Source organism: Sinohyriopsis cumingii, chromosome 11 (assembly GCF_028554795.1).
Source record: "Sinohyriopsis cumingii isolate HCF-2022 chromosome 11, ASM2855479v2, whole genome shotgun sequence".
NCBI classification, from domain to species: domain Eukaryota; kingdom Metazoa; phylum Mollusca; class Bivalvia; order Unionida; family Unionidae; genus Sinohyriopsis; species Sinohyriopsis cumingii.
The window spans coordinates 61,126,456-61,198,544 of record NC_142971.1 but is presented as its reverse complement, the minus strand read 5'-3'; the positions used below and the strand labels follow the sequence as shown (position 1 = coordinate 61,198,544).

At 35.8% G+C, this 72,089-nt stretch overlaps 2 protein-coding genes across 3 annotated transcripts in view; one reads left to right on the top strand and one right to left on the bottom strand.

Moving 5' to 3' along the window:
- Positions 1–1,601, bottom strand: part of LOC149788546 (uncharacterized) — a 9,288-nt gene extending 7,687 nt beyond the window's left edge. Inside the window, exon 1 of the mRNA XM_089974575.1 lies at positions 1,393–1,601. Within this exon, the coding sequence (XP_089830701.1) occupies positions 1,393–1,425 (33 nt within the window). The 5' untranslated portion in view covers positions 1,426–1,601. The remainder of the gene's footprint in view (positions 1–1,392) is intronic.
- A 32,102-nt stretch (positions 1,602–33,703) lies between these two features.
- LOC149788545 (carbohydrate sulfotransferase 11-like) lies at positions 33,704–63,810 on the top strand. 2 transcript variants are annotated; one of them, XM_089974573.1, is made up of 4 exons: positions 33,704–33,769; positions 39,579–40,392; positions 44,699–44,805; positions 49,932–63,810. In XM_089974573.1, the coding sequence occupies exons 2-4, from the start codon at positions 40,227–40,229 to the stop codon at positions 50,805–50,807; spliced, it is 1,149 nt and encodes a 382-aa protein (XP_089830699.1). In that variant the 5' UTR covers positions 33,704–33,769; positions 39,579–40,226; the 3' UTR covers positions 50,808–63,810. The 2 variants fall into 2 exon arrangements, with proteins under 2 accessions (XP_089830699.1, XP_089830698.1); XM_089974572.1 differs by having other exon boundaries at positions 33,704–33,788.
- The last annotated feature ends 8,279 nt before the right edge of the window (positions 63,811–72,089 follow it).

Here is a 72,089-nt window from a genome sequence, read left to right as displayed (position 1 = left end):
TATTTGGCATAGTAAAGACTGAAGTTTGACATAGTACCATTGAAAATACGATGATGAGAAAATAAAGGAGAAAATAAAGGAAGAAAAAGCTAGAAACATGAAGAAACGATTGATCAAACATATCAGTTTACAGGCTGGCAGACGACGGATTAATCATCGATGCTATGGCCGATGCGAGCCGGATTGTCCGTAAACGATTGTTCAAGGTCTCATAACATCCAAGCGGTAAACGGCTGCACGCCCTGAAGTTGTTGCCAGAAGAAATACGGTTGTACAGCGAAGAAATACACCTTGAAATGACCTTTGACGTTTTGTCAATATTTCGATCTGGCGAATGGAGACATTTGCGTCTGGTATATTGAGAATGACAAAATTTCGGAACAACTGGAACTGGATGGAAAAGGGGAGGATAAGGAGGAGGAGAGATGATGATTATAATAATGACGGTGGTGATGATAAAATGAAGCTACTACTGATGATGGTAATGATAAAATAAAGCTGCTGATTATGATGATGGTGATGATGATGATGATGATGATAATGATGGTGGTGATGATAAAATAAAACTACTACTGCTGCTGCTGATGATGATGATGATAAATCACAAAGAAAGTTTTGATGGTGATGATTTATTCGAAGTTTGTCAAGGAAAAGAGCAACGTGGTTAGTGTGCGGGGAGGGATAAGGATCAGAAGAGTATAGGTTCAGATCCTGCCAAATCCGAGATGGGTCCGTGTTTCTGGGCAAGGCGCTTCACTCCAACATCCTTGACGTGATGGTTCATTTCTTGCGCTGATCATCCATTCAATAACACTCACACCAGTATACTGCGAGACCAAGACAAGGCGATGATCCACTTAGTTCCCACCCCCTTTAAAAATGTTTACAAAGAGAAGTTAACACCTCCACTGTCATGATATTCATTTGTCATATTGAACGACGCTTGAGTAAGAAGAAAATCGATATGAACGCTATTGTGTTATGGTGACGCGTTGTCAACAGTCAATAAATCTCATAGACCCAATATGAAGGAGATTAGGGCCACGCAAATCAGTTTTTATGATTAAGCCTGTCATTTTTTAAAAGTCTTAACATTGAGAATAAAATCGGAAAGTAAGCGACAAAGAAGGAAAATGTAGACAAAGTGTGTAATGAAACGCACGCATACGCTTTTAATTGACAGAATATCAAATGATAGTCTCAATGTTTAAGAAATAATGATGTCTTTCAAGAACTAAACCTAACGTGTACACATCTGCGTCATTTATATACGTGTTTATGCATCTGTGTGCTCTGAGAGAGAGAGAGAGAGAGAGAGAGGGAGAGGGAGAGAGAGAGAGTATTTACTAGCGAGGTGAAACATAAACATTCTATGCTGTACTCAGGCCTTACCGTGCTTGTCGTCGTACATCCGAAGCGACACATTTTGATCCTCGTAAACCAGAGCACCCGGATCGTTCTTAAACATGGAACCAGGTATTTACTTGATTAAATCTCTGACTATATGTCTATAATCATAGACCATGACGTTTACTTCCAGTGAGTCTCTTGCCCTGACTTGACAATGGGACCTTAACGACACCGTAAACAATGTCATTGACATTATCCACCGAGTTGAAAGTGACTGCGGTAAAATGTTTTTGAACGAGAGTTTCCGTGTGTGTTTACTCTTATGACAAAATACAAATGCTGTGATCGACGTAAACTTTAACAAAAAGTAAATATTTAATTTTGTTTTATGCTAGCACGTGAATTAGGGGATTTTCCGTCAGAAATATCCTGATAATTCACTGGAATGAAATATGAAAAATATTTTTTTTCTGTGCGCGATATACATCGATGGCATTATGAATCATCCCTTTGACCTACCATTTTATTACTTTCTTGGTATAGTGGTAACTAAAGCAACCTCTCACACATTAGTACCAGGTTCAAATCCTACATGATTTTTTCTTCTTCTATATTTTCGTTTGTTTTCTTTAAATTATTTTATTTTGGTCTTGTTTTGGGAATTTTTATGTGATTTAAATTGTTATAATTACCTCGCTCCTGCTGTCGTATCTTGCTATTCCCTCCTCTTTCCCGCTTTCTTTGGGTGGGGTGCTGCTTCTAATGTTTCTTCTGTCGTTGGACTATGCCAAGATAAACAGAAGGGTAGTCCTTCTTGCGGGGGCCCCGAGTGGCCGAGTGGTCTAAAGCGCTCTCCGTTACGGATCACTGCCATCTCACCTCTGTCTGCGTGAGTTTGAGTCTCAGGCTCGGCTAACGTGGGTACGTGAGAAAGCCTGCCAGTAGCTTCTCGTGGGTCGGTGGTTCTTCCCGGGGTTTTCCAGGGTTCTTCCTCCACCAATTATACTGGCCGCCAAGTATAGCCTATCTTGTGCTGAAAAATGGCGTTAAACCATACAACAACAACAACAACAACAAGTCCTTCTTGCATGGTCCCGAAGATTTCACCGTGATGCAATGTTAAGGCCTATGCCTTTAATTACGATCAGGGCTTGATTGGGGATCATCAATTCCACATCTAGCTCTATTCTTGTTAGCGTGTTGCGCTTTGATGTCTGAGCTGAGGGCTGAATGATGTTGCATGACTGACTGATCTTGCATTAAAAGACGTGGGCTGCCATCAGACCATGTACCTCAATAGGGGGGGTTTCACGGTTAGTATCTCCCCTTGAAAACACCAGAGGGCATCTCGGTGCAACTCACTTCCGGATAAGTTCAATCAAATAAGATGGCAGATGTAGATCAAGAAAATGTGACAGACCGCTCACATTATGCAAGCAGGATCAATATCTCACTATCTAAAATAAATTCTATCAATATTTGATCAATTGCTTTTACATCTTTTTTCCCCCACTAACTTGTGCTGCTCCCAGCTTTCAAATAAATATTATCTGCCCATTTCAGAACTTCATTATCTTCCCATTACTACCTTATGCTCTAGTTTGTATTACTTGATTGTGCGAAAGTGTATCGCTGCGTAAAAAGTTCTTGCAATTTATCTCGCTTGTTGTTGTTGTTGTTGTGGGGTTTAACGTCATTTTTCAGCACACGATAGGCTATGCATGGCGGCCAGTATTAATGGTGGAGGAAGAACCCTGGAAAACCCCGGGAAGAACCACCGACACACGAGAAGCTACTGGCAAGCTTTCTCACATATCCACATTTGCCGAATCCTGGACTCGAACTCACGCAGACAGAGGTGAGATGGCAGTGATCCGTAACGGAGAGCGCTTTAGACCACTCGGCCACTCGGGGCCCCTTATCTCGCTTGAAGAATAATGAAAATATGATTAATTTTTTTACAGCTTCAATCATAACAGTTAATGGAGGTTGAACAACAACGAGAACAAATTTCTAACTTCTTAAGGTTCTTTTATTATTGATTTAGACTGTTGCTTTTCTATTAATGTTCATTATATTTTTCATGAAATAACTTGATTTTTTTCAAAATGCACAAATGTCAACCACGGTTGAACAGATAGACGCACGTACGAATCTCCTTGATGATTATTTTAATTTTATTTCCTTGAACGGTTGGAACTTTTAGAGTATACAATTTGGAGAAATATCGATGTTAGACACACGATGCATGCATAAGACATGTATGGCTCTCACCTATCTGCCTGTCTGTCTGTATGTATGTCTGTTTCATTTCATCTGGTGCATGGGTATGTAGCCTATATCCTCAATGAATGTGTGTTCGCATACGTATATTACATAAACATACTTCTGGTTAAAAACGAGTATAAAATGATGCTAAGATAGAAAGAGTGACTAATAGATAAAGACAACAAATATGAATATTTGTGAGTGTCCATTTATTACTGACTTGTAAAGCATGTTCTTATAAGCAGACTCTTTTTTAAATAATACTGTTTGCAATTTCACATCTGGTCACGTGGATCAATATTGATTTAAAAGGCGAACCAAAGTAATAGAACGGAATCTGTGAAATAATTGGATCTTTAAAACTTACATATTTGATGCAAGGAAAGTTAAACAGAATTAAACTAATTTTAGAAGGCTGTTCTAGATGAGTTTGCTGGTGGCAATCAGAAAAGTTGTCTAAAGACCCCAGCAAATTTGAGAGTTATTACGTGTCAGCATAAGCAAAGAAAAATCATGCTGAAAGTTATTGCATGTACCGTCCGATACTTGATGTTTCAAAAGTCAAAAAGAAAATGCAACAAAAAAAAAAAAAAAACGTCATTGGGCATATTATTTAATCTGAATATTGTGCGATATTTACACCCAAATATAAATAAATATTCCGTCTGCATTAATTACACTCCTTCATCGTTATGATAGTTAATGTAATTATTGCTTTGTTAAGTTCCTCTGAATACGTTAAAATACTGTGTTCCATCTTTCTTCTTTTATAAATTTCTGGTTTAAAATATTCTGCATTACAAATCAGCTGACGTATCGATTTCGTGTTATAATTTTCTTATCGAACTTGTGTTGTAACTTTCTTGACTCGTGTTATAAACTAACAATTAGCCTTGCGAAAGTAACTGAGAAAGAAGGATATATCAACATATGAAGAATGCAAATTGTTGAGATTGTTTTCGTTAAAGTTATATAGCCAAAAATGTGCAATAAACGTTTAAAATCGGAGAGCAAAGTGAAATGTTCCTACAAATGTATCTGAAAGTATGGATAATGAATATATATTATCAGGTATGGACAGTGTATTTAATTTAATTATTTGATATCATTAAGTATGGAATGTAATATTATTTAATTATCTAATATAATTAAGTATGGGCACTGAATCTAATTATCTGATCTAATGTCTATAATTATTATCCTAGTATGAACAAAAGATGTTTGACATATATAAATGATTCATTGGTTTAACCATAATGATCTGTAGTACAGCTAAGATTCCTTCCTTTGTTGACTTTATGTTTCGCTAACCAAGTGTAGAACGGTGAACTATCCGGAACTGGGAAAAAATTTCTGAGCATGCGCATTGCAGCTAAGGGAGGTACTTTTAGGAGCTACGATCAGTAACTCCGTTATAACCGTGAAACCCCTATATGTTGAGGGGGAAAGGAGCCACCACTCAGCAAGAATTTACTCAAAATGGGGATGAAAAGGTGTGCGCACAGCGCACTAATTAATTTATCGTCAGGTGGAAATGGAACAACACCTCCCCCCGGGATATGCTCCTATTGGGCGCACAAAGCATGCTCATTCGGTAATTTTAAAGTTAATGCTTGTGCCACATGCTTCTTAATTAGTTGTCACACTCGAGACTAAACAAATACTTACGACACCCAGTCCGGTGTTTCACACTATAGAATAAGATTGTTGGGCGAGTCAAAGGAGGAAAAGTCCAACTGGAGAACCCAATGTTAACTGAAACTTCTGGCACGTCAGGGAACGTAATATTTGGTCGAATTATGCCCAGTTTTACATATGATCGAGTCCTTCCTATCAACCAGTAACGTGTTTGCCACACATTAAACAGGAAAATCTAATAAGTCGCAAAATTAATTTACAATTCACATTCAAGTTTGCATTTTGTGTATATAATGTACATCAACTGTCCATCACATTCAAATTTGCAATTTGTGTATATAGTGTACATCAATTGACCAACACATTCAAGTTTGCAATTTGTGTATATAGTGTACATCAATTGTCCAACACATTCAAGTTTGCAATTTGTGTATATAGTGTACATCAATTGTCCAACACATTCAAGTTTGCATTTTGTGTATATAGTGTACATCAATTGTCCAACACATTCAAGTTTGCAATTTGTGTATATAGCGTACATCAATTGTCCAACACATTCAAGTTTGCAATTTGTGTATATAGTGTACATCAATTGTCCAAAGTGTATGCTCATATACTCATTATTCTTTTTGTTTTAGTATCACTCCTTAGTTCTCAAGGTATGGTTGAATTTTTGGACGGTGGCATAAAATAAATCAAATTTAGGATATAAAAAATATAATCAAAAGGGGTTTTCAAAACCAGAAAAGAAAACCCCATACATTTGTGATCAGTCCGCCCAAGTCCCAGGGCGATGTTCAACTCAGCTACCACCCTGGCTGTGTCCACGGCTACGAGGATCCAACCAGTCATCGTATGTGCCGCAATCATGTTAAACTGACGAGATGCTCCGTAACGGTTGATGAACGCTATTTGACTGTTGTTTTCATGTCCAGGAAACTTCTAGTATAAGCCAGCTGGTTTCCTCTCCCAGATTAACTTGATGGCTGACGCTTCTCCGCAGAATGGATGCCTCTTTTAGTTGTATCTGGGGGGTTTCCTCGCTGGATAGATCTCCCCTGGCCGGCTACACTCGTAGACCGTCGCCCGCTGCGTCTGTGTACTTCCGAATGATTGTCCGCTCGTTTGGACTACTCGACTTAGAAGGAGAAGTTTGGTAAGCAAATTGTGTGCATATTGCCTCGTATATGCAGCTATGCTCCTGTATCCTAGTAATTGGATGTTCATTAGCTGAGCGTGGCAGCTCGAGAATCACAGGCGACTTCCTTCCCTGTTCTTATCCCATCAGGCATTCCGATGTTGATGGCTGGACTTTGTTGTCTGACTGAATGATTCGACTTACTATGCTTGGATTAACGTTTGGATTAACGTCGTTTTCACCAACAAGGCATGTTCTATGACTATATGTCCACAAAGTGGGTTACTTAATTCATCGGGGGGGGGGGGGGGGGAGGGCGAGCATCAGAGCACACCCTACAGGTGTTTATACATACATGGTATTCTATTTAATAAGTCAAATTCCGGGGCAATTATGTCCCACGTGACATGGTTTTAAGATGGGTGGCGAATGTAACACGCATATACTCATCTTGATACAGTCTGTATCGTACTAAGAAGCTCAGTGGGGATTCATACCCTATTCTAGACGTCACCCAGGGTTCCGTGCGTACAAGCTCTTCGGGGCACGTGTTTCCTAGACGAGTAGGAATCGGCCCACGTACTCGTCTTTGAATGTCCGAGCAGGAAAGGTAGGATAAGACTTAATGTGGTAAGAGTGATTTGACAGATCGTGTATTTGTCCACTTGGAACGGATGGTATTGGTCGCCTTTCTCCCTTGAGAAAAGAGGGTATTACTCTCCCCTCATTAATTCTCCAGACCACCCATGATCTTCAATATTTCGGATGGCAGCCTATTCGTCCTTGAACAACATACGTATTCCCATCTTAACTGCTTCATCGTATACTTGTCGTAAGCCTCGCTGATACATTTCCCTGCCTTCTTCTTCTTCTTGGTACCCTTGATGTTCCTCCTACATTACTAGTGGCGGCTCAGTTCTTTTCTTTTGCAGATAAGGTGGAGGATGAGAAGTTGCAAATTTTCTCTCTTCCACGTTTTATTTTTTCCTGGCTGTTTCTGTTCATTTTCATTCGTGTCTTCACGCCCATCTCTAATTTCTAAGCGAATCATACCTTCTTTAGGAGTCGTCGTGGGTGAAGTTGTTCTCCTTGAAGGAGTAGATGTAGCCGATTCTTTGGCTGGGCCGCCCTATCTTGTTCAGATCTGCGTTGTGCTTGGTGAACATCTCTGACCTTATTTGTATCCCTGTCGTCTTGGTCGTCCTTCCTCTTTACATGGCGCTTTATCTTCCAACATCTTCCTGCGCTCGTATGCTCCAGCCTGTGGCGACTGATAGGACAAGTCCTTTCAGTGCACGATTGGCTAGAGTGGAAATTAATTCCATTGCTAACTACATTCGTCTTTGCGAGGTGCTTCTTCTATATTTGCTAAAGACGTAGGCCAGACATGTTATTAACGTCGCGTATGACCAAATGACCTTGTGCGATAAGTTATAGTCTGTAATCTAGGCTTCTTAATTTATAGCACACGAGGAAATAGTAGCCACACTCCCTTGAGCAATTATGCATACAATATATGCCACTTAACAAGTCGTCTTGTGTGTTGCCAACCACCTGACGATACCCAGTTCAGCATGCAAGTACGGGTCTTGGACTTTTATTTCCCGGTCTGTCACAGCTGATGTGCGTAGAGGGAACCAGGAGGAGCGCAATCAACGTGTGTCTGTATGCTCCTCGTTATGCATATTTGTACATAGCAATGACGGAAAGGCCGGCAAGGTTTCCGGAACGCCATGAACTTAAGTAGCATATGTGGGCGTTATAGCCTCAAGTGGACTTCTATGTTAACGTTGGTCGTTTTCACTATAGCCTGAAGATTTGCTGTCTCACGTAGACTTCTTTGATAAATAGGTAGTTTGCAAGTTGAGGACAATGGGAATTTAACATGGGAATGTCACCTGAAGGTCAACGGGAATTTGACATAGATGACGTCATGGACTTTATAGGCTCAAAACTATTTATAGGATTAAGAATATCTATATGGACAAAGTGTTGATAGTGACAAAGAAAGACATACAGAAACAAACAAATACACATCCAAATACACAGAAAGGAAGACAGAGATGTTCCAAGAAAGACTCACCAACTCCGACACAGACTATGGGTACAAAACATTTGTTCAAATATATCCTCGAACTCTATGCCCTGTGCTTTGGTCTAAGCACTATCCATTTAAAACATACAGAGTTGGACATGGAAAAAAACTGCTCACAAGGTATATATTGCTCGCTTCTAGAAAACTTCTTTTACAAATTAAAGTTCATGATTTTTTTTTAAAAAATCATACAACGTATATGCATTCCATAAAAAATGACGTTTTTCATACTACAATTAATGTCCATTTTTGAGAAAAAAATAAACCAAGAAACAAACGATCAAATAAGACAAAGTTCGTGCTTTTCTTTTTATCAGTCACGCGTGTTGTTAAAATCTGATCAGCTACCACTTGTGTCTCAGCGTAGATGTTTCCCATCACCTATTACCTTTCATCTGTTGGTATATCCATCATGCTAGGTACATTTATCGATAAGCAGATCAATAACGATTATTGTTTTCTTTCCATGGAGGTACAACGTATACCATATGAATGGTCACTTTTCTATTGCTGATATCAAATTTTTCTCTCATCGTCTGCACGTTTTCAATAGCCCTCAATAGTTTCGAAGAAGTTAATTATGCAAGTGTACTAAGCAAGAGACATACAGGAGAGTTCAAACTGTCGTGATACATAGATAGGCTCAAACGACCTCGATCTTTGACTTGACACTGACGTCTGAGTTCCTCTAACAGTGAGCCAAATAAGTCCGTGATGAAACCTGTTGATTCCTCTGCTAGAACATCAGACGCAAAGTCTTTAAATTTCACCGTGTAGGTGTAAGTTGTCGTCCTAGATTTTCTCGAAGTCGCAGTCTGGGTCATTTTGGATGCTAAAATATTCCTTTCGGTCTACTGAATAATTTTCCTTCTTGGAAGCACTGCTGTGACGGTATGGTAGTGAAAGAGGTCAGTGATATTTGTTTCTTCTCTTTTTCATCTACGTAGAGTGAATCATCTTTCGCGGAGTTTGTCCTTGAAATGAAGTGTCGTTCTTGGAAGTCGACCCTTTTATACCGGATGATATCAGCGTGTCCATAAGGTCGAGTCTTGTAGTCTGGAATTCCCACTGGTTGCACATAGTTTTCCATAACGTTAGTAAATAAAGAACTAAGATTTGATGCTGCATTGGTGATATGATCGTGAGGAACAGAATCGCACTCGAGTTTTTTCTCGGTCACCTGGATCAACACCAATAACAACTTTGCTGTGAAACTCAGAAAAATCCTCTTTGGTGGCAAATCGACTAAGACTCACATCCGTCAATATTAACATACATTTTATGCAAATATAAAAAAATTAAGTCGAATTTCTTCAGACGGTTCTTGATGGCCGTTTAACCGCAAGGAATCCTGTCATAAAAGTGACAGGTTTCATTGCAGTTAAATGGTCATCAAAACCTCAGTGGTCAAATATAATTTTACTATGTGCTTGTTCACTCTCGAGATTTGTAAGTTCAAACACCACAAACACGTTTTGGTACAGTAAGGCTGTGCTGGGTACTTATTTTCCATGTAAATTGTCTCAGGTAGCATTTGGTGGTTGCACATCTATGGTATGTGCGAGAAACGATAGCGATGAAGCGCTTCCAGATTCCATAAACAAAAACAAACGTGATTCTGCAGAAAGTGAAGAGGATACCACAGACCTCCACAATGTTATTGTTTATAATACAAATCTACCACCAACAGCAGCTGCACCACACCAAATTGCATCATTGAAATTTTTTTTTGTTTTTTTTTTTTGTTTATTTTGTTTTGTTTGTTTGTTATGTTGTTTTTTTTTTGTGGTTAGTTTTGCTGGTTGATGTAACTGCGTGTTTAGATCCAAAAATATAACAACATCTCTACACAAAACATTGCACACGAAAATCATAATGAGCCTCCTCGAAGTTGTCCTTTGCGGTGAGCAAATCCACCAATGACAGTACCATTAGGGCCTACAACTCAGTTTGTACTTTTGCCTGCATGATCTCGACGTCGCCTTATTGAATTCCTCTGAGAGTCCGCATTAGCATGTGTATTCTTGAGAAACACCATTGTTAAGCAGCTGTTATTTTGCAAGTCCAATAATTGGAGTGCCCATGTCAACATAATCCAAAACTGATTCGATTTCCCTTCCATCTAATGAATAGTGTGCACTGTTTACAAAGCCATCTGAGGTATTGGCAGGAAAATTGGTACGGTCATTCTTTACCCGTTTTCTTCAACTTCTGTAAACGCCTTTCATGGAATGAAAAACCTAGACGTGTCTTGCATTTGCGATTCTATTGTTAATTGATTGGTGTCTCTTGCCGAGAATGAATAATGCTGAAAATCTCGTTTTCTTCTATCCACTAATACAAGCATTCCCATGTCACATGCTGGATAAAATATATTGCTGAACTGGGCCATAATTAAACTTTAAGGTTATTCTTATGCATTTTTGGTTTAATTTGATACCACTTGCATCCTCAATCGTGATCCACTCTCCAGTTACCAGATTTTCAATCGCCGAATGCGACAATCATTGTTGAGCGGCTTTATTAATGACTTTACTAACTGCAGGCTATATTGATTCTGTTGATGGAAGCTTAACTGGTTTTGGTGGTGCTCGTCCCACTAATTGCCGTAGTTGATGTCGAAGTAATAGAGCCACCTGAGACTGCCCTTGTTTCATCCGATCTACATCAGTACTTTTGATATCATTCACGGTTCACATCGTAGCTTGTTTAGCGACAGGCACAGCGTGCAAAGATACGCTTTTGACCACATTGGATGCACCCATTAACAATCTGCGAACAACATCACCGAGGCCAGTTCTGTAATATGTCATGTACACGGGTTTTCTCACGTTAACAACGCTGTTTTCAAATGTACACGCGCAACCATCATTAGTATTATTATATTTAACTGTTAGGTCGGTCTCTATTGTACAGTTGCATCGTTAATGTTCCATCTCGAACATCAACAACGTGCACTTCTTGGTCCAGAAAGGGTAACAAATATGTGTCAGTCAATTAGTATGGCATGCCAGATACATAGGTGCTGAGGGCGTAATCGATATCAAATCATCTGGTTCCAAGTCTGGTGAAAACCCAAACGGCATTTAATCCTGAACAACTACGCATGTCAGTTCAGATCTGCTTTCACAACTACTACTGATGGCGTCGCAGCTTAAATTGATCTGCGTCTTTACGATAATTCTTATAATGCCAGGTGCAATATGATATCCAGTCCCTTTTGTGACTTTAGGTCCTGCACGCAAAATTCGTTTCTTTTCGGGAATAGTTAATAGCCAACCAAGCAGTGTCATCAACGATTACTGTCCAATTTTAACTAAATATTGTGGAAGTTCAATGGCGTTAACGGATATGAGTGGGATCATGTTCTTGAATAAAATTGTTGGATTCCTAGACAGTCCGCACCGAAATTCTTCGTCGGACCTTATCATTAATTGAAGTATTGTCGTACGTACGTGCCTGTATGATGTTCCTCAGTACCCTAAGTTGATCCACTCTCTGATGAGAATTAAAATGTCATGTTCGCTGGTAGACCACCAATTGGCTGGGATCGGATGTTAGGCCGGCTGTATTACACTCGCGCCGACGCCAGTGTGATCTCAATTCTGCGTCATTCACCAGTAGTAATATGTGCAGACAATGTCACACTGAATTCTGGTTTCCTTGATGAGATGGTAATCATTAAGGTAGAGCTTTGGACTGTATTTCAAACCACGTCAGCACATGTTTCACGTAAGACGCGGAGGGTCTACCCAAGTAGTGTTTCAACCACTCAGCACTCATCATCGGTTAACGAACTTTTTCGTTTACATCGTATACATTATGAATATCTTCAAGTTCATGCATCAACGCACGATATAAGTCTCTGTCCATACTGTCATTGGTGAGAAGTTTCAGCAAATTGATATGGATTCGTTAATGACTGACGTATGGTACATTGTTGCCCGAACGAATCAAACTCACAAGTGTTTCCAATCAAAAGTGCGAGTTTGTTAAGGTCAAACAATTCACCAACTTCGCTTCCTTTGTTTTCTTTTCCGACCATCTACCACTGCATTTCTTCCTCCTTTGAGATTCAAGGTGTGAGTGGAGGTACGGTTTGCTACATGTTGTTGTCGCCTTCCTTGTTGCCTTAGTCCTTTATCCGATGAGGATATCAATGGCCTATCTTTACAGAAGATCGTTCAGATGGGGTAGTTACGTCTTGATGCTGGTGGCTGGTTCTTATAATAACGTTATCCTTCTCGATCACTTTCTTAATTCGTAGATAACAGCCAAATGATACTTCTGTCTTGGCTGGTGTTTTCTATTTTGCCTGTTTAGTTAGACCGTTTCCATATTTTGGGTTTTGCTACCCTTTGACTAAAACGTTCACAATCTTCTTTACAAGTTGATTTTTCAGCCACCTTTTGAATGGTTCCTCAAGCAAAGGTTTGCATTCTTCTAGTAAGCTAAATTTTGGCCTAGATTCATGTACCCACCACATGTTAAAGTGTTCTTTCAGTTACTGAAATTTGCGTACTTCTTCTGTTATATATTCAATGTATGTGTAAGAGTCTTCAAGAAGTTGATGTGGCTGCATCGACTGTTGCATTACTGAACGTTTGATAAATAATATTCATAATATTTCACGTTCTCTAACCTCTCCGCTCCTCAGTGCATTTTTTATTTCTGAAAAGTGAACCCACTGAACACCGTACATTGTTTCTTTTCCAGTAGACTCCCTGAATACCATTTAAGCTATTCCTTATCCATGTATTTATCATGTCTTTAATTTGATGGCATTTTGTCCAGTCGGGAGGTCTGATATGGACGATATCTATAGGATTTGTAAAGATTGCCTGGCCAGCTGTTTCGTTAAAGAATGGAGCCGGTGTTCACATTTTCGACTTGTACTCAGGTTGCACATCTGGTATACTGGCAGCTACCTCTCTAACGTCCTCATCATCAACACGGTTTCCTTTTGCAAGCACACCTACGTCTTTTTCAATATCACAAACCTCTTCACTGAAATCCTCGATGGTCTATGTCAAACGCGTAATCGCACCCACAGTTGCACTTGTGGGTTTTTAGAACCTAGTGCATTTGGCTATCTTATGAACTGGACCACGTTCTTTTTCAGTTCCCATTTACGCTGATACCTGTAGTACGGTTGCACGCGTTGCGTTTTTAATATCCTTCGCACGTTCAGCAATTTGCTCTGTGGGATTAATCAGTGGTGCAAATGTGTTTTTTCCAAACCTGACTGCGAGGCCTTTTCTTGGGGTTTATTCTTACTGTTCTTGAATGGCTTTTTAGGGTTCCTTCCCATACTCTTCTACGACATCATTGGCAGACATTTTATATGACTGTTGTTTTATTATTAAATTAGCACGTGAGACAAATTTGAGTCTAGACGCAAGCATTTTACAAAATTCGTCCAATGTGTGGTCAGCAGTACACAAGTGCAGTGAATGTTTCCAAGACCATGCGCGTCAATATCAACATCATGTTACAGTAGTCACAGATTGTTTTAGTTACATGTGCGTATCGCTGAGTCAAACATATGACATAAATTCGTTACTGGTAGGTGCATCGCCAATCTTGAAAAATAAATCGATGGTGGAGTCACCGCTTCTCAACGATCTTTTATCACTCAACGCTTTTTGAAAGTCTTTTTAAACATCATAACAACGTCGATCATCGCCCGATAACGCAACCGCGTTGATTATGCGTGTTACCGACATGACCTTGCTGATAAAGCATCAAATAATATCCGTTCACATTAATAAGTGGACTTATTTCCGCGGGAGGCAGATCCTCCAAATGCAATATTCGTTTTCATACCTCCTTTAACGACGCATCCTGCGATTCGTTCTTCAAGTGTTCGATTAATCGCATTCAAGTCATGGGTGATATCCACGCCGGCGAGTTGATGTGAACGGATATTATTTGATGCTTATTAAGCAAGGGCATGTTGGTAGCACGCAGCATAAACTCGGTTGATAGGTGTTTCACCAGGCTGTGGTCGCTCATTGGGAATCGAATCGTATATCAAGTCGTGTACCAAGCCCACATACTTTTATCCAGATAGGTGTTTTTCATGCGGGTATTTCTTTCCTGGTGCTTCTGGCAAATAATTTTTTGGCTATGTTGCTGTGCTATTAACCAAACAGTGTGTGTGAATATGTGTCGGACTTGTCAAACAGCACCGTCACTAAACCACTGAGGAGCGATTAATCACACTCTTGCAGAACGGTTATGCGGTCAGCAGTACGCCTAGCAATTCTTGTTGAAGCCAGAGCGGTCGAAAGAATGGGAAGCACTACTTCCACATGTCATAACAGGATTGAACAATAAAGTCATACGCACGACTTGATTAAAACCAGCCAATCCGATTCGACAAACGACTGTCACTGTTACTCCATAAAAGATCTCACAGCCAGCACCGTTACAACCACTCTGAGGCAAGTTTGTTTGGTATCTGTGTGCACCTGGAGAGTTAGAAGATGACCAATGCCGCGCTACTGACCCGGTATGGTATGTGGATGTGTTTTAATTTTCGTCACATAATGATACTCCAAGATAAACAACACGTTATCGATTGGGACCGTTACTGCGTAGACCAAAGCCTCTCAGCCGAACATTTATGCGACAGTAATTGCAAGCTATTCCATCGAATACAGAACTGTCACCAGAATTTATTTTGACACTTTAACATGTATCACTCGTATGTTGGTTCACAACATCGCAATGGCTAAACACGTAAGTGGTGATTTCTTCGGGTAATATCCATTGCTTGGTTTAAATAGGGACAAAATTACCTTGATGCATCGGTAAATACCGAAACGTTTAGATATTCAAAATCCGCGTATATGATATAAGGGACTGCAGCAAAGTCGACGATGTTTTACTAGGTTCTGGCGTTATTGTTCTCTGCGGTTTTTCACTGATACTTTCACATTAATAGTTATAACTGGTGAGCAGTTATTGAGTCTTAAATGCGAGTATCCAACGTTTGCATGAAAATGTTTTATGTACATGCTTGTTGTATCGGTTAAGTAACCAAGCAAGATTCTTTATCTATGCATAGTGCGATACCGATTATGAATCTTTCATTTCACTTAACAGCAACAAACGAACCTCAGTTCGGCCTACGATGTCCACAGTTGCTACAGGTTGGTCCCGGCAAAGAATTTATTGGTATAGTAACATCGATGATGAAACAACATAATGTCAAAATCAAACGAGGACATACCACAGTTCATAGCGACTAGGCAATCGTTGAGCGATTTAATTGAACACTTGTTGAGTGATTGTTAGGCTATCAGTATGCGAAGGAAATATCCACCGACCTTAAGTCCCTGAACATCGTTTAGGCGGACATGAGATCTCCTGAAAGGGTTGCAAGACTACCAAGTGTGATAGCCACGCTAAAAATCGAAGTTACTTTTGGAATTTCTATGAAACCAATCAACGCAATCTCGAAAAAAACACATACCATTTAAGCAACCGACCTTGAGGTCAGACTCTTCCTCTCAGAAACCATTACTCAGTAGAGTGTGACCACACATAACATTTTCAGCGCAGTAAGAGCTACTGGCAGACCTGCAATCTACATACTAGATTCAAAGGCCCCTCATCGTTGATTTGTCCGTGAACAGTTACAAGTAATTCCTGATAATACTGAACTAAACGTTTGTGAAGGTTCACTTCTGTGAAGGACGATTCATGAGTAAATCAAGGAGCTCAGCCCCTCGACGTCGATTACACTCAAGACAGGACATCGTCACATTTTCGCGTGTGTGGCCGAGACTGCTATTAATTCTATCCACGGTTAATTGTCTTGGATTATTATTCGAATTCTTGCTTGAAGACAATAACCGCAATATTACTGTGTTACAGCAAGTAAGGTGATTTATTTTGTCGTTGTTTCATTTTCATGATAAACTCGACATCAAGATCAAAGTCGCGCTTATTTTATTTGTCACATCGTTGATAATCAGCTATTTGTTTCCTTACTACATCATCGCCATTGATAGCAATGGTTTCCTGAGTCTGATCCTTGCCTCCCGGCAAGACATCCACAGTGCAGTCTATGAGAACCCCCCGTATTTGAGACATTCTTCTGACTCGAGATACTGCTAGATGAACTAAATTTGATCAATCGATACACGCTGTGGTGAATGAATAGCATATCCCAGAGTCCATTGAGATTTATCCATCGTTAACACGTTTTCAACAACATTGACAGGTACAACAACAACATCATTAAGAACGAGCTTTCGTTTCTCCTTTTCCCCTGACAGGGACAAGGATCCCGGAATTTCAACATCAGTATTTTCTTCACGTGTTTCTGCTCGGCGATAACACAGTGGCACAGTTAGATCTGACAACTTTTCTTTATGTAACAGGAATAATTTTTGCTGAAGTGAATCACGAACAATTTTTCTAGATGCTACTATCAGATCGCTAGGGTGCCATAAATTCCAAATATCGTCGTTTGTTGTGTCTGGAATTATCTCACGCATTATCAGACACTGGGTGCTATGCAGGTGCAGTCTGATTACCTTTTCTCGACTCTGTCAGCGATTCTTCAGTAGCTATATGATCATCAAGTATTTCCTCATAATAATCCACGAATTCTCTTAACCAGGGATGTGGCGATCCGCCGACAACAGGTGGTGGTTAACCACCATGATCACCACACATGATAACAACATTATCTTTCGTCAGTATCCAATCAAGAAACATTCTAACACATCCACTGATACCGTGCATATCTCATCCCAGATAATGTTCCTAGGAATATATTTCTCACCCATTCGTTCAGGTGTCCACGCATCTCCCTTCCACCGAAAGAAACTCTGATAAGTATGAGATCTGACACCTCTTTATTTCATCCTTTTGGCAAGCCCGTGAGTCGGAGTTAGTACTACCACATCTAAACCCCTAAACAGATTTATCACTCGCGTTCTTTTACCAGAAACGCTAGGTTCACTAAGATAAACAGTTTTATGTCTATCCACCGGATCATATACCTATGGTCGAATGATGGTTGTGACATTTGACTATTTTTGTAATATATCTCATCGGGTTTATAAACAGCAGATACAGGATAATCAAGTATTAGCCCCTTCTTGACTCGGCTTTGTCCCCATGTCGCATCACAGAGTCCTATATAACATTCATATCACAACAATCCTAAAAAGGTTTGCTGATATACAATGAATATGTGGCAACACCAAAAACAGTATCAAGAACTAAGTTTATCATCGACATCAGGTTTATGGACACATAAGCAAGCACCGAAGAGCTCAAATGAGTATACTGTGGCGAGTCCCCATCGTAATAAGTGTGCATCGTCCTCGATGATTAGAAGCGTCTCCCTGTGTAAATTTACCGATGCTTTTTCCGCCCAGCTCTTTTGCGAGTGACATATCCTTGCCGCGTTCAGCACCTGCCACTATTCCTAACGCTGGTAGGGGTAGGGGCATCAAAACTTGCTTCTGTGGGCGATATGATATTATTTCCTCACTCACGGTTAGCGATATCAGTAACTTAGCATCAAGCATATATCTGAGCAGTACGATTGGAGCCCAATCACGAATGTTCTTCGCAAAGCAACCCACCAGGTTCACCTATGGATCAGGTTTATTGAAATATCGCCCAAGCCAATCCAGAGTAATGGGATGAACATATTTTGCAAGTTCGAATGACTCAATACATGCAAATCCAGATAAATCGAAATTTGATAAAATGTCATTCATCGATACCCTAGTCATCTCATGTGTAAGATGTCCAAATAGTTTATAATACTCAGAGCATTCTAACATTCCGAGAAAACTTCCAGGATAACATACAGTCATGTCAACTGAGATATCTCATTGAAATTATATTAGTTTTCCACAGCCCGCTATGTCCATATTCCACATACGATAGCTGAACATCTTCAAGAAATTCTACACGTATCGGTCTCCAGGAATTGTTTTTCTGAATAAAATGTGCAACAACAGACGAAACAGTAAAACAATTACTCAGTAATCGTTCTGTTTCTTCTTTATTGTCAGTCTGTTTCAGTGCAGTCTTGGTCATCTGCGTATGAAGAGATTTCGCACGATGAAGATCGCCACATTGCAGTATAAATTGGTCGAATCTACTATATTTATCACTCTGTAACAACCACACGGACACTGGATCGGTTTTTACTGATCTCATTTATATATTGAAATATACCACCACTCCTTGTCTCCGGCAAGGCCAGTACTCGCTTCCCTAGTGGAAATATTGTTATACTTGGCATCGATGCGTGAGCGTTGTTCAATTATTACTATCGGAGCTCGATTTTCTGTACAAAAGCTCTCCGTTTATTGTTCTGACCTCGATCGGAAATCTTAATCGTTTTTCAAGTTTTGAGATATCGCTGATCGTAGCTGCACTTAATCCAACTTTATTTTCCCCCGAGTTTATTTTTTCGCGTCGAAGGCTTGTGAGACATTTTCCTCGTAACGCATTCACAAAATTTTATATAAGTCTCTAGGCGAAACACTTTTGGATAACGCTGGTCATCGTGCTAGGACCACGTCGCATTGGTAATAGCGTATTAATATCAAGCTTATTTAACGAATAAATCCCATAAACATCTGCAGTCCCCGGGTATCTTCTTTCGTAGTATGGTTTGTCAATGCTAGTTAACATTCCTGGTCTAGAATTTTTATATAACACTGCAACGCCCTTGGTGCTAGCAATCGAGTGGTTTCGTGATTTACGAACAGGGTCTCGGTTATCTCGGATAATCCAGCTTACGTCATTGTTTCCGCCGACATCGCAAGGTCGATGGCGGCAACAATACATTTTATTCTGAAGAAAAAATATTTAAAAAAATATCACATTATGTGAGATACATCCTGATAAGCCAACACATTTTGGTCAATCTGATGTGCCAAGACAATACATTTTATTCTGAAGAAAAAATATCTTTTCTCGCCCGAAATCCACATAATTAATGACTGCCCTTGCTCGTTTGTCATTCATGGTAGCATTGCTGAAAATAATGTAATGTTTTACTCTGAATGTTGACCAGACATACGTTGCATTACCATCTCTAACGGGGACTTTGGCTTCACGGATACTATCAATCGGTTCCAGAATGATGTCTCTTAAATCGTGCCTGGGTGGGTACCTGGTTTCAACACTTTGTATTGGTGGACCAGGGGTTATTCTGTCAGGATCGAATCAAGCTTGAGAGGGTTTGATCGCAGATAATCTTGTAAACTCATGCATTATTATAATTCAGGCAAATACATCTTTAAAAAAAAGCTTCAGTTTGTAATATACAATGACTCGAGCAATGAATAGGTCCAAATGGTTGATGACTGGATCCACAACCCCGTGTAATAAGGCTTGTGTAACATAGTTCTGTGCAAATCACTTGCAGAGTGTACGATCGGCCATTATATGCTCGCTCAACATCAGCAAATACGTTATTGTGACATGAGGTAATAAGACCGCATCCTCGAGTGACAATACCACTTCCAGTTGCACCTAAGGCTTTGACTGCATTCGCTGCATTTTGTGTTTGCGTGAGTCCATCCCTTTACTGTACTCCTCCATATTTTGTGCCCTCTCGCTCTTCACGTTGCTGATCCAGTTCTTCTTGTTTTTGTTTCATTTTTGTTTCAAGGTACTGATTCAGTTTCTTGTCTTTATTTTCTCTGCTAGTGTTACCTGCTCATTGTGCTCAGTTATCACTTGAATAAAAGTGTTAAAACGTTGATCATCAAGTCCGACTTGCGGAACATCGATAAAAATGCGAAACATATATTTACACCAATGAGCATGATTTTTAAAATCCTTAACATACTCAGATTTCGTTTAGTTTTATTTTTCGTCAAATCCAACCGCATTGATGTCAAGTTCTTCCCGACCTGATAGCTGCAAGACCCTCCTCAGTATATGTATTTGCTAGATCAACTTTTAATATTGCAAACTCTTCTTCTATATCGGGCGCTAGAATGCTATCATTAAGCGTACCGATGTCAGCCTCAGTGTTGGAGAGACTCTCCATTACCTGCTGTGGTTGAGCAGCAATCTCCTGTAGAATCTTTTATTTTCTTAGTTCGCTCCGCGATTTTTATCGTGGATTTCGAGATGTCTATTAATGGAAGCAAGAGTTTAGCGGTGGATTTTGTAACGGGCTTAAACAATTCCGTGGTATCTTCTTGCAAATGCTACTCGAGCCTCTTGACGCTACTGTAATTGCTCGACAGAATCACATACGGGGAGATATTTCTTAATTGCCTCGAGTCGCTGTTAGGCTAGTTTAGATGTACCAGATTCGATAGTTAGAGCAGAATCGCTCATTATTATTGTTGTAATAATGATTACGTCACCTGACCTCTAATTTTTTTACCCCACCCACCACACATGAGGCGAGGACCAACATGCATGTCCTGGTGTAAAACACCAGGGGTCGGTGAACGAGGACGCATAAAAGTGTGATGCCCAAGGTCAAGGGGTCAATAAGCGGCGGGGTAAGTGGCACGTTAGTGGTATCAGTTTCTTCTTTCTGACCTTGGTACTATTTTTGTAGGAGGGGTTCATTTAAGAAAAGGGACGCTCCTAAGAGTTGTAGGGTTTGCCCCCCCCCCCCCCTTTTCCGCCGTTGATAAGATACAGTGAATAATAGCCTCTACTTTCTTTTACAAGATTCAGCTGTAACGTTGATAAGCTTTGTTAAAAACACCATAATATAATCAGCTAATACAAAAGATTCTAACAATCATTTTCTTTATTAGAATCAAATAATAAAAAAAATTCTAACAATGATCACATTTGTTAAAGTTGTATTAATTTAAATTACAGTTTCAAAAATTCCACTTTCAAAAAATTCATAAAAAGATGTCATGGTAACATATGGATTGATATAATGTATCTAAATCTTAACGGACCGAACATTGTGTACCTTCCGCCTTAACTTTTCGGACCTAAAGAAGGATCAATGAAAATAACGTGGACTAACACAGTTGAACATGACCGTGAAAACTTCAGATCACGAGAGAAATCCAAGTGGGATGGATCGCAAATCATTTTGTAGCCTAGTGGCCTTGCCAAGGCAAAGTGATGCTAATACAACCTACAGGAATACAGACAAGAAACAAAAATATAGTGGAAACCCACTCATTATCTGTATATGTGAAATAACTTGCAAAAAGAAAAAAATAGGTGCGATAAAAACCGAATTTTCTTTGTCTTTCTCAAGTTCACATTTTTTAATAAAAGATGAAAACATATAACTTTAACATAAGGTACGTTATGGACTTGCGAAAAGAATACATAAGAGCAAAATAAAACGTATGTTCCAGTAATTTCTTTATTACTTGTTCAAAGTCCATTATTCTACTTTTTAAAAGGAAAAAGAAGGGGCAATTTTTCAAAATGTATTTACTATACGACTTGAAACAGCCAAGAACGGTATTTTAATGACTTCAAAAAAATACAATATCGAGCAGAAAAGAATACATTAAGTTCCTTATAACTTGATCGTACACGAGTAATTCCATCTTCGAGTAATATCGACGTCCATCAGAGGGTCACTGGGTTGTTATCAATTTCTTTTTTTCTTCTAGCAGCAGAGAGGGCAAACAAATCTTTCGCTGAAACGTCATTTATGAAAACTAAATCTTTTGACGAAAATGGAGAAAAAAATAAGGTCACTAACGCTAAACCAGAGCCTCTAACTTACCGAGAATTTCTCTAATTGGGTCAGCTATTTCTTACTTTATCTTTGTCGTTCGTGTTTTCCTAAATTTGTATGTGTGTTTTCGTTTACCCATCGGACGTTTTATTGAGGTCGTACCCTCTCTACTGCTATAATTAAATCATTATTGTATCACCAAATATTTTTTCAAGACCTAAACGATATCTTGTTCTGGGATTGTGTAAATGTATTGTTATAAATCCGTGTGGAGTAGATTGTGCTTTTCAAAAGAGGTTTTTGAACTTAATCATGTCCATATCCGCACTACACCAAGTCTGATGAATATTTCGCAGAGTATGTGTCTTAACTCCATTAAACACAACTAAAATATTTCAGTTATCTCTGATCGCTTTAGGTGTTTGAGTATATCTCTGAATAACATAAATCACACCAGTATTTTATGCCTACCTCGAGAAAATATCAGAGCTGGATTTGTTTGTTTGTCCAGCATTACGTAGTCGTATTCTACGATATTATTAATAAATCCATCAAGGTCGTCTACGGATGGTGCTTCATCAATATTAGTTATAAAATTAATAATGTCATCGTCATCTTCATTTAACTATTTTACATTTTCATTAAAATCTTTAAGTACATAGTAAACTCTATGATCATCAACTGACGAAGCTACTAAATACAACTTATCCCATCTGAGCCATCTCCTTATCAAATTAAGAATTAATTGCGATTTATCGGACCGATATGGATCAATTATTATCATTCTGATACAATTCGGTAATGCTGAAATATGTTTTACTGGCTCTTGTTTTCGTGTCGCTGAGAAATCAATGGCCTCCATGTTGTAGAAATATAACAAATAATATGGATCTATATTGTGCATCCAGCCCCACAAGTGGATTAACAACAATAATAGCAGAAACATAAATTTATTTCTAAGAATACAATCGGTGGTGATATCGCTACTTTATTAGGAAAATTACCAGCAACTCCATGGGCTAAATAACCAGGAGAAAAACATCTTCTTGGATATAACTGTTGAGGTCCTGGAACCAGACTTGATATCCGACGTGACGAGCGAGATCACCCAAGACCTGGTGAATATCCAATAAACTCGATTGATCGAGCATGTCATATTCATGATGTAGCTTATAAAAGTAAAGATCAGCAATAACGACATATTTGCAGATGTGAAATTAATTCATGTATTAAATTCTATAACAAAAAAATCTTTCAGAGAATCATTAGCTAATTGGTTGGTAAGATCTGCGATGAAAGGTACATTATTATACGGAGCCGGTAATTAATTAACCGATTATGGAAATAATGGAATCGTTTTATTATAGCCCAAGAGGATATTGGAGGGGTAAAGCAGCGATTAAAAATCTCACTGATGCAGCAAATGTTACACGTTCTGCTGCTAATTTTGTTTAGCACGACAGACAATATGGAAAATCTACCTACCACCACCTAAAAATTTCCAGCATGCACATTTTGATGTCAGTACTCCTAATGAAGGTCATCAAGCATATATTTTATTTTTACCACATGATACTATTAAAATTGGAAGACGTCAATCACGTACATACAAATACGCATTAACCGTCGTTGACGTTGCAAGTAGATATAAGGAAGCGGAACCAGTATCAACTGAAACAGCAGCTCAAGTTTCTTCTGTTTTTGAACGAATTTATCAACGAGGACCCTTACGATGGCCACAACTATTACAGGTGGTGGTCCTGGCCAAGAATTTCTTGGTGCAGTATCATCTATGATGAAACAAATAACGTCAAAATTAGTGGAGTACATGACAGCAATTCATCGTGATCATGCAATTGTTTAACGATTTAATCGAACATTTGCTGAGCGGTTATTTGGCTATCAATATGCAAAGGAAATAAGTCAGAAGGATACGAGATCTTGCGAATGGGTTGCAAGATTACCAGTTGTGATAAATGCAAATATAAATAATGAAATTACTCGAACAAATCCTATGAAACCCGTTAATGTCATTACAATAAAAATATATACCAATACAAGGACATGAATTTTCAAAACAACCAGTATTAGGTAATGTTACAGTCAGGTATTTATATCAACCCGGCGAAAATGAAGGTGGTAAAAAAGAGCGACTGATCATATTTGGAGTATTACAACACATATAATATCCAGCGTGGTAAGATCTACGGATAGACCTGCAATCTACAGACTAGATTCAACTGCTCCTCAACGTGGATTCGTACGCGATCAATTACAAGTAACGCCTGAAGACACACAATTACCAACGCATTCACTTTTGTAAACAAGCACCTATACGTCGATTTTATTCAAGACAGGTCAGCATTATATTTTCGCGTGTATGACAAAAATTACTATTAATTCTGTCTACAGTAAATTTTCTTCGATTATTATTTGAATACGGCCACAACAATAATGTGTTACAGCTCGCATAATGACTATTTTGCTCTTGTTTAATTGTCATGATAAATTCAGCATCGAGATCAAAGTCGCGTTTATTTATTTTATTTTTGTCACACTGTTTATAACTAACTAATATTTCCTTACTGTATCATTGTCATTAACATCGCTATTACCAGTGATTTGTGTAAAGTCTATGACAATTCTCCGCAACTGAGATAATCTTCTGACTCGAGACTCTGCCAGATAAACTAAGTTTGACCATCCGATACGATCATCGACGATCCAAACATTTCTATCAGAGATGGGTTAATCCTTGTGATGAATGAATTGGCATTGCGTATCCTTGGGTCCATGGAGTTTTGTCCATAGTTAACGCGCTCTCAACAACACTGACAGGAACTAAAACAATATCATTTAATACAAGATTTTGTTTCTCTGATGAAACTGGTTTATCAACGTCGATATTCTGCCGTCGCGTATCAACCGGTCGATAACACAATGGTAATGGTAGATTTGAAAATTGTTCTTTATGTAACATAATTAATTGTTGAAGTGTATCACAAACTATCTTTCTATTCAAAACTATCAAATCATTTGGTCTCCATAAATTCTAAAATTTGTTTATAGGAATTTCTGAATATATTTCACGCATTATTTCACATTGAATTTTATTCGGTTGTAGTCTGATTAATTTCTTAGACCCTCTTAACTCTGGATCAAGCGCTCTATGATCATGAATTGTCTCTTCATAAAAATCTACACAATTCCTCAGCCATTTATGTGGAGTCAATCCAACAAAAGTCGGTGATTGATCATGATCGACACACATTATTACAGCAGTATTATTTGTCAATAATCAATCAAGAAATATTTGTAACGTTTCTAATGAAACGGTGCATATTTCATCCCAAACAATAATCCTTGGAATCTATTTCTCACCCATTCGTTCATGAGTCCATTTATCTCCCTTCCATCGAAAGAATTTATGATACGTGCATGATTTAATATTTATTTTTCTCATTTCCTTTGCGAGTCTGTGTGCATATGTTAATACAACTATTTCTGAACAACTGTTCAAGAACAATTCAATCACACGGGTTGTTTTACCCTCCAGGCTCATTGATATCAACTGTTTTATGTCTATCTACAAGATCATATACAGATGGTGCAGATGAAAATTTTGAGATTTGAATTTTTTGGTAATAAACACCTTTAATTTCAAAATCGGCGGACTCAGAATAATTAAATATATTTTCTTGTTTTATTCTCCATTCACCCCATGAAGCGTAAGTGCCGATATGTAGTTGTTCTAGCAATCCAGTATTTTTTGTTAATATAAAATGAATCAGTAGCGACTCTGAGAGCAAACTTGGAAACCCTATTTATCAACGTTAATAGATTTATCGAAACGTACGCAAGCACTGAAGCCTTCAAATGAGTATATTGCGGTGACTCATCATCAATATAACTCACAATTGTATCTAATTTAGTTCCGTCTGATAAATTAACATTACTTCGACTTGTAAATGTGTTTTTATTTGTTGTATCAGCAATTATAAAATATAGTTCAGCATCATCTATAATCAATCTTATGCAATGACGTTTATGATCGTATGATCCTCCTCGGGTGAATTTACCGATTATTTTATGCCAAGATCTTTTGCGATTTTATTCTCAAAATCAGTTATATCAGGATTTTCATCATCATAATATTTCTTTTGTTGTGGTAATCAAACTTCTTTCTGCGGACGATATGATAAAATTGCTTCACTTACTGTTAACGATAATAGTATGTTACATCGAGCATATACCGTAATAATAATGTCAGTGTCCACATTTTTTCTGAAAAATGTTTGCCAAACCAGACATAACAAATCGGATGAAGATTTTCGGGAAAATTAAATGACTCGATACAAGTGAATCCAGTCAAATCAAAATCTGGTAATTTTCCATTTATCGATACTCTGGTCATTTCGTGTGTAGGATTTCTAAATCGCTCAAAATACTAAGAACACTCTCTCATACCAAGAAAAGTCCGGGATAACATAGAACCATATCAATCGAGATAACATCTCTATAATCGTATTCAGTATTCCAAAATTCACCGTGTCCGTATTCGACACAATTGCGTTTTATTTCTTCAAGCAAATCCAGTCGTGATGGTTTCCACAAATTTTTCTTTTTAGCAAAATGAGCAGCAACTGAAGGAACAGTAAACCAATTATTCAGTAATTATTCAGTATCGTCATGAGTATATTTCAACGCATGATTTTTCATTTCTTCATGGAGAGATTCTGTACGATAAATAATACCATTAGGCCGTACAAACTGATCATAATTACCATTCTCGGAACTTTGAAATAAATATACTGATACAGGATCATTCTTACTTATTTATTAATAAAATCAAATATATCTCCTTGGTAAAATTTAACAGTTCGATTTCGTGGAAATACTGTTACTGCATTAGTCCACGCATGCGCATTATGATCAATAATTTCAATCGAAACTCCGTTATACTTCGATTCGTACAAACTCTTTCCGGTTATTCTTCTCACTATTTCATTCCTAATTTAGCTACGTCCCTCACAGATGATCAGGTTTCTTAAACTATTTCTCCCCACTTATTTATTATTTCACATCTTTTATCCGTTCAACCATTTCCACGTATCGTGTTTGTAAAAATGTTCCGTTGCTCGTTCGGCTACACAATTTATGCTTGAAACTTTCATCGGTTTTAGATTATTGACGCTGGGTTTATCGCTTATCGAAAAACTTCCATAAATAATAGTCAGCATTCCTGGTTTGGAATTCTTATTTAACGTGAAACAAAATTCATTATGAAGGACAGGGTCACGTTTGTCACTAATAATCCAGGTAGTATTTCTTTTTGCTAAGACATTAAACTTTACTCTGAAAAAATATCTTCGATCGTCCTGGTAATTAATAATCGTTACCGCTAATTTGTCGTTCATTGTAGCATCGACGAGTTTGCCGACACCATTGGTGTTACTTATTATTTTGAACGTCGACCACACATGAGATGCACCATCCTTGATAAATTATTTCTTGGCGTAATGAATAGTATTAATCAAACTTGTATTCGTCGGATCAACCAGAGCTAGCATCGGTAAGTCAGGGAACATTCTGTCAAGATTGAAGTTTTCTATATATATATATATATATATATATATATATATATATATATATATATATATATATATATATATATATATATATATATATATATATATATATATATATATATATATATATATATATATATATATATATATATATATATATATATATATATATATATATATAGTAACCAGTGCCAGTAATTTTCCATTGAGCTTAGAATGGAGCGGTAACCCATGCCAGTAATTTTCCATTCATGTCAGAATGGCCTAGAGTTTGAGATGTTAGATAAAAAGAAAGGCCTCGTGCGGTGCCGAGAAGATAATAAGAAAGATATCACAAAAGGACCCCACAGAATGCACAAAGGCCAATGAAGGGACCCATAAATGATAACCACTCATCATGCTACGGTTTATTGAAATATATATATATAAATATAATTAATTACGAACGAAAATATTAATGATCTTATTTCTGCAATAAATATAATTTTAAAAAAAGACTAAAAAAAAATAGAACTTGTTCCAGAAAAAAATTATTTCTGATTTTTGATCACTGCAAACACGAATCTTTGACGATAGATATACACTAACAGTGGAATATAGGTTCATAAAGATTGTACAACAAGCTATGTTCCAATCTTTGGCTACTGTAAAAGTTACTGCAGTTAAAAGTTCGTATCGTTGAACGTTGATCGGTAGGCTCATTATATTTTATTTAGTATATTTTATTTAGTAATCAATTGAGGTGTTTCAGCCACAAATTCCAGACACCACCAGTAAGAAGCTGCGGTTAATTTTTTTATCAAATGATTCCAGCATAAACGTTCCTTTGTCTCCTTTCTTTAACACAATAGACACGGTTCCAGAAAATTATCGGTTGAATGACGTCAAGGCTACGTGGTAAATATACTAAATTTTGCACCGCTGAACATGGATAGCCTGTACACGCCAGTGACTTCTGCGGTATGTATTATATTGTTATTATGCTGTGACCATGTTGAGAATCCTGATGACACTGTGTATACTATGTTGGTAATCTGTTTGTGTGGAATTTTAATCAGAATACATTTTTTTAACGATATCAGGAATTCCACTTGTAACATGTTCTAGTTTTTATCTAATCGTTTCAATATCTGATATAGCTGTTTTAATATCGCCGAGTTTTGTGTTAATTTCAGAGAATTTTTACGTCAGCAAGCAACGGATTTCCAAAGAATTCTTCTGCGATTTCATTAATTTTTCTAAACTTTCTACGAAGATTTAAAACACTTCATCATATGTTGGATCTCTTAAAACAACTATTTTATTTCCATTCATGCTGAGTTCACCTGTCATTGTATCACCGGTAGATAGTAAACGATTAGCAAACACTTCTTGCAATTTCATTTCTAATAGTTGTGATTGATATATCTGAGTTTTCGCTGTCGGTAAATACTGGAATATTATCCGTAGTAGCACCGAGAACCCTACGAACTATAAAACACCGTATTTATCTTGAAATGTAACAACTTCATCTCGGTCAACTCCAGAGAGGTTCACAATATCAGCAAGTTCATCTTTAGTCGCGTAATTTGACAAATCTATATCCTCTTTTTTTCTTCTTTTCTTTGATAGAAGACAATTTTCCGTAAATATCAACCAGCATACTTTAAGATCTGTTTAAAACGATTAACGGCTACGTAAGCGTGCACGACTTTATAAGGTGGTAATGTTGATGAAGATATAGCATTGAGCACACTAATTATTTCACGACCACATATTGGCGGATCAGTTAATATTTGTGTTGGTAATGTTGAATACCAAATTGGACTTTTTATTGTGTTCCCGTAATTCATAAATTCTTTTGGTAAAGCCAAACCATACGAATCAAAATAAACAATTCCACATGGATCAATTGCTTATGCCATCCAATGAGTTCCTGGACCAGAACAATTATCGAGATTAATAATGCCCGTTTCAACATTGTTTGGTTTGAAAGGTAACTGATTACGCATAAAAACATCTCTAAACTTTTTTATATTTAATTTTTTTGCAGCATCAAGTAAATCAACATTTGACACTGGAAGAATTAACGAAGTATTCCTGGAAGTCTCAGACTTTTTCCGTACCAATAAGGGGTTCCTGGTAATTCTTAGACGTTCTTAAATCCCTAGCCCTTTTGCTTTCTTCTATGCCATTCCAGCGGTTGTTCCAACAGCACAAAGTACAGCTGCTTTTGCTACAGCTGGAGCTGCAGCGGCTATTAGCGCTGGTATAGCCGGAAGAAGTGGAAATATGCCGCCTGTTTTAATTGAGTCTCTAATGGAACTCTGAGAAAGATGAAGTTGAACTCCGGTTTTTGCTTGGACTGCCACTAAAAATTTGATCTTTTTTAAAGTTTTTTTTTAATCTGCATTTACTTGCAAATTTCGATTGCAATTTTTTCACCTGACTGGAAGTTAGACACTAACTTGACTACATGACATTATAAATATCGTGTGCGATTTCATTACATGTGTTCTACTGGAGCATCAACAACTCCCATTCGTCCACCAACACCTTCAAGCAACATTGCTTTATCGCTGAGTATAACAGCAACTGGTCTGTAATTAGGAACATCTCCAGCGTCTCTATGTACACGAGCTCGAAAGTGAATATCAGCGACATATTTTTCTAGATAAATCAAGATGTTCCACCGAAAAGTAATAAATCGGAAACAGATTTGTAAAATCTAGTTGTGATATTTGCAAACCAGTATCTATATTTTGATCACGTCCCATAAATGTCATTAACCGACGATAAGTACGTGCTACATGATTTAATTCAAAATTTAATAATATATCTTCAACTGGTTCTTGATGTACATTTATCCTCATTGAAACTTCAAAAACTCCATGTTTGTCAAATATCATTGGACTTTCTTCCTGCGATTTTACTTGTTCAGTGTTTTGAAAAGCAATGAAAATATGCCTTGGCGCAGAAACACCTTGCTAAGATGTTATATGCGACGTGAATAAATCATTAATGGTGCTTTGAACACTGTCTGTAGTTGTTGTCAACCATGATAATAATGATTTACCACCTGAATTCATAAAAGCAATTAGTTTTTCTACTTAGCACGCGATGGAGTCATTACTGGCATCCTCCACGAAAGCTTTGATTGTAATACTTTACCAGCATCAATGCCAACACCTCGTCATCATCAGTAGCCTTTCTTACAAGTACAACTTTCTAACATTTCTGCAAAATCCAAAGATGTGAGACAGTGGAATTACGCATGAAAGTCTTATATTACCTCATAACTTTGATCGACGCGTTGTACATTAACGTTAATCATTGTATGTTATGAATCAATATCAACGGTGTTTTCAGCGTTTCTTGGTTGTCCTATATTATACTGTCTGTTGTCAGGAAAGTCAGTAGTGTCTTTAGCAAACATCATTGACGAGCCAGCTGATCTTGTATAATCGTCAGAATATCTTGCTAGACCTATTATTGGTGTAGCAACATCGATGTCTTTTTGAATATTTTCAATATTTTCCCCATCAATCATGTATGTAGCACTGTCAAATAACGCCATGATGCCGTTATTAACGAAACTAATTACATCATTGGCATTATATTCTGTATTATCAGCTATCAAAAGTTCACTTTCTTCTTCAATAAACGCTCTAGCAGGTAAGAAATATCTGCTTGCATTCTAAACTTGGAATCCCATTCGACCACGTTGAACTGGTTGTCGTGCATCATAAGAATAATACTGATAATCGCGCATAGATTAATCTTTGAGAATTGGTGTGTCCATATCAAATGCTGGATCAGATATATGTTTGAACATTTTATTATAATTGTTATCGTCTGACACAAAGATCACTTCCTGCTATTAAACTGGTATATATATATATATATATATATATATATATATATATATATATATATATATATATATATATATATATATATATATATATATATATATATATATATATATATATATATATATATATATATATATATATATATATATATATTCTTTTTCAGACTGGGGCATATCAGCCAACTCAGCTAGTTTTTCATTTGCAGCTTGATTTATTATTGCACTAATTTTTGCAGGCATAACTTCAGTACTGGGTAATTTTACTGGTTGTTTTCTTCGTACTATTCGAGCTAATATTTCTTTGATTGCTGAAAATGCTTTTCCAGCAACATTACCAACAGCACCAATACCTTTATCGCGAATAGTTTCAATAACTTTCATCCCTAATTGTTTTGCAATCGGTATTGCTTTTGAAGCTATTCTCTTAAATAAACCTTGAACAACATACTCCTTCTCCGTAAATCGCCTTGTAAGTTGGCAATCGTGAGTTTATTAGCCTAACTAATACAGGCCCACGTTGAGCATTAGGTATAATCATTTTTAAATTACATTCTGATTAATTAATTGTTTTCAGTCGCTGTAATGATCATCGACAATTTCATTAATGAGAGAATGATAAACATTACGATCCATAACACCGCCTGTAAATAATCTTCGACAAATATCAAATATTTCATTTATGAAGAATTATTTCTAGAACGTTTTCCTCCAAACAAAATTTTAGTCGGTCAACATCGGGAAGAACACTGTCAGGACAAGTAATAAAACCGCTTCCTGTTTTTGGACTAAAATATTTATCATAAGCTACATCAAACACTTCTTCTGCTATAGGTTCTTGGTCTTCCTCACTTGTTTTTTGGACTGGTTGCTTTGATTGTTGTTTTTGTTTTTCTTGTGTTGTTGACGTTTTTGTAGTCGTTGTAAACTTTCAAGATCTTTATTTATGCCATCAATACATTCAATATATTTTGGAACATCATTTTTGACATTATCAGTTTCATAGTATACTTTATAAATCCACTTGTACCAAGTTTTACGAATTACATATTTATTAGCGTACTCAGGTTTCAGAAATACTTTTCTATTATCATAACTGTGCACGGCAAGTGCAGGTAATTTTACCTCTTCAATATTTTTTATGTAGGAAATATTCATCTCGGAAAATGTATCATTTGATTTAGTTGTGATTCCTGCTTGTTTTGGTTCTGGTTCTTTTACAACAGCACCTTCAAGTTCTTCTTCAAGATGAGAAGCAGGTGCAAGCTGAGCAACAGCCATTTCAGTTGGAAGATTTCTAAAATCTTTTTTGTTTGTTTAGTTCTTTTTGCTATCTTTTCAGTTGGCTCAGCAGTTTGTTTTAACGTTGGAAGAATACCTTCAGTAGCTTCTACAACTCTTTCAGGAACCTTTGTAATGGATTTCAATAATTGTTCTGTACCTTCTACATATTCAACTTGAGATTCTTGACGTTCTTGAAATTTTTGTCTCAGAGAATCACGAAGAGGCAAAAACATTTTGATTGCTTCTAATCTTTCTCTAGCTAAACTAGCTGTATAAGTTTCCGTACCCGGTGTTATTATTTATATAATAATGATTTAATTATAGCAGCAGAGAGGGTGCGACCTCAATAAAACGCCCGGTGGGTAAACGGAAATATACATACAAATTTAGAAAAACACGAACGACAAAGATAAAGTAACAAAAAAAGTTAACCCAATTAGAGAAACTCTCGGTAAGTTAGAGGCTTTGGTTTAAGGTTAGCGACCTTTTTTCCTTCATTTTCGTGAGAAGCTTTAGTTTTCATAAATGACGTTTCAGCAAAAGGTATGTTCATCATCTCTGCTACTTTTCTGAATGAGTTCTCGACCTATCCACCTTTTTTCTTTTCAATTTGGTCTAGGATTTTCCCCACTGAAGATGGTATTACCACCATTCTAGTCCAATCCTTGGATACAACAGCGTTAGGGTTCGTTTTTCCGGAATTATAGAATTTATCTCTCTACTTTTTTCCTTTTTTTTTTCTTTCTGCTCCGGTATTTTCGTTTTTGTTCCGGAATTTTCAGTTTGTTCCGGGTTGTTCCGGTAAATAGTCGGACCGGTTGTAGACAGTCTGTGAGTGTGAAAGTGAAGACACGAAGCAATGGATAAACTTTGCGCAAAAGTGGTAATTTAAAATCAGTAAGGTATAAAAATTGAATATGGGAAAAGGGTGTGGAATGTCTTCTGTACGGTATTATAAGTAATGAGTGAATAAATGTGCAGATAGCATTAAAAATTTTATAACGGAGTATTCGAGGGGTCAGGTAGTCCCACAAGGGTTCGTTACAAAGAAAATTAGGAGTATCCGTCCATGAATCAAGGGATGGGAATTTCTAACCTGTAACACTATAACACATATTGTTACAGATTAGAACCACATCCCTTGATTCATGGATGGATACTCCTAATTTCTTTGTAACAAACCTTCTTGGATGGTCCTACAAAGTCAGACGTATCGCGTGTTATTTACGTTTTGGTGTGGCAAAAATAAATTAATGTGGTGCGTCTTACGTTGTAGGACATGGGGTTAGTCAGTTTGTGTTAATTGGGAAGGATGTAATCGATAGTTTATCCTAGTCCTAAAATGTAATATCTCGACCCTGATATTTATGTTCTGTACGTCGAGGTCTTACTGCCCAAATAACGGAGCTTTGTATTAGCGTTTTGAAAAATTCGTCTTTCGGTTTTTTTCCGCTGAATAAGTTGTAGAAATGGCCCATGGTCACATTCGCTAAATATAAACATTTGACCTTTCAACCATGAATACATTCGGATGTAATAATGTCGGCTTTTTACATATTAAAGCGGAGAAAGTACCGGGTGTAATGAGGTTGACATTTTGAGAAAACGTGAATCGCTAGTGCCCTCTAGCGGCGTCCCCAGTTGCTATTTGTAGCCCTGTTCCGATGTTGATGAACAAGAGTTATTTTTTATTTGTTCAGTTTGTTTTAGAAATATTAAAACTTGACATTGCAAATACTGGACATAGATGACACAGATTTTGTTGAAGTGGACTGTTCTAGGAACCAGAAAAGAACAGTAAACAGTCTGTATCTGCTTGAGCTTCTGTTTGGTTTGAAACCGAAAGGCCAAGAAGTTGACACTGTTGATGACACCGTGTGGCAACAATTACTGTGGGCCGTTAATTATAAGCTGATGAATGCAATGACTAAGTTATATCCTTGATGCAGACAGATGGGAGGGTGTGTGAATATTAGAGTGCTAACATGCCACGAGTTTTACAAGAAGATCGAGGAATATAACTTATTAGAAGCAACATAGGCAAAGAAATGCAAGATCTAAGGGAATGGTTCATAAAGGACACATTAAATTAATTAATTTAAAGATTAAAGCACAAAGAAGTCTGGAAAATGTCCAAGAGGAAAGAAAATGAAATCAACCTACTCATATGGCATAGGTGGTGAATGCAAATTTGCTGCCCCTCCCCGACCCCGAATCTATGGAGGAGTTCTGATGATGACATTGATCCAGATGAGCTAAAACAAATATTTTGTTCAAATTGGCAAGTGTCCACAGTGGTACCACCAGTCCAAATAGTAAGTTTGAAGTGGCAGGTATCCACAGTGGTACCACCAGTCCAAATAGTAAGTTTGAAGTGGCAGGTATCCACAGTGCTTATATACCGTGTGTTAGTATTAATTATTTGCTCGTATAACCATAATTGTTTCAAAACTATTACCCAGTTTTGTTAAGACTCTTTTAAAAATATATCATTTCAAACTGTCAAGTCACACCTTTGAAAACAGATCATGAGATTTCAGTGATATTTTGCTAGAACTGCTATTTTAAATTCTGAATCCAAGTTTTTAAGTTTTTAATACTTTATAGTAATTTTTTAGCTTAGTCAAATGTATTTTAATTTTCAAAATGTTACAGGTGATGCATTGATACAATTCATGATACACTGCCTACAATACATTATCGATACATATATTAGTTTGATGATCTTTCCATCTTTAGAAGGCCTGTCAGTTATAGGTGATGTCTTTTTATGTGATATACTGGATGTATTTCATTTTCAAGCATGTAGGTTGCAGACAGACTTTGCATTTATTTATATTACATTCTCATCCCTGACAAGATAACCAAAATACTTTCTAACTGGCGACCTATTAGTTGTCAGTGATTTGTATTCAGCATTTTAGACCATACAAGGCTGCTCCATCTGATCATATGCAGGACTCACTTCAGCCATTAGACAGAGGTATTTTGATCAAATAAATATCTTAATTTCTTATTTTTTTTCATTCTCATTTACTCAGTTTATGTTAACCCCGATAGAGAAATATACTTTTGTAGCACATGATCCTGTAGGACTTAATTATTTTAGAAGAGAAATGAGAATTGCATTTTATTTTTAAATTGTCTGTATTTTAGTTTGACTTGATATTTTACATTTGCTGAAAGTGTTATTGTCTGACATGCCATCTTTTTTTTGTCCATCCAACATGTACATTGGATTTGTATTTACAGTATAACACCATTTTCAGGCTCAAAATCACCCACTGGAATCTCCATTAACACTTTTCCCAGTTCCCATAATCTGATATACTTTAAAATTTTAAAAATTATTGTCATCATTAGCCAATACTCGCTGAATGAAATTACTGTCTGAAGATGAACTCTGCTGGGAATCAGCCATCTTCTGTTTTTCTAGGTAGACTGTATTTAAACATGCATTTATACAACTTCCTTGATGCAGGTTTATACTGCTTGTTCTATGGCACAATGTGCCAATCAGATTTAGTTTAACCGCCATTTATGTCATGTGACTAGAACTGCTAGGAGTTTGATGTCAAACTTCATCAATGTTGTAGTTTCATCTTATCAGTCCACAGATTAAAGACATACCAAATGTTATACTTGCAATTTCAGGGAAAATAAATAATCTTATATCGATTAAATGTAGCGATGGCCTACTTTAAAGGTGTTAAAGTTTGCTAGGCCATCTAGTAAGCAGCTACCCGATACCAACATCACAGGGTGGTGGCAAATTCCAACTTTCTTATAGTCAGTTGTCGTGGATTATACACCCACATCAGTGTCCAAATATAAAAAATGGGAAGTGGGCAATATTACGACCATCACTTGGTGCTAATTTGTAGAGTTTGTATTAGCTAACACAAATGAGTGCCTGTGCTTGCAGCAGCTGTCAGAAGAATTCTCAATTTAAAGAATAACAAGGTTATTGACTAATAATTATTTATGACTGCTACAGAATAAAATAACTTGTATATGGTAAATATCATTTTGAATCGATTTTCCACCACTTTTATTTTTCTGTGTATCAGTACAGCAGAAGTATCCATGCATCGATATTTCAATGTATCATTTCACCCCTGCAAAGTCTACACTGCCCCAAAATCTTCATCACTCAGAAACCCCTTCAGAATAAGTTTTATAAAATTGTATGACTTATCCTTGGTGGATTCTGTCTTTATATGTTTGTATTACAGCTGTTTTTATGAATGTACTGTGTCATTGTTATACGACTTATTTGTATTTGTTATATGTACATGTATTAGACCCCAAAAATTTGTGTTTCCAGTTGGTCAACCATCCTTGTTTCTCATTGTTGACTCTAGCTGTTTATTTCCGCAAGATAAAATAAGGGGCCCCAAGTGGCCGAGTGGTCTAAAGCGCTCTCCGTTACGGATCACTGCCATCTCACCTCTGTCTGCATGGGTTCGAGTCTCGGATTCGGCCAATGTCGGTATGTGAGAAAGCTTGCCAGTAGCTTCTCGTGGGTCGGTGGTTCTTCCCGGGGTTTTCCCGGGTTCTTCCTCCACCATTAATACTGGCCGCCATGCATAGCCTATCGTGTGCTGAAAAATGGCGTTAAACCCCACAACAACAACAACAAGATAAAATAAAAATTACAAAAAAACACATTAAATATTTGTAATGTTTTTAAAACGTGAACTTGACCTAATAACCATAATTTTGAAACCAGTATAATAGGAAACATATTTTCTTTCTGGCCTTATTGCTTGTGCTGTTTTCTGATCCTACCATACTAAATGTACATGTATTATTATTACAGTACATGGATTATGGAAAATCCACATTTACACAGTGGAAAGTTTAATCCATCCATGCTGTTGTCACTATATACCCCTTAAGAATTCCATAGTCCTTGTAACATTGGCAACAATAAATGGCAGGGCAAGAGTGGTACTCTATCAAAATGGTAATTCTATGACAGCAAGGGGCAAATTTGGAACAAATGGTCATTTTTGGCAATCAAGTACTTGATGCATCTTTTTGGAAATAGAAATAGATGCAAGCACATTCATATATTTATCCTGCATTCGATAAAGAGAAAAATAAGTGAAATAAAAAGAAAACGATACTGTTTAAAGAAATTTTTTTGTAGATGTGGTGAAGGACTAGAAACGGAGGGATATAAGTGCACTGATGGCAGAAGGGTGGTGGGGAGCATCCAGTTTTTTGTTGGCAACCATGAGCTTGGCAGGAATAGTTATTAATCCCATGGTTAAAATTTGTACTTCCTTTGCTGCTTTATTTAATTTTATTTGAGTTTTTGACTAATGAGAATGAATAATGCTTTTGCATAATGATGCTACCAATTTGAAGACTAACAACAGTGTCTCTTTACAACACTCAAATTGACTGTTGATGAATGCTGAGAGTATTATCATTCCAACTCGGGGGGGGGGGGCGTATTTTTATGACCTCTATCAGTCTGTTTGTCATTCCATAACTATTCCCAACCTGAGTGGAAATTTACCAGACTTGGTTCTCACTTTGCCCATGCTGTGATTGGGCTCAAGTTGCCACCATTTGCTCATTTATACAGTAATCTCCTTTTAACAATTTTGAAAATAATGTAAAGATCCAGTATGCTACATGGCTCAATTCGACTTTAATTATAATAATCATAACTTTCGCTAGAGAAGGTGACATATATTGGCATGCAGCTAATCTTCCTTGAAGCACTAACACATGTATGCACATCTACATACTGTACAAAGTACCTGGTGGCACAGTCCAGCTGCAAACTGCACACAAGTGGATAGATGGATAATGGGCATGGGGCTATGGCATCAGCTCACATGCTTTTTGGCTGAGTAACGTAAAAACCAATGCCACTGCAAAAAATTGCAATTATCGTATATCTGACTTTTGACCTCCTCCCACAGACAAAGCCCAATTTATTTCCATGTCTGAAAGCTAAAGCAGTTTTTATTTGTTTCTCAAGCTTGCAAAATGTTTGTTTTTTGTTGTTGCTGCAAATATAAATTATTTAGGTACACACAATCAAATATGGCATGTAATGATTGAAATTGTTGTGTTTTCACATTAGCAATTATAAGTATATATTTTTCATATGTGAATATATAGAAGTTAAATAATAAGTATGAACCATATTTCATCAGTAATTGTCTATATTTTGCACTTAAAGATATACAAAATTGTTTTACAAATACTTGTAAAAAAAAAACATTTCCAAAACTGCCTGACCAAAGCAGACCCAATTTGATAAGCAGAATCCTAACATTACATTCATGAAAAGATGCCAGTGCAGTGAAGTCCAGCTGAAGATAATCAAAAATTGAAACATAGCTAAACATGTTCAGTGCTAACTGTTTCAATGAAATAATTGGTGATTACCCCAGCACTTACTAATATATTGGCTTTACAGAACAAAGTACGTCAGATAACTGTGCCTTATTGCTGATACATTGGCTTTTTGGACAAAAGTAGATCAGATAGGCAATATCATGCCCACTTGGGTCTCTTGTTGGAGGACACATAACATATGTAATGAATTTTGGGCCACAACCCTAAGGTTATGGTGCATAGGAGAGTAGGTCAGAGTCTGTGGTAGATGGAAACTTATTATTTCAAGCCATAGAAATTGCTGTAGTTTTAATTATTATATTTTTCAGGTCATGTTTGCCCTTGTTTCTGAGAAAATGGTAATGGAATCAGCAGCAAAGGATGAGCACATACAATTAGATTAAAAGTACAAGGACTTTGAATAGAACTTACATGGTGTGATGGCAAACTTTCAAGTGTCATTCAAATTCAGAGCACTTCATTATTCCCTGTATTGCTAAGGATGTGCTGGGGAGATAAAATTCCAGAGAAAAGTACAATGCATGGACAAGTGGAAATTGTTGTAACTACCTCATTGTAACATGACTGCAGTGTACTCTCAGCTGTAGGCTGGAATCATCTGTTGGTGGTTAGACAGGAATCTTCAGCGGATTTATAGACTGGAATCATCATTTGGGATATAAACTGGAATTATCATTGGTATGTAGACTGGAATCATCTATTAGTGTGTAGACTGGAATCATCTTTTAGTGTGTAGACTGGAATTATCTTTTGGTATATATCCTGGAATCATCATTTGGTATATAGACTGAAATCATCATTTGGTATATAGCCTGGAATCATCATTTGGTGTATAGACTGAAATCATGTTTTGAAAGTGTGCCTACAATGGAGGATGCATAAGGAGAATGATTTCTAGAGGAGATACAAGCCTGTATATGCTTTCATGTGAACCACATTAGAAATGGAACTTGTGTATGTCTACAGAACTTGCAGGCATTGAGAAGAAGACAGTGACTGAGAGGTTATTAATGGCTACAAGTAGTGACATAATGAAGTTGAAGAGGGCTTTCTTCATTGTTTTGGTGTTAGCAGTGTCTTTGACACTGTTAAGCTACATTGTCCGTTTTAACTCTACCCGTGGTAAGAACTTCCTTGTGTGAACTTGGTTTTTCTCTCTCTTTCCCTCTCTCTCTCTCACATCTGGAGTATAGGATCAGTCGTCTTGTGGCACACTAGTCATTAAAAGCCAAATCACCCTAAATATGACATTGAAATTAGATAAACATAAAATTTGTCCATATATCTATGAACTTACTGGTTTTGTCATTTTTATGATGTTAGAATTGTTAACCTGAAGAAAGAATTTGGACTTTGAATAATTTTATGTATTTCTTGCAGTTGGCTTTTATGTTGTGTCAGCTCATACATATAAGTCCATTTTTGTCTTCATTTTACATTGTTTCAGTTGTTATATGTTTACAGCATTGTTTTACAGTGTATCTGATAGGGATGCAAGATTGAGAGTCAAAGTTCCCCTTTGTGTCACAGCTGGGGGGTCAGATTGAGTAATAAAAAGCACACTTTAGTGTCAAAACTAGAAGTCAGTTAAAAATTTGAGGGTATCTCATGCACACATAAGAGTAAAGGGAAACACTGGTTTTAGGTATGAGGTTCATGATGGACAGGTTTCAGACTTGGGAGAAATTTGGACAATTATTTCTTCCTCAAGGCAAATGGGAGAAGTGCAAGAGTTTGGAAGAGAATTGAAGGGAAGTGCCTCAAGAACTCTCCAATTTAGCGTACAATATTTCTCCTCATTTAAAATGAAGATAGATGCATTTGCTTATATTTTATTAATCATGACATAAGAAGGGCCTTAAATACTCCTTATGATATCTAAATTGTTTTACATTGGAATTTCTCATCTGTCATTAAGTTCCGGAAAGGTATTAAGTTTGTGTTTTGAGTTGTCTTCCATGAAATATCTTGAAATATTAGTAACATTGAAAACCACTTAAAAGAATTTAATTGAAATTTCACCATTGTTTATAAGTTTTCATCTGTTTTCATTATGTTTATTTCTAAACTTCAGTGCAACTTAAGTTACCTCTTCTTTTGTTTGTCAGTTGATGCATGGTTTTTCTGTTCCATGATATTTCCAATCAATATATTAAGTCTATACAGTTCCTTGGATGTTTCTTTCTGGATCACTTTGCACATAGTTAACTATTCCAGTGTTTTTTAATGACCATGTGTTTAGGAATACAGTAAACAAAGTCAGTTGTTGTTGGGTTTAACGCCATTTTTCAGCACACAATAGGCTATACATGGCGGCCAGTATTAATGGTGGAGGAAGAACCCGGAAAGAACCACCGACCCTCAAGAAGCTACTGGCAAGCTTTCTCACATATCCACATTGGCCGAATCCGAGACTCGAACCTACGCAGACAGAGGTGATATGGCAGTGATCCATAATGGAGAGCGCATTAGACCACTCGGCCACTCGGGGCCCCAACAAGGTCAGAGCTGTATTTCAAGTCACATTGCCACAGACAAGACAGGACCAGTGGTAATCTGAGTTGTCATTCAAGTCACATTCCCATAGACAAAACTTCATGCAGATCAGTGGATGTTCATGTAAACAGTGATTTTATGATCCATCAGTATAACTGGTTGATGGGACCAATTACTGACACTGATAAAGGGATCACTGTGTATCACAGACTCGCATGGGCCCTAGCTTTGAATGCTCACTGGAAGTTCAATCATAGATCATCATCTGTTATATAGAGATAATGCATCAAATACCTTGTTCAAAAAACCGCTACAGTGGCATAGTGGTTAGAGCGTCCACCTGGGATGCTGGAGGTCATGGGTTCCATCCCTGGCCGAGTCATACCAAAGACTTAGAAAAATGTTACTAACAGCTGCTGCTTTACTTAGCACTCAGCATTAAGAGGTTAGTGTTAGGACTGGTCCACCTGGTGTCAGGATAATGTGACTGGGTGGGACATATTCTACATGTCTGCGGCATGATGCCCCAGTGCTAGATATCACTATAAACTGCCACACTGCAGACATCGTAGTTATATGACTGGAAAATTGTTAAAGCTGTGTTAAAAATCCAAATCACACACACAATCTTGTTCAAAGAGAAATGTTCTGGGGAATATATTATAAGATGGCAGAAAACGTTATTTGAATGATGTTGTTTTGGTGTTTAATCCCATTCTTCAGTGCATGATATCTATACATGGTGGACTGTACAACTGATGGAAGAAGAAGAACTTGGGGTGGGGTGAGGGAAACACCAGTAAAAATCACTGACCCACAGGAAGCTATGGTCAAGCTTTCTCACATAACTACATGGCCAAGACTAAAATCCGTGCAGACAGATGCAGTGATTGGTAAAGACAAGTACCATAGACAGCTCAAACACATATTCTGAAATTTACATGAAACAAAAGTAGAACATGGGTCAGTTTAACATATTTACGTTTGCTATAATTATTTTTTAAACATGCATTTCCCTGAAATTATGTAATCCACATACCATTCATTGATTTGTTGTGAAAAATTCTGTAGATATTTAGTAGGTGGGGTAATTTAGTCTTTAAACATGCCTTAATTTTCATTTTATAAAAATTCTAATTTATTTGCATTTTTACTTTGTCTCTGATGTATCAAGCATTGATAAAAGTGATAGAATGATAGTTTGTTATTTACTATATATTCAAATGAAGTCACGATTGCTTCATATACTTTGTGTAGAAAGACAAGTATTTGCAGTCTTTTTGCTACTAACCCAACTGCAAATTGTAATTAATGCTTTATTGTAGAGATTATGTTTGTTTTTAGAAAAAATAAAATTAGTTCATTGTCTTATTTTTCAGATGTCAATAATCTTTTTTCCTGCTCAAATATAATATATGATGCAGATAAACAGTATTTAAAATACTTTGATCTAAGAAGGAGAAATTTCATCTAGACTTTAAATAAATAAAATAGGATGTCTACTTTTGTACAGAATTTGTACTTAATGATTACTGAATTTTATATTGTTACAAGATACTCATTTTTAAAGGAGGTTTTGAAAATTAATATGTGTTAGAACTATCGGAGTATTATTTTCTTATTATGAAGGCTGTGTCATCTTTAAAATGGGTCTATTGATTTAATATTATGCACATGCATGGAAGCTTCCTAAATTTTATTTAATTTGATTTAACAGCCCTTCAGCACATTTCAGGTTATATAGAACAGGTCTCCCAGAGAAAGGATCAAGAGGAATCTCTGATTTTCTTATCCTTAATAAATTCACGGATTTTAAAATATTTCATAGCATTTAATTTTGATATAGGTTGGCTCATATGTTGGAATAGAAGGAGCCCAAAATGAATAAGATATACTGTTTTTATTAACTTATAGGAAGAAGTCAAATGGCAGTATTGTCTTGTAATACCCATCATGTAAGAATATGGTTTCTTTCACCTCAGAATGAAAAAAAACCACCTTTGTTTTTACTGAAATATGTGTTATGGATTATGCATTCATAGGAATAATACAAGATCTGAAATTTGTTCTCTCCAATAACAAAATCAGAGGGGGAACAAAATAAATATTAGGACTGCATTTATCTGTGCCTCCACCTGTTGAGAAGATATCTCACCGTGGGTCTTAAATGTGCTTTGCTTGTTACATGTACATGTAATTTGAACAATGGATGAGTGCTTTGCAGATAAAAGCAGTGGAATACAGTCATAGTATTACTAGGTATTGTGCACACTATTCTACATTAGTGCACTGCGGTGCAGCAAATCCATACTTCTACTTTATTTCTATGGCACATATTTGGAGTTCAGCAAATCTGTACTTCTACGTTATTTCTATCACACAAATTTTTATAGTTAGCAGATCTGTACTTATACCTTATTTCTATCACACTTTTGGAGTTAAACAAATTCATACTTCTACTTTATTTCTGTCACATATATTCAGAAAAGTTTTATGTTATTGCACAGCAGAAAAACATTTGCTGTTCTTGGAAAACTTAGTACAAGATTGTGTTATCAATGGACATAATGGATATCAATGGACAGAATGGATATCAGTGGGACAGAATGGATATCAGTTGGACAGAATTGATATCAGTGAGACAGAATGGATATCAGTGGGACAGAATTGATATCAGTGAGACAGAATGGATATCAGTGGGACAGAATGGATATCAGTGAGACAGAATGGATATCAGTGGGACAGAATGGATATCAGCAATTTCTAGATATTGATTGACAGAAAAGACTTTCTAGCTATTTTGGTCTTTAATTGATGTGCCCTTGTTGCAGATTGACGTGTGCTTGATGTGTAAGATTCTGAGTTTAGCTTCATTAAATTGTACAGTATTCATAAGTGGATGTCGTGACCTCCATAATGTTTTGTGTTTCAGCCCACACTAGATTCCAGCATGGATATAATGAACAGATCCAGAATGAGTTGAGAAATGAGCTAGATATGGTCCCTTCTGGTAACAGTGACAATCAGCAATCAGACCTGGTATGGCTTTTCTGTCAGTTTCACATTTGCACTTAGTTTTTTGGACACACCTAATTTTTTTATGTCTGAACAATTTTAATTGTGCTTCAGAGTTTTCAAACAGTAGCAGTCTCTAATTTAATTTTTGTTGATCCTAAATTGTGGACACACTGCATTTGCAAAATGAATTCTGTGAAGACATATACAGCCGATTAAGACTGTCAGTAATTTCTCTTTGAGACTGTCAGTAATTGCCTTGATGATATATACAGCCAATTAAGACTGTCAGTAATTGCTATGATGACAAATACAGCCAGTTTAGACTGTCAGTAATTGCTGTGATGACATATACAGCCAATTAAGACTGTCAGTAATTTCTCTTCGAGACTGTCAGTAATTGCCTTGATTATATATACAGCCAATTAAAACTGTCAATAATTGCTGTGATGACATGTACAGCCAGCTTAGGCTCAGTAATTGCTATGATGACATATACAGCCAATTTAGACTGTTAGTAATTGCTATGATGACATATACAGCCAATTTAGATTGTCAGTAATTGCTGTGATGACATATACAGCCAGTTTAGACTGTCAGTAATTGTTGTGATGACATATACAGCCAATTTAGTCTGTCATGAACGTGATGATCTTAAATCCCATTATGTTGGGTGTTCAACTTCTGGCACTAATAATGTTCACAGTCATCAAATTGGACTAAATAGTCACTTTTTTGGCATTATATACTTTGAATCAGGTGTACTTGTGTCATACTATGACACGGCTTTCTTGTCATCTAAAACATTACTTAAAAAGTGGTTATTTTAGCAGACAATGAAATTGTTGAAACCTGTGTTGTAGTCTGACTCTGCCATGACTAATTCAAAACATTTACTGTTGGAAAAGTGAATATGTATTTTAGAAATCATTAAGTTAACAATGCAGGTGCCTGTGATAGTGATATATATTTGAATTTCTTGAATGAACAAAATATAGGTAAGAGAATTAAAGTTTTTTTTCTTCTTCTAAATGACCTTATTTGTATACATAATGGGCCATTCAGTCACACTTTTTCTATTTCACGAATGAACACTAAACCAAATGCCATTATTATTATTATTATTATTATTCCTATTTCAGGCAACTGTCAGAATTACCTATTCAAAAAATTCACCATATAAATTTATGATGCCTAAAATCTGATGGAAAAGGAATTCCTTTATAGTATTTCCAATGTGAATTGTTCTTATAGGATAATTTTTTACATACATGCATATTGTAAGGAGGTAGTTAGCTCTGCTTCTTTTATATTACATACAGTCATCTGTTTCTGAAGTAACAGAGGCCAGATCTAGAAATTGAATGATTAACTTGACACCTGTGCTCAAAGACTTGTGATGTCAATTTAAGTTGAAACACTGTTCCCATTATGTTTTTCCATTGACTTTTAGTCCTAAGTTCTGTGTTCTTGCTGAATTTGGCATAGTATTTTTTGAAAATGTTAATTAATCTTTTATAAATTATTGACTGTAGGGTTGGTTCATTATCTGTTCTTGGACTAATCAAATGACTAATGAATAAATGCCTTCAAAAATTCTCATCAGAACAGGGATGGAAATTTAATGAAGATCTGGTATGTATACAGTTAACAATGTTTGTTTTTCTTAGATCACAGTGCAATTTGTTTATATTGATTTAAGAAAACTATTTTCATGCTGTTATAATGTTTGTGTGGTTTTCTTGGAGTTTTTACATAAAATAATTATGGTTGACTTACCTGACGAAGTGGGTGACTAAGTCACCTAGGAATGCAAAAATGTCTTTGCCCTGTGATTGTTTTAGATGCACATCAAATGATCATAGGTTTTGAGATGATCCTTTGCCTTAGCCAGTTCTTTCCAGCGTTATATTGTAGATCAAGGTGAAATGTAGGCATCAAGCCATCAGATAGATGGTGCTGATTTCAATTCCACCAACAGACAAACTCTTGCACATTCACAGGCATGTGTTTTGACAGCTGATTGACCTTTAACCCCTTCCCGAGTAAGTTATAACAGAGATGTATTTTATATGTCTTTGGTTATTGCAACTATCACTTAATGATAAAATGATACAAATTTGTGTTTCAAAACTTAAATAATAGTATGTAAATATCAGTTTGTGTTTTAAGCACAGAATTGGTGACCTGATTATTTTGATTGCCATGTGTGCATTATTTTCTTCATAAAATCAGATTGAAACTGTAAGTGAACCTGTCAGGGGAAAATAATGACAGACATTGATATCATATGTCTTGGAAGTACCACTTTGTTAGATTGTCTGTTTTCATCAACATTTGGGAAAATTTATTAAGGAAAATATTCAACTCAGAAAGCAGTCTGAATATAATGTTAATCAAGATTTAGCATAAAAATGCAATTATGTATATCCCAGTGTTATGGAGTTAAGAAGTGTTGTAAGGTCAAAGTTGTTTTCACTCATTTTTTGTGAAAATACACTGAAAAAAGCTGCGAAACAAAAACATTTTGCCCATTCCCTGATGCTACTACATGTATGTAGACAAAAAATAAAACCATACATTTGCAATCCTATCAATGGACTGTTGTAATGAAGCTAGATTGTGAGTGGTTACATTAACAAAGCTCCTCTTTCTAAATAGATGCCCTCATATTGGTTGTTTCAATTCGGTTGGAAAGGTAGTTTTAATTCATTCATACACTGACTATAATGCTTCATTGTGTTATCTGTGATAGTTACGGTTGCAGTTGTGTTTTATTGGCATCAAGAAATTGAGACAAACAAAATGGTATGAAGACCAGTGTGCAGTTTGCTCAAGGACATTTACAGGTGTTGTTTCAAACAAGTTCACATATATTTTTTAACTGCCATTTTATAGTGAACTTTCAGAAAGTAAAAAAAAAATCTTGTTGAAGGGTAGTTGATTAAGCGTTTTTACTAACTTGCAATTACAATACTATATTCTAGTTTCTCCTATCGGATAAAAATTCATTGTAGTGTATAGCTTCTACAAGGCTCTTAAGTATTGTGACCAAAATACACTGCCTATGAATATGATAATTTTTATACGCATACAAAATGTGTTTATAATATATATACTTGCCACCATGTGTAGCCTATCATGCACTGAAAATGACATTAAACCCAAAACAAAAACAAAACCTGCTCACTGGAATTTGACCAAACTTAACAGACGACATGACTTTCATAATTAATACAATTGATGCAGATCCGCAGTTAAATATGGCTGCCCTTACTTGAAAGACCTTAAATGACTATTTTCCAAAACTGATGAGCAGAATTTGATCATATACGAAGAAAACTTCTTGGCATGAATATCTTTATAACCGATTCGACCCCGATCCCGTCTGTAGGCGTGATGAGGCTGTACCCTACTTCTAAGCTCTGCAGCATCAAGGTCATTTAAGATGCACCAACGTGGGTGGTATTAAAAAAAAGGAGACAGATATAGCTCTAAAATGATATCAAATAATCTGGAAGTTCTAGTTGCACTACAAAATACAGAGAGAAAAACCTCATTTTTTGGACCCGCTTTTTTTTTTCACCCAAAATTTCCTCGACATCAGAATGCGATTTTGTATCCAGATTTTAGACCTTTTGGCCTCAGATCTAAGGCATACCGGTCTTAACTGCACACAGACAGGTGAACATTTGCAAAAACTAGGATAAGTTGGGCATTTGGAATAAATTGCGGTCTCCATACGAAAATGATGGGTCCATTAAGCAAAAAAAATAAAGAACTCCAACTTTTACCCTTCTGCTCATGCGCAAGCAAAATAACCAATGGAAAATGATGTTTCTAATACAACTAGGCATTAGTCTCATGGAAAATCTGTTGAAAGTCGATGTATTATGATGTATTCAGAAATAGCCCCCAAATGTCTTTCCTACGCACATTTCAGGCAAAAACGACAAAAACCTCTGGGGCCGAATGAGATAATAAGTACAAAAATGATGCTGACCCACCATCAAATATGGTCACCATTACTAAAAATAGAAACTTCTTTTCCAGAACGTTTGAATTATAATTTTATGAAACATGACCGACATGAAGACCTTCAGATTTATACAAATGTTCTCAGTGTGCCATTAAAAACCTTGAAATGATTTCTTCAAAATTGCTTAACCTTAATTTGTTCATATTTGACAGAAAGTATAAATGCATGAAGATCTTTTGAATGATGCAGATGCACCAGCAAATATAGCCACCATTACTAAAAATATATACACTTTTAAATGACTTCGACATAACCACCAAATAGGACTAGACAAAAGTTGATATACAGCATCCAAATATAAAGACCTTTCAAATTAGTAGAATCTTTAAATGACATCTCCAAAAGTGTTTAATAGAACTGGACCCAACTTGATAGATATGATGTCAGTCTGCCATTAAATATGAACCAAATTCCGTCTGAAAAAATGCTTTAGAGAATTTGACCAAACTTCTCAGAAAGCATCCTGGCTTAAAGCACTTTGTACACTAGCAACATTTACACAACTTTTATCTCCAAAAGCCGCAGCACAGAATTTGACTTTGACACAAAGCATCCTGGTATAGTGGCCTTTCAGTATTGGACAGATGGTGCTGATCTGCCTTCAAATATGGATGAAGATACAAAATCTAGTGAATACTTTGAAGCAGGTGTTTTCTTGACATATGGAATCAGCTGTATTTAAAGAAATGTAAACAGAATGCATCCTACTGATCCAGATTTCATGGTTACATGTTCTTGCATTTGGCTATTAGGCAGATAATGTCTATTTGGTGAATGATCTGAGGCCTGCATGGGTCTCTTGTTTGATTGTAGAGTCATCTCATTCGTTGGATAGGAGTGGGATGTAGAAGAGGCATATGTATATTTATGTCAGCAAATTGCTCATTATTCCTTAAGTTAGTTATATATGCAAGTGTGTAAACCAGTGTAAAATTTTGTAATTATGGCAAACTATCACTACCACTAGTAACAACATCAGCAACAGCAGCAGGATATGGATTTCTCTTTTTTCTAACAAATGTATAGTTAAGATTAAACTTTTACTTAGAACTAAGACCAAGCTGAAAAATTTACATTTCTCAATTATTTACTTCTTTTTTTTTCTCCCCAGGAAAGACAATTAAGTATTGAGGAAGAACAAAAAAAAAGATTGGAAGTGTTGAAGCAGGGATGTGAAAAACTGCAAGCAGATGAGCTTATTGCAAATATGCCAGGTCACAAGGCTCAAAGTCACATTATTGTTAATGATCAATACAAGGTTCTCTACTGTTACATACCAAAAGTGGCATGTACCAATTTAAAACGCATGTTTCTCATTCTTACTGGCAAGATGAACACCTCTGATCTCCTGTCAATCAAAAGTGCAGATGTTCACTTAACCTATGACAAGTATTTCACCTACCTCGATAATTACTCTCAGCAGGAAGCTGAACAAAGAATAAAGAGCTACAGGAAAGTCATATTTGTACGTGAACCTCTTGAAAGACTTTTATCAGCATATAGGAACAAATTTTTGCAAAACAGCACCTACTTTCACCAGAGATTTGGGAGAAAAATTGTACGGCAGTTCCGTGTATTACCTAGCAAGCAGTCCATAGAAACAGGCAGCGATGTGAAGTTTGATGAATTTATACAGTACATCATGGATCCTGAAACACAGAATCAATACAATGAACACTGGGACAAGTTTACATCACTCTGTGAGCCTTGTACAATTCCATATGATTTTATTGGAAAGTATGAGACATTTAACAGTGACATTCAGAGTCTACTGGAGATGCTTGGAGTTGCAGACCATGTTGAATTCCCCAAAAGATCGGACAGCTATAAGACAACAAAAACCAAAGACAGATTGATTGAGTTTTACAGACAAGTTCCAAAACACCTACTTAGTCAAATTTGGAATGTGTATTACTCAGATTATTTACTGTTTGATTACCCTTACCCAGAAGTTTTAAGAATCCTTAAAGATGACATTCATAGTTAGGATCCAGTTTTAATTGTATGTTGATGTTTTGATAACCCTCAGGACTAATAGGCTTGTAATAAATCTACTAGTCCTGCATTTTTTCCAGCCTCCAAAAGTAGTTTCCTACTGTTAACTATTCGCGCAGTATTGCAGTGGTTCAGAGTTGAGCTCTAATAGAACATTGATTAATATCATGGATGCTCATTAACTACAGATTCATAGGAATAGTCATAAAAACTTGAAATGTTATTAATGATGTGCTAAATGTATTCATCTCGGACTAGTGGACTAAAAATTTACATGAAATCCATGAGAATTGTATTTTATACTTGAATTTAAATTATCTTTTTTAATATTTTTGCAGTGCAAAAAGCACAGGTTTTTTTGTGCATGAATCCTATTTTTATGTAATATTACACTTTTGTAACTGAATATTATTCAGGATGCATTTAACTTGCCTATATTTACTTAACTCTGTTGACTAGAATTATCATCATGGAATTTGTATACGCTGAATTCAGTTATTTTTATGGAAAATATAAATTTTCATGGTTCTAAAGTAATTTGTGGAATGGGGAAGGATCCTATTAATTTTCACAGTAGGATAATTGTTCATTTGATATTGAAATTCACTGTGGGATAATTGTTCATATTTATTTAAATTCGCAGTGGGCTATAACAGTGGGATAATTGTTCTTTCGATATTTAAGTTAATAGCGGGCAAATGTTTCATTTGGTATTAAATTCACAGTGGGATAATTATTAATTTAGTATTTAAATTCACATTGAGGTAATTATTAATTTGGTATTAAATTCAGTGGGATAATTGTTCATTTGGTATTTAAATTCAGTGGGATAATTGTTCATTTGATATTTAAATTTAAGGTTTGTAGCAATAAATTTATACATAATAAAAATAATAGAATTCACTGTAATTTACAGTATTTTTTAATTACATAAAGTTTTCCGAAATCATTTTTATGTGATAACATTAATTTTCATAATCTCTATAATATTATTGCTTTTTGAAAATCAGTGTTACATATATGAGATCAAACAAGATCAGCTGTTTTGTTATGCCATAGTACCTTGAATTGGTTTTAACCTTTAGATCGTAATTTGAATTGAATTTATATTTTACACACATTAAAAAAAACTATTTCTGAATTCACTTTTGACAGCTGTTTCTCAGGTACTGTTTTTGTTGCTTTTGGTGTCAAAGAAAGTTGCTGACTTTTAAGGACATATAGCCATATTAAAAGACAGTATCTTTGTTGCATGAAACCATTGGTTGCATGAAAAAAAATCTCAATAATTAGTGACTTTTGAAAAATTGATGTTAAGTATCATGGCCTTTGTTTATTTGCATTTATTTTTTTCAAATCAGAAATCCACATTGCTTTGTAAATGTCTTGTTTTTTTTGGCATTGTTCAATGGATAGTTTACATTGACTTTTAGATAAAAGATATTGCAGAATGATTTTACTTTTTTTTTAATAGTTGCTTAGGCTTCCAGGGATTCAGACACACTGCTTTAAGGAAATACAGAGCATTTCAAAAATGCATTGACAATTTTCCACTCATATCTTTGTACCTGCCACTAATTTACACCCATCTACACTGTCTAATAATATCCAGGTGTTAGAGGTGGAGTTGGATAAAACCCTAACTGTGGTGTGGAGTGTTAAGCTTTGAGCTATTACACATGACATTTTATATGTGTGTGTGTCTTCCATGACTGAAACAAGAAATTTAGGTGAAAAAAAGAGTTGAATTTGTGTAGCTATTATAAATTATTTCAGTTTACATACTTGGTTGGGCAACATTGAGTTAAACTGTGTGTCATGTATAGCCTATCATCCAGTTTTATGTTAATAGCATTCTAATCTTTTTTTTTCTCTCTGTAAATATCATAAATGTCCCTGTTGCCTGTTTGATTCCACTTATGATGCTGGTACTTTAACTTTGATATATGACATATAACAAGGTTTTTTTGGCTCTCAGTATTCTGGGGTTTTGTGCTGGAAGTTGACTAGTCAGTTTTTTAATAGTTGTAATGTACCTGAAAATAGTACAGGGTCAGCTTGCTGTTTTGCGTATTTTGTAAGCTGAGGCACTGGCTATAGTGGATTAATAGGACTTAGGACCATACTGTTAAAAGTATCCTTCCACAGTCCCTTGTCACAAACTTTGCCTTAGCTAACAAACTTAAATTGGACCTTTTGAAAATATTTGCAATGTAGCTGCCTTTGTTTGCATTACTTGCACATATACAAACAGTATATATATGTATGTGTGTGTGTGATATATATATGTGTGTGTGTGTTAGAAGACATGATCTCATTATAAAGATAATATATCAATGAATGTCGCTGTCAGTTCAAGGAATAGTTTCATATAATGTTATGTATATCTAATTTGCATTGTTTGTTAGCTTGTTTGATATATATATGCTAAAGTAATGTAATATTATATGTTGGATATAACTTAGTCCAAAATCAGGCTTATTTTCAACTTGACAGGAATTATTTTTATTTTATTCTTTAAACTAATAATACATTGCTAAAATATGCTCTTTGTCTATGGGTATATTATTATTATTATAATTGTTAAGAGAAGTAAACTTGTTTATTTGGGTCTGGGTCTAGGTTATTGAGATTCCCCTGGTGTACCTGACAGTCCAGGATTTATATTATAATTTTAGTAACATATTTTCTAAATACAGCTAACATTTTATTTTGTAAACATTAAGAGCTTCCCAAGAAGGTTATTTTCCATTAGATAGTAGTTTTTGTTGTTGAGAAAATGCTAATTATGACCTGAGGTCAAGTAGAGGACTATTTAGTCTTGTAACTGGAAAAATTCTTCATTCATGCTTTAACATCCAAGCAGAATAAAGTTATTGTTGTGTACAGTATTTCATTAGAAATTATTCAAATTATTTCTACTCTGGAAATACAAAAGTGCTCAGATAACATTCTTTAAAATAGAGACTTGAATTTATAATGAAAATTTCAAATAAGGATTTCCTCTTGGGTTGTATTATTGTGATCTAACAAAAGACTTGGCACATTAACACTTTACAAGCCATCACAAACACATCAGCACTTTTAGCATTGGGCTTAATTTAGATTTCCACCAAAGTTTATTCAGAACTTTAAATTATTACAACTTGTGTCTATAGTTCTAGGATTATTTTGGGATTTAATTCATAATACCGTAAGTTTTTCATTTTCACATTGTATTCAGAGGAAATTAATCATTTGTTGAATTCTACAAAAGGTTGTTGCTTTTCACCCTGTTCTTATTTTAAGAGCATGGACTCGTAAAAATAAGCTCAACATTGATCTTTTTCTGTCTATCTCTTAATCTTTATTTGTGCAATTATGGATTGTGTTATGGTAAATTTTGTGTCAGATGTTTATGAATATGTAATTTTTAATGTGCTGTTTATTAATAACATTTGCATTTTTGCATTTTTTATATGTGCATTGTGAATTTATACACACATTGGCTGCTGAAGTATGTCTTCTCTTACAAATAGTTCTAACAAGTTATGTCATTTATTTAAAAAGGGGTGAAATCACTGTGATGGGCTTATTAGATGAAATGTGTGCTTCAGACAAACAAAAAACAATGTTTATGAGTTTCTTTAGCAATGTACAATAGAGCCTTTGCAGTTCTGCCAACCCTCATGATTTTGGCATGAATTTCATGACTCTCGATAGCGATTTGTGCTGAATGTAAAAATATTATTAATTCACTAATTCTCAATCGGCGTAAATCATGAATAAAATAATTTTTATCCCATTAAGTGCTAATCAAACTAGCATCAGTGGTCACTGTTACCCATAATGGTCCGGTATTGCTAGTCACAATGTTAGTAGAACTATATCCATTTGTTACAGTTTGCCTGTAGCAAACATTGTAAAGTATATAATCTGTATTTAAAACACATGTTTTACATTTTTCCTTGAGGGAAACTGGTGCCCAACTGATTGTTTTTAAAATGGCACGTGTACATACTCATAGCAACTGTCATTTATTTAAAAAACACCAAATGAAGACAACTTTTTCTTGTTTAGGAATTTTTCAGATATTGAAAGATTAAAATGTATCGTAATTTGCTTGAGTTCATATTTTTATGCACATGTGCCAACACCACTAATCATTAATTTGATGTTTCATCTTATGGATTAATACCATTTTACCTCCACAGAATAACACATGTATTCCTCAAAAAGTGAAATATAGCCTTGCATTCAGCCATCGAACATCAATGTATTATGTTTTTCATACAATATTTACAAATTTTAGAATTGGGAATGTGCACAGAGGCTCAGATTGTTGCTTACAATTTACCAGTCATACATGCACTATATAATAATATTATTATATAGTACATGTATGACATAATGAATTGTAAGCAATGATACGAGCCCTGTGGGCATGTGGTAGAACTATGTGAAAAAAGCATACAGCTTGCAAAAAGTACATAGATATTGGAAAAATGAAGAACATCCAGCTCTGGATTACTTTGAGTCACCAACTCAAGTCCTGCAATCTACCAATGCTGGAATACTTTATGTCACCAACTCAAGTCCAGCAATCTACCAGTGCTGGAATACTTTACGTCACCAACTCAAGTCCTGCAGTCTACCAGTGCTGGAATACTTTATGTCACCAATGCTGAAGCATTGTTTGTGAGTTTTCTTGTTAAATATAACTTGCCTTTCTCAGTTGGAGATAGCAACAGTGACAGTGAAAGAGTATTTCCTATTGTAAATAAAATTAAGACAAACTTTAGTGCCTCCTTAGGTGCTGAAATTTTACCATAGCCCAGTTGAGGAAGTTCAAGTCTCCCACAGCATCATATCATGACAAATAGAGTTAAGTTCGCGTGTAACAGTAAATTTGGCTGTAAATAAACTTGTACTTGTAATCAGCATAAATAATATGTTTTAGTCTTATTTTGGGATTTTCATATAATGCAGGGCTGACAAACAAAGTGGACAGAGCTAGTGTGATTGTATAATTTTTCACTACTTGTGTTAAAAATTAACAAATTTTTATCTCTCTTTTCAATAACTGCCAGTATGGAGGCTTGGTAGCTCTGCCTTTGGGACAGATCTAAGTGGTAGTGGGGAAAGCTACAAATATTAAAGGAGATAACATTGGGATAGATCCAATTGGTAGAGGGGATGACATTGGGGACATCTTCAAGTTGTAGAGGGAATAACATCATGGACAGAGCCAAGTGGTACAAGAAATGACATTGAGGACAGATCCAGGTGGTACAAGGGATGACATTGAGGACAGATCCAGGTGGTACAAGGGATGACATTGTGAGTTTTCTTGGCAGAGGAGATAACGGGATAGATCCATTTGGTAGAGGGTATGACATTGGGGACAGATTCGAGTTGTAGAGGGAATACATGGACAAATCCAAGTGGTACAAGGAACAACATTGAGGACTGATCCAGGTGGTACAAGGGATGACATTGGGGAAAGACCCAGGTGGTAGAGGGCATGACAATGGGCACAGATCCAGCTGGTAGAGGGATGACGTTGGGGGCATAGGGCAGAACGGTGATGTGGGCGAATTTATAAAGGTACCCCTATTATTATGTCTTGCAGGAGATGACATTAGGGGCATAGGGCAGAACAGTGGGGTGGGGGAATGGATAGTGGTACCCCATTATTCCATCTAGCACATTTGGTTGATAAGGATACCCCATTATTCCATCTAGCAGGAGACAACATTAGGTGCATAGGGAAGAACAATGGGTTGATGTAATTGATAGGGGTACCCCATTAAACTGTCTGGCAAGAGTCAACATTAGGCGCATAGGGAAGAAAAATGGGGTGGTGGAATTGATAGGGATACCCCATTATTCTGTCTTGCAGGAGTCAACATTAGGTAAATAGGGAAGAAAAATAGGGTGGGGGAATTGATAGGGGTACCATATTATTCCATCCAGCAGGAGTCAACATTAGGTGCATAGGGAAGAAAAATGGGGTGGGAGAATTGATAGGGGTACCCCATTATTCTGTTTTGCAGGAGACAACGTTAGGTGCATAGGAAAGAAAAATGGGGTGGGAGAATTGATAGGGGTACCCCATTATTCTGTTTTGCAGGAGACAACGTTAGGTGCATAGGAAAGAAAAATGGGGTGGGGGTATTGACAAGGGTACCTCATTATCTGTCTAGCAGGAGCCCTGAGCTAATTACTTACAATTGGTATATGTATACATTGGAAGAAAGCAACCTATTTCCTTGTGCCTTCGTAAACATTTTAACCTTTTTTCATCCTTTTTTATGATACTTACAGAGCTGTTGGTTAAATATTGTACTTGAATCTATTAATTTCCAAGTCTTTGATCTGTGCTTCAGGTAAATTTACTAAAGGGACTTGGAAGATAAGTATTTATTTTAAGTTGAAGAATTATGTTAGCAAAATAAACAAAAATAATTTTTTGAACCAGTGTAGTGTAAAGTGGTTGAAATAATTTAGAAGATAATTAAAGAGGTTATTGTTGAACATTCAATGCTTACTTGATTGACATTCATATTTAATGTCCATTGAGTATCCCACAGAGTGCATTGCATGCTGCTTACTTTAGTGACAAGTCATATTTAGTGTCCATTGAGTATCCAACTGAGTGCATTTCACACTGCTTATTTTATTGACATTTCATATTTAGTGTCCATTGAGTATGCAATTGAGTGTATTGCATACTGTTTACTTTATTGATATTCATATTTTAGTGTCATATTTTAGTGTCCATTGAGTATCCCATAAAGTGCATTGCACACTGCTTACTTTACTGACAATCATATTTAGTGTACGTTGAGTATCCCATAAAGTGCATTGATCACTGCTTACTTTACTGACAATCATATTTAGTGTCCATTGAGTATCCCATAGAGTGCAGTGCTCCATGCTTACTTTACTGACAGTCATATATTTAGTGTCCTATAAAGTGCATTGCACACTGCTTGCTTTACAGTCATATTTAGTGTCCATTGAGTATCCCATAAAGTGCATTGCTCACTGCTTACTTTACTGACACATATTTCTATAACTGCACATTTCTATAAATGTTTTGTGTTGGATATTTTTGTCTGTTTAGTAAAGACTACATTTCTGTCACTATTTTGTATTGGATATTTTTGTCTGTTTGGTAAAGGCTACATTTCTAGAACTGTTTTGTGTTGGATATTTTTGTCTGTTTAGTACTGGCTACATTTCTGTCACTATTTTGTGTTGGATATTTTTGTCTGTTTAGTCAAGGCTACATTTGTATAGTTGTTTATGTTGGATATTTTTGTCTGTTTACTAAATGCTACATTTCTATAACTGTTTTGTGTTGGATATTTTTGTTGTTTAGTCAGTGCTACATTTCTATAACTGTTTTGTGTTGGATATTTTTGTCCCTTTAGTCAAGTCTACATTTCTGTGACTGTTTTGTGTTGGATATTTTTGTCTCTTTAGTCAAGGCTACATTCATAATACTGTTTTGTGTTGGATAGTTTTTTCTGCTTAGAGAAGACTACATTTCTGTCACTATTTTGTGTTGGATATTTTTGTCTGTTTAGTAAAGGCTACATTTCTGTCACTATTTTGTGTTGGATATTTTTGTCTGTTTGACCATAACCATAAGCAGATATGACTATCTTATAATGCCATGATCCATAGTTTGTATTAAATGCTGTGATTTAATTTATTTATATGGTTTTTCATTATTTAAAGACAGAATAGATGATTGTTGACATTGATGGATTGTGGAAATGTATCCTATTGCCTTCAGAGATAATCGTTTGTTGGGGTTTTAAATTTGTGGTTTTGAACAGCCACAAAGTTCATGACAGTTGATTCATCATGAAAATAGGTTTATCTATCAATGGCATTGATTGGATACCCATTATGATAAGATACACATCTGAATATATATCAGTGGCATTGATTGAATGCCCATTATGATAAGACACTTATCTGAATATCTATCAATGGCATTGATTGGATATCCATTATGATAAGATACCCATCTGAATATCTATCAATGGCATTGATTGGATACCCATTATGATAAGATACCCATCTGAATATCTATCAATGGCATTGATTGGATACCATTATGATAAGACACCCATCTGAATATCTATCAATGGCATTGACTGGATACCCATTATAAGACACCCATCTGATTATCTATCAATGGCATTGACTGGATATCCATTATGATAAGACACCCATCTGAATATTTATCAATAGCATTGATTGAATGCCCATTATGATAAGATACCCATCTGAATATCTATCAATGGCATTTATTGTATACCCATTATGATAAGACACCCATCTGAATATCTATCAGTGGCATTGAATGGATACCCATTATGATAAGACACCAATCTTATTATGTATCAATGACATTGACTGGATACCCATTATAATAAGACACCCATCTGAATATCTATCAATGGCATTGGTTGGATACCCATTATGATAAGACACCCGTCTGAATATCTATCAATGGTATTGATTGGATACCCATTATGATAAGACACCCATCTGATTATCTATCAATGGCATTGACTGGATACCCATTATGATAAGACACCCATCTGAATATCTATCAGTGGCATTGATTGGATACCCATTATGATAAGATGCCCATCTGAATATTGACAATCTCATTTTACCTTGTGTAAGATAATAATTTTGTTAGCTATTATGAAAACAGCTACTTTGTTCATACTTTTGATTTTACCGTTATGTTACATCTGACTGAGTAAATTTTTTCTTGTCTAAATTAAATTTAGATTCTACCTTTCTGTCTACATTAAATTTGGAATCTAAGTTTCTATCTATATCAAGTTTAGATTCTACCTTTCTGTCTACGTTAAATTTGGATTTTAAAACAAAGTTAACAGTTATCCTAGAATGAATCCATGGACTTCTATCTGCTTACCAATTAGCTGCATATTTTGTATGTATATACTGTGAATGTGTACAAGTTTTAACATGTATACTGAACTATGTATCATTAAAGATCATGGATTTGTTCTTCTCTATGGGTTAAATTTGTTGCCAGTTTCATATATGTTTACTAGTGTGTATTTTTGTATATTAAGAAAACCTGACCAATGTTGGAAATGTAAGATGTAAGGTGAATGCAACCAATTTTGTATGAACTTATATTGTTGACTGTTATGTCTTACCAATCATGTGATAAAAATGGAGTTTGTTTAAGTACTTCTTTACCTTGCTTTGCCTGCTAGCAGAGGCTTGTTATATGGGACCTTAGTTTTGATGATCCCTATAAAGGACCTTGGTTTTGAGGATCCCTGTAAAGGAGTTAGTGTTGGCATCAGGAATATTAGGTAGGCTTTTTATATTTTTATAGTTTCCAAAAGTCCCCAACTTTTGTAGGGATTATTGTCATAAAAGAGTTTGGCAGAGTAACTGTCTATACCATTCAGAGTTACTGCCCATGCCATTTTATTATCCATGCAGAAGTTATAAACTAAATTGATAAGTCTTGAACAACATTTGGTTTAACTTCTTTTATGCATGTCTCAAAGTTTGAAGAGGTAGATATCCTACCTGAATTGAATTTTTTCATAGCAATCCATTCATCCCAATTTTAAGAGAGTGTAAACTGCATTGCAGATTATTTAAAAAGTGGAGATGGACATCCCAAACAAATTCTGACCTTTTTTTATATCAGACTACAAATAAAACATTATAGTCAATGGAAAAAATGTAATTAGGAAAATGACCTTTAAAGTTATAATAAATTTATTTCAGTTCATGGAAAATTAAATTATGTATTTTGATGAATTTCAATACAGCTATGTTGTTGAGCTCAATTCATTCTCATAAGAAGTAAATAGTTTTGAAAAATCCATTTTGGTTGTTTAATAGCTATGGAAGGAAATTTATATTGTTTTATTATAGTCTTCAAATATTGTGAGCATTAGGTTTCCTTTTAATTTAAACTTAAGTTTGACTCTTATTGTGAAGTTGTTGAAAAAAAAAGGAATTAATGTTTCTCTGTTGTTGACTATATAGAAATGTAACTTAAGATGAACAGAAAGTTCAAACAAAAGAAAGATCTTTGTTTATCAAAATGTTGATTGCCATTCTGAATGGAAAGTATATTTTGCCACAGTCTATTTATTCAAACAGTTCTTTGTTGTCATAGCACAAATTCAGTCTGAAAATAAAATTTATCCTTCTGTATTTACATCATCAATGATTTGTGTTTATTCACATGCAAAAAGATTCATAACATTTTCATCTGTCAATGTCATCACTAAAATAATACAAACAAAAATCCTTTAAATCACTAACCAGATATCATGCAATAAGTTTTGGTGCAGGCTTTATTTTGTATATATTTTTGTATCGTTCATATGACATCTTCCTATGTAACTTTATTATTATATTAATATATATTTGTTTGACCTATATCTAAAAGAAAGCTTTTTTTATAATTTTTTCATGTTCTTTATGAGGGGAGTTGTTATGTATATCTATATTTTGTCTTTAACTTTTTTTCCATGACTGTAAAATCCATGAGCTATACATAGGTTATTGACAAGTTTTAAACTCAGTTTTTATAATGAGCCTGTTTACAAGTTTGGGGTAATTTCCCACTGTATGATTAGGTCATTTGGGTTCTGGTGTAATTTGTGGATCTATTGTGAAGTATGTCACATGGGAGGTATTGCATCCATTGTTCATTGGAATTGCAAAGTGCTCATTGGATTTGGACAGAAATATTATTTGGTGATTATTGTGAATTCATTCAAATGTCATTGTGATACATCAAGACAGTTGGCTCCTAAGCATATTCAAGGATATTAGTAATCAGCACCGTAGAGGCCTGTATTTGATCGGAACACTATTCGTTTTGACTGATGTTAGAACTTTTAAGGATTATTTTGGATTTAATTCATAATACTGTACGTTCCTCTTAAATTTTCATTTTATAACATAGTTGAATTATTTGTTACATTTTTTTCCCAAAAAATGTTATTTTGCTTTCTTCTGTTACTTTATATAAGACCATAGTCTTAACAGGTATCAAAGGCATATTTTGCTTATTTTATTCCCTTACAGACTGATAATTACACAGTGATTGGGGATATCAATGGCGTATCTTACATCCTTATAGACTTTGATAATTAGGAGCCCTGAGTGGCCGAGTGGTCTAAAGCACTCTCTGTTACAGATCACTGCCATCTCTCCTCTGTCTGCGTGGGTTCTAGTCTCTGATTCGGCCAATGTGGGTATGTGAGAAAGCTTGCCAGTATTTTCTCATGGGTTGGTGCTTCTTTCTGGGATTTTCCCGGGTTCTTCCTCCACCATTGATACTGGCCACCATGTATAGCCTATCATGTGCTGAAAAATGGCATTAAACCCAACAACAACAACAACAACTTTGATAATTACACATTGATTGGAGCTATTAATGGCATATTTTACGTCCTTACAGACTTTGATAATTACACATTGATTGGGAATATCAATGGTGTATTTTACATCCTTACAGACTTTGATAATTACACATTGATTGGGGAAATCAGTGGTGTATTTTACATCCTTACAGACTGATTATTACACATTGATTGGGAATAGCAATGGCGTATTTGACATCCTTACAGACTTTGATAATTACACATTGATTGGGGAAATCAAAGGCAAATTTTACATCCTTTCTTACTTTAATAGTTACGCATGGATGTGTGTATGTGGCGCAACCATTACATGGATGCTTCCACCGCCATACCAAAAACAAAAATAAGCACCATTTGAAGAAGCATATGAAATGTAGATTTAGAACAAAATAAAAAGAGTGACAGCTAAAATAGAGAGAAATTTGATGCTTTTTCCACATCTTGGGTACTTCACCTCTGGTACTTCATACCATATTTGAACAGGAAATAAGTGAAAGTTCAGGGTGGATTTTTGAAATATCGATCAATAAATAGAACCTCATATATAGTTTTAACTGACTGATAAAAGTCTTGCTTATATGTGAAAAATAGAGCGTGCAACTGATTGTGTCTGTGCAGTGGAATCTGCTAAATACATATGCAGATAGAACAGCAGTATATTGGTTGGTCACATATTTATTGTGTCTCAGATGCCCTATAATATTACAGTGATATGTTTATTTGATTTAATTTATATTTGATTTAATTTAATTGTTTGTTTGTTTTAAAAATCTTTATTCCATCACATGATATTGTAAATTTGTCTAGAATAGTTCAGAGGTTTTTTTACTTTTAACATAAACAACTTTATAGAGGCATTGTATCAAATGTTGACCTAGTTCCTAACCTTGATTCAGAGCCAGTATAGGGTTCTAGCAAACAATTTTTTTTAAAAAATTTGTTAAAAATCTTTCCTAAAGTAAAAATCATTGGTTTTAGTAAAGGCCATACTGGGAGTATGCGATGTTAGGCATGTCAAAAGCTTCTATCTTGTTCTAGAAACATGATCATGTGACCCTCATACGGGAATCCGTTTTGCATCTTAAATTAGTGTATAACTGTTTCCTATGGAGAATTTAGTTAGTCGGGCTTTAAACCATTGACACTTAACATTGTTTTGTTGTGACCAGTTTGAGTTGAATTTTTAATTTTTCTTCAAATTATTTGTATTCCAAGAGATTATGTTTCCCTGGAAATACTTGTGCTTTGAATAAATTCTTTTACAAGAACAGTTATATAAATTTAAACAGAATTCAAACACTGGAATAATACTTTCTGTGATTCAATAAAGAACTGTTGACACATCAGTATGACCCTGACCACAGCATATGTCATCGCCTTCCATTTTGAATTTCATCGGGATTCAGACTCAGTTTCATTAGGACATTTTATTACTAGGACTTCATTTTTTTAATTTGTGGACCATCTATGGATTTGTCTTGTATAACCATAAGTTCTTTTTCTCATTTTTCCCTTGTTTTTATAGAAAAATAAATTATTTGTTAAATTTTACAGAGCTTGTTGTCTTCACTCTTTTCTTGTTGCGTTTTGTAAGAGCCTAAATGTAACAACAGTGCACAAAAAATGTAATTAAAAAATTAATTTGAATATGACATATATATAAACGTTTGTGAAATAGCCGCAGGTAACACGTTCGAGCCTTTAGAGTAGTGGAAAAAGGAAAAGCTAAGCATATTGATAAACTTTTCTGTCTTAAGGAATTGAAAAATACCATTGTGTTCGCATAAAAGACATTCATATTTGTATCAGTTAGTAAGCAAACATGATTGGGAGAAATATACATGTAAATAAGGCTTGGAATTTGTTAATGCACCAGAAAAGTAAGTTGACAGTGTTACAGTGAATATAAATTTTATAGATATGATACCTGAAAAGGAATCATTAGTCAAATTTAAGAAGTATCATCATATATTAAAAGTCTTTTATTGCGATTTCTGATATGTCAGTATACCGTACACTTCCTTAATTACGAGTCAATCACCACAGTATTGTAAAAATAGTACTATTCCGATCAATACACAGCTAAGCACATCCCATGTTGACATATGTATGCCATGTCAAACAACAGATATTAGAAAGATACTGATTGCATGCAGATGTTTTACTAGCGGATGGGTAAGGAAGCGAGACCAGTCTGATAAATGCATCACTTTTAGTATTTGCCTATGCAGACGAGGATCATTTTATCTCAACGAGTACATGTCATCTATGTGAGAGTAAAACACTAAAAAACAAAGCTAGAGACAAGGATTATTTAAAATGCAACTTCAGGAGTTCTGCCTTTAGAATATGTAATTTGCGCCACACTAAGTATTCCCAATTTGTAAGATTATTATAATCATATGTTCGTCAAGACGCTCGTGAAAACTATCTAGACGAGGTGAAACTCGTACCCAGCAAGGAAGTCAATATACATGTTATTCAGTTAGGATTTTATGGTTGACAGGTTTCTGAAGGAGATGCAATTTAAAAGAACGACTTGATTTGTAGATAGCTTTTGGTTCATTTGACAATTTTTATCGCAGTCACCTAATATTGAACTCGTGAAACAATTTAGCCGATGAAAATGAATTATATGGAATGCAGAAGAGTCCCGTCATCTGTCAGGCCGTCGTCATATTGATCTGATACTTTGATTCATTGTTCCTTGATCTGTTAGGTCATGCCATCTTTATCTGATACCTTGATTCAATATTCCATCATCTGTCAGACTATTGCCGTCTTGATCTGATACCTTGATTCAATATTCCATCATCTGTCAGACTATTGCCGTCTTGATCTGATACCTTGACTCAATGTTCCTTGATATGTCATGCCATCTCCATCTTGATCTGTTACTTTGATTCAATGTTCCGTGATCTTTCAGGCCATCGCCGTCTTGATCTGATACATTGAGTCACTGTTCCTTCATCTATCAGGCCATCACCGTCTTGATCTGATAATTTAATGTTCTTTCATCTGTCACGCAATCATCGTCTTACAGAAAGAAGTTACTAGATCAAATCAGAACAGAGTTCGAAAGTTTACTGTATGCTGCTAGGTATTGCAGTCCATGTACATGTAAAATAATGATATCAGGACTACCTCCTCGTGTGGACTCTTCTGCATTCCATATAATTCATTTTCATCGGCTGACAATGTTCTTCAATACTGTACTAAATAGTATATTCCCCACTTTTATAAGTACGTTTGTAAGTACTAATACAACAGCTGGCATAGCTTCCCTAAACCCTGGTGCAGTCTATTATTTTATTCTGTCCTGTACCTGTTTTTCCTCGTGATGTATCTCTGGTCATACCGTGGTGGAATTTCAAAATTATTACTATATCCAGTTCAATTATTATAAACCAATGTTCTTATTATTTTTATCAAAAAACAGTCGTTAGCCGGAGGTATCTTATAATTATACAGCGCTGTTCGCATTGAAACAGCAATTCAGACAGACTACCAAATAGAAGCAATGTCCGATGCTCAGACACAGTCAATACCAATACCAGCCAAAAGAAAATATAAAATGACCATACAAGTAACAACTGATACCCAAAGTAATCCTGCATTGCAAACCTCCTTAGTCATCTGCCACATCAGCAACAGCAATAAGCGTACACCCACGGCCCTCAGTTCAGACAAGTCTGTTGCATGCACCAACAACTGCTTTTCTCAGTGCTCAGACAAATGTGTCAACATCAGCTGATTAGCTCACACAACTGAGACACCAATTTCAGCACCCCTTCCTCCAAGAGATGTGTCTGAAATACAAAACCAGAGCCCAACAAATGAAATCACAAGCCAGAAAAGATCGGACTCTAATAATTGGCTCCTCAATATTGATAACTATAATATCAAGGATACTTTTTAATACAGATGTACAGACTCTTAGATGTGCAAAAAGCGACAACGTCACGGACAGAATAATGAATACTGACCTAACCAAATAGAACTACATTATTATTTTCGTAGGTGGAAATGATGCCAGTGATAGTAGGTCACTAAATCAAATCAGAACAGATTTTGAAAGTTTAGTGTATGATGCTAGGTATTGCAGTTCAGATACATGTAAAATAATGATATCAGGACTACCTCCTCAGGGTGAAAGAAATCAATGATCTGATATTTGACCTAGTATGTGAGGACTTCAACCTACAGTACATTCCACAATACACATCTTCCTTTCTTCAGAACCAGGATGTCAACCTAAGCCTCTACCACAGAGACAACATTAATTTAAGTAGAAAAGGAACCTCTCAACTACTGAGAAATATTGACATGTATGCCCCCATTTTCAGGCACTATAATAAAGAGTAGTGTCTCTACTATGGAGAAACTGGGCATGTGTCACAGGTATGCCATCATGACAAACAGAATGAGTGCTTCAGATACCATAAATTTGGTTACAAACAAAGACTTTGTCAATCAAGGTATTATACAAACTAGGAAGCTGGCAAAGAGGAGAATGTCAGTGCTTCATTTATTTTAAAAAAATCTAAATGTACCTAGTGAGACTTTTGACTCTAACTATTCAATGGACACTATTGTAATTGCAAACGTTAGCGGATTTTCTGGATCTGTATGTGACGTTGAAGATGCTAATATATATGAACATTTAAATATAGAAATAGGATGTCCGAATGATAAAAGTAGTATGGAGACAATCTCGTTGAGTACCCCATTGCATGATGACATACATATAATTGATATGAAACTAAATACAAAAGGTTTTAACATAGGTCACTTAAATGTACATGGTATAGTGGGGAAAATAGACCAATTCAAGTTAATGTTGTCTTCCAAGAAAATAATATACATGTTTTAGGCAAATAAATGCTAACCACAATGGTAATCTATTTCACTGTCAATGCTACAATACACCATTACGCAGGGACAGAGAGACAGCGGGGGGGGGGGGGTCTTGTTGTATACATTAGGGCAGATGTAAATGCAGAAAGACGACTTGAATTGGAGTCACGTGAAATTGAGAGTATATCGTTGGAAATGTCTCAAAATAACGCAAAATCATTCCTAGTTTGTTTCATTTATAGGCCACCTTCCTCCAAAGCAATTTGGAATGATAACGTTTTGAAACAAATGGAAAATGTTCTTGCAAAGGAGAAAGAAACATATATACTCGGCGATATAAATAAGGACCTTCTCAATACTCAAATAAGGAACAACTGGATGGAATTTATTGAATCATTAGGCCTAGTCCAGCTGGTAAATGACCCCACAAGGGAAACAGAAAAATCAAACACTCTTATTGATCACATTTATACAAACCTACCAGACAATGTAGCTTGTGTAAATGTACCGAATGTTGGTCTTAGTGACCACTATCCTACATTTGTGTCAAGAAAGGTTAAATGCAAGAGATATAAGAAAAATACACACAAAATGATCACTTACAAATCGTTCAAAACTTTTAATGAAGAACAATTTCTCAATGACCTATATAAAGTTCCATAGAATATGATGCAACATTTGGATGACATAGATGAAGCTCTGAGGGTGACACTAGACTGATTTATTTATTGATGTAGTCTCTAAGCATGCACCACTGAAAGTACATCGAGTAAAGAATGAAATCTAACCTAACTGGCTTACTACTGAAATCCTAGATGCTATGAAAACACGAGACCAATTCAAGGCTATCGGAAACCATGCACAATATAAAGAAGGCGAAATAAAATAGCAAGTATGATTAAAAAAGCTAAAAGAAAACGCATTATCAATCATTGCTTGAAAACAAAAAGAGCAACACAAACTCTATTTGGAAAGTCTTCAATGAATTCACTGAAGGAACACAAAGGTCAGACAAATAAAATTCACTCACTTCTAGTAAATGACACCATATTCACTGATGACACTGATGATACTGACATTGCGAATGTTTGCAATGATTTTCTTCACCAACATTACCACAAAAGTAAAAGAACCCGTGATAGAAAACAACTTTTTAATGAACTGAAAAAGTTCTGCAGCAGCAAAATCTCTAAGAAGGTATGTTTCTCTATTCCACCAGTATCAAAAAACTTTGTTCAAAAAAGTCTCGGTGAACTTGATACCAAGAAAGCTACAGAACCGGATCAGATTGGTCCACGACTCATTTAATATTCTGCCTCTGCTGTTTTAGATAGCATAACATTCATGATCAATTTAAGTATTGCAACCTCATCTGTCCCCAAAATATGGAAAACTGCAAAAGTAACTCCTATTCACAAATCTGGTTCTAAGGATGATGCTGATAACTACCGACCAATCTCAATACCTCCAAACTTGTCAAAATTGATTGCAAAATATGGACATGACTCATTCATGTCATATTTAACGAAACACTTGCTAGTATACCCTTATCAATTAGGCTTTAGATAGAAACATTCATGTGAAACTGCCTTGATCTCCCTAACTGATAAATGGCTTCAAGCACTTGACCAAGGTAGAATAATAGGATCTGTATTTGTAGATTTCAGGAACGCTTTTGACATGGTGGATCATGAAATCCTTTTGAAGAAACTGAAAATCTACCAGTGTGATGACAGAACAATTAGATGGTTTACTTCTTACTTAAGTGAGAAAACACAACATGTTTACATAAATAATGTTCTATCTGAACCTGGAACAATTAGATATGGAGTACCACAAGGCTCAATTCTAGGTCCATTACTATTTATTTTATTTATTACTGACCTACCATTTATACTAAGGGACTCAATATCATCTACAGATCTCTATGAGATGACACAACATTGTCAGACTTCCAAAACACAAAGCATGAACTCGAAATTTCTTTACAGAATGCCCTAAACAAACTAGACAACTGGTGTACATGTACTGGAATGGTGGTAAATACTGGCAAAAACTCAAATATTACTTATCTCAAAACGGCAATAAAGAACAAATCTTGATAATGATGAACTATGTCTGACATGGAATATTAAAAATTTGCAAATGGTCTGTCATGATAGAATACTTGGTGTTTTGGTAGATAATAACCTATCATTGACTGAACATATCAAACATATCAGTTAAAAGTCGATTCAAGTTTATGGCTTCTTAGTAGGATAAGACGTTTTCTCCCTGAAAGGCACAGAAAACTATTTTATAACAGTTACATACAACCCTATTAAAACTACTGTAACACAGGATGGGGTTATTCAAATGATAAAAACATAGCAAAGCTGGCACATCTTCATAAAAAGAGCATTAGGGCTAATATCAATCCAGAAAGAAAACAATGAACATTTAGCTGGTTAGTTAAAAATATTACCTATTAAAGACCGAATCCGTTTGAGAAAAGCCAAATTAAAGTACAAGATACCAATAATAATGCTCCTGAATATTTACAATCACTATTCCAGTATAGGCTACCTGGCAATAGCTCCTCACCTGCGATCCATAGCTATCAAACAGTATGAAATTTCCAAACCAAATAAGGAATTATTGTAAAAATGTTTCCAATACTCTGGAACTTTGCTCTGGAACAGTATTCCAATTGAGATTACAAATGCCCACTCTATTTTCTTCTTCTAAACCCAGTATATCCAGTGGCTTCAGAGATACAGCTAAAATAAATAAATTCCTTTGTATGAGGGCCTCAAGGTAGATTAGTTCTTAGCTAGTTATGTTACCCTCTTTAAATAAAGTCATTATTAGTAGTAGTAGTAGTAGTATACCGATGTTTGAAATACCTGATGCAGATGTTGCCATCCACGCTGCAGCGTTTAGGTGATTATGATACAATTTCTTATTACACTGATCTGTATCTTTTCATTAATTTGTATCACTGTCTAGTTTTTAAGTGTAATTTTTGTGAGATAATAGTTTCAGTATAGTAAATTTGTATCTCGTTATATATTTGCGACTGGTTGACTGGAAAGGCTTTGGGTTCCGAGACAAGGACAAGCTTATTTAGTAGTTCCTTGAATCTGAGGTCCATTTCTCTAAGAAAAAGTGTAAGATAATGTAGTAGTCAATTTCTTGAATATGAGGTCCATACTTCTAGGATTAAGGTCAAGACGACGTAGTAGTTAATTTCTTGATTCTGAGGTTCATATTTCTAGGATAAAGGCCAAGCCGATGTAGAAGTTGATTGTCTCAGTCTGAGGTCCATATTTCTAGGATAAAGGCCAAGACGACGTAGTAGTTAATTTCTTGAATCTGAAGTCCATATATCTAGGATAAATGTCAGGACGACGTAGTAGTTAATTTCTTGAATTTGAGGTCCATATTTCTAGGATAAAGGCCAAGACGACGTAGTAGTTAATTTCTTGAATCTGAAGTCCATATTTCTAGGATAAATGTCAGGACGACGTAGTAGTTAATTTCTTGAATTTGAGGTCCATATTTCTAGGATAAAGGTCAAGACGACTTAGTAGTTAATTTCTTGAATCTGAAGTCCATATTTCTAGGATAAAGGTCAAGACGACGTACTAGTTAATTTCTTGAATCTGAAGTCCATATTTCTAGGATAAAGGACAAGACGACGTAGTAGTTAATTTCTTGATTCTGAAGTCCATATTTCTAGGATAAAGGACAAGCAGATGTAGAAGTTGATTGTCTCAGTCTGAGGTCCATATTTCTAGGATAAAGGCCAAGACGACGTAGTAGTTAATTTCTTGAATCTGAAGTCCATATTTCTAGGATAAATGTCAGGACGACGTAGTAGTTAATTTCTTGAATTTGAGGTCCATATTTCTAGGATAAAGGTAAAGACGACGTAGTAGTAAATTTCTTGAATCTGAAGTCCATATTTCTAGGATAAATGTCAGGACGACGTAGTAGTTAATTTCTTGAATTTGAGGTCCATATTTCTAGGATAAAGGTCAAGACGACTTAGTAGTTAATTTCTTGAATCTGAAGTCCATATTTCTAGGATAAAGGTCAAGACGACGTAGTAGTTAATTTCTTGAATCTGAAGTCCATATTTCTAGGATAAAGGTCAAGACGACGTGGTAGTTAATTTCTTGAATCTGAAGTCCATATTTCTAGGATAAAGGACAAGCTGATGTAGAAGTTAATTCTTACAGTCTGAGGTCCATATTTCTAGGATAAAAGTCAAGACGACGTAGTAGTTAATTTCTTGAATTTGAGGTCCATATTTCTAGGATAAAGGTCAAGACGACGTGGTAGTTAATTTCTTAAATCTGAAGTCCATATTTCTAGGATAAAGGACAAGCTGATGTAGAAGTTAATTATTACAGTCTGAGGTCCATATTTCTAGGATAATGGTCAAGACGACGTAGTAGTTAATTTCTTGAATCTGAAGTCCATATTTCTAGGATAATGTCAAGACGACGTAGTAGTTAATTTCTTGAATCTGAAATCCATATTTCTAGGATAAAGGACAAGCCGATGTACAAGTTAATTCTCTCAGTCTGAGGTCCATATTTCTAGGATAATGGTCAAGACGACGTAGTAGTTAATTTCTTGAATCTGAAATCCATATTTCTAGGATAAAGGACAAGCCGATGTAGAAGTTAATTCTTACAGTCTGAGGTCCATATTTCTAGGATAATGTCAAGACAACGTAGTAGTTAATTTCTTGAATCTGAAGTCCATATTTCTAGGATAAAGGACAAGCCGATGTAGAACTTAATTCTCTCAGTCTCAGGTCCATATTTCTAGGATAATGGTCAAGACGACGTAATAGTTAAATTCTTGAATCTGAAGTTCATATTTCTAGGATAAAGGACAAGCCGATGTAGAAGTTAATTATTAGAGTCTGAGGTCCATATTTCTAGGATAATGGTCAAGACGACGTAGTAGTTAATTTCTTG

What these genes read in the sequence shown, in the direction of transcription:
- LOC149788545 (XM_089974573.1), top strand. Translation starts at nt 40,227, where the DNA reads ATGTCTACAGAACTTGCAGGCATTGAGAAGAAGACAGTGACTGAGAGG. An exon ending in CCGTTTTAACTCTACCCGTG is followed by an intron (nt 40,393 to 44,698) that starts GTAAGAACTTCC and finishes TTTGTGTTTCAG; the next exon opens with CCCACACTAGATTCCAGCAT. An exon ending in ACAATCAGCAATCAGACCTG is followed by an intron (nt 44,806 to 49,931) that starts GTATGGCTTTTC and finishes TTTTCTCCCCAG; the next exon opens with GAAAGACAATTAAGTATTGA.